The sequence below is a fragment of the Pecten maximus genome, chromosome 3, assembly GCF_902652985.1.
Source record: "Pecten maximus chromosome 3, xPecMax1.1, whole genome shotgun sequence".
Taxonomy (NCBI): Eukaryota; Metazoa; Mollusca; class Bivalvia; order Pectinida; family Pectinidae; genus Pecten; species Pecten maximus.
The window spans coordinates 16,907,748-16,968,695 of record NC_047017.1 but is presented as its reverse complement, the minus strand read 5'-3'; the positions used below and the strand labels follow the sequence as shown (position 1 = coordinate 16,968,695).

Genomic DNA, 60,948 nt, shown 5'->3' with positions numbered 1-60,948 from the left:
GTTGGTTCCTTCCATTCCCATCTGCAGGTAATATCAACTTGGTTTAATGATAATTGGATGTTATCGCCAGCATCAGCACTGTGTCTGTATATTGTTTTATATTGGCATGTGTCCAGAAGACTCTTATACTTTAACGCAAACCGTTAAAAATGGAAACAGGCGAATTTATAGTGTCACTTTATTTGGCCGCTTGGTCGAGTGTTATTTCCTTCCCGGTAGACAAACACATCTCAACATTGTGTATAGTTTCATCTTATCCCTGTTAAATACCAATACGAGATTAAGTTTATTGAAAATTGTTAAATACCACTAAATATAGACGAAGGCACACGCAGCGAGGCATAACGGCCACGCCTGCGGGGGCCGGGACGGAGAACAGGGGTATCGGGGCCACGCCAGGTCGATTACTACACCGATGTGCATAACACACCAAGGACAACAGCTGTCACGTACACTACACTAGAACTATTTTCTGGCGCAAGTTCATGGAAGTGATTGACCGTGACGTCACAAAGTTGCCTGGTTACTGAGTTTTTTCCCTTCCAGCGCAAGATTATGTATACAGTACGAGAAAGGAATTTTATAGTTCCGTTACAGTCCAAATGGCGCATGTCTGGCGATATCACACAAAGGTCCCAAATGAGATTTACTTATTATGTCAACTAATTGCTAATTTCAGGATTTTTATGCAAAATGTGACTATTGTTGATGGTGATACGGCCTTATATAGACATTGAAGTGAATTTTGCTGATTCAAATAAAATCATTATGAATACCGGATGTAGGTAGAAATTATTGATTTTTGTAGTAAGATCTCATTGATTTGCAGGAAAAAATCAATAAAAATAAAATTTGATTATTTTTAGTTTCTCTTTACTACCTTGTAATTAACCACTTTTATTATTATCAATGGTCAGTGGGCTATGAGCGGTGAGCTTTGACACCCCATATGCCTATCATCTATCAAATCCATCATCGAAGTGTTTTAGAGTGAAAACCAAAAGCCGCCGAAGGACGTGTGACGTCACGTGTGAAAAGAGGAGGAAGACAGATATAAGCCCGAGAAATGGCGACTCCATGATCCTGTCGTCTAGGGGTGACTACGCTGGACACTACAACGTTGTCGTGGAGTTCGGATTTTTCCGGATATTGGCACATAACTTCGAAAGTTTACTCTTGAAGTGGTTGTGTCCCCTAAAGCGGCAATGGCTGCAAATATGTATCGAGTTGGAGGTACGTACACAAAATTTTGAGTGCAGAGAGCATGGACGGACCCACTCGGCTAATCGCGTCGTGATACATTTTAAAAATACTTTTGTTTTAATCAGATTACAAGAGCTACATATTTCGTACTAAGTAAATGTTTTTGTATTGTTAAGATGAGTTTCTGTAGGAAATTTAGGTATACATATAATAATAATTGTTATATTTTGGACACAAAGTTATTTACGAAGGTGAGGGCCTCAAGGGGAGGTTGTGATGCGGTCTTAATGATCAAAGTAAATTTTCTACTTCGAATTTCAGAAAAGTTTCTTGTACAATGTATTGAAATTTTATGGCAGTCTTTTTTATGAGACCACTGGCCATCATTCTCCACAAAATTCGTTTGTCTAAATCTTACTTAAATAGGTGAAATACGGTTGTGTGGACTATTTTTTGTTTGCGGACTATTATATCGGCCGGTGTTCACACAAAGACCTTTTTTGTTCTGTCTGCAGATTATGTCTTTTTCGAAACATCTTCAACAACGCCGTATCAAATCAGACGGATTGAAGAACTTAATAAGGTAAGTGATATATACTATATTGCAACTTTTGTTAAATAATTGGAATTTCTCGAAATTCACAATGGGGCCCACATAAAGGGGTTAAGTGTGAGGTACGGAAGGGTTTCGATTCCGTGAAGTATGTTACTGATTACACATGTCGTCATGATGGCTCGATTACATTCAGACACGATTTATATTTCAGACCCCAAATGGCAATGTGGAAGCAAAAGTTATGTGTTTTTACCGGAGGAGAGACATCTCAAGCTCCCTCACGTTACTTGCGGACAAACATCAAAGTAAGTGGTTGATTGTGTATTTCCCTGTCGGAGACTGATGGCACGCGTGTGTCGGGGACAGTGGCGATGGGTGGTGGGGGTCGGCATTGGAAGGCATCGGTTATGCCACTCCGACTGGACAGAAATCACACAGAAATGCATTCAAAACATTGAAATTGTACAAGCATGTAGTAAACACAACACAAACACGTGGATTTTACTACTAGAGTGGAAATAGTCCGGCTCTGCTTGCATTTGATTGGTGGAAGACAGTTCATTCATACAGTTAGGGTGTTGCTCTCTACAAAATGTAAACAACATTTTACAAAAGGGATTTTCAGTCTATTTTCACAATAAATGTATTTGACAGTCATTTGTTTAACCTTCTACGGTAATATACTTAATAAATTTACAATTTTTTGACAAATGAATAGGATATTTATGCTTAGTATTTGAGTTAGAAAGGCACCTGTGGAGAAGAATTTCATTATGAATATTCATCTTGTCATTTGCTATATTTTGATATTTCTGCATAGAAGATGAAAAGTAACAAACCCAAAATACCAAAACAGATAGGATAATTTACTGATTGCTTTATTTTCTCACTTGTGGTATTTTTTCTGTTATAATTCAAATATATTGTCGTAAATAGCTAATATACTATGGCATGTTAAATTGGCGCCTTTCAGATGTTTCTTCACAGTTTGAATGTCATTTAAATTTCCCAAAAATTATCAAAGATGAAAAGCTAAAAAAAAATATATCAGAGAATATTAATCTTTATGATTAAATGTGAAATTATATGAATTTATATTGTATTATTGACCACACAAAAAGTCGCTGTTTCACAATGATTGAAATTAACAGTTGTGTGTTCTGAAATATTATTATAACACAAATGTGTTTGCTAGTAAGAATTTATTTTTTTATTGATAGTTCTGTTTTCTTGTATTGTATTTTATTTCTCAATTTTTTTTTAAGATACTTAACAGTAAAAATGATTATGTATGCTGTGTATTGGTAGAATGAGTTACTCTATAACTTTTGATTATATAACTTTAAATAAGTTACTTATTTTTTAGATTTTCTGGTTTGAATAATACATTCTGGTGGACTAATATGTCTGATTGTATTGTACTGAAATGTTTTATTTTAGTCGGATTTATTTTTAATACTTTATAAAAAAAAAAAGCAATTTCCGAGAGTCTTTTGTGTTGGGTGGCTTTGCATTTTCTATTTTACTTTTCAAATGATTTATGTTTTATTAGGAATTATAAGTTTTGAAAATATATAGAAATATGAAAACATCAGGGACCAATATGTCGCTTCACAACACTTTTCAACAGAAATGGGTCCCCAAGAATCATGACCAATGGCTACATTTACGTTTTAATATATTTAATAAGAAGTACGAAATAAGTTGCATCAACTTGTAATCACTGTTGTTGGCCAATATGGAAGCATGCAGATTTATTTATGGGAAGAAATTCAATATTACTTGGAAGAAAACTCTTCTGTTTGGAGGGATGATCCCAATATCTAGATGTAGTTAGTTAGTAGAACCCTGGGCGCCTTGGCAAAATAACATTTTATATCTTTTTGAGAAATATGATAATGACTGATGAAATAGGCATAGTAAAAATATTTTCCAAATCCTAACTGGAGTGTTAATAATATAAAATGTTTCATTTTAGGTAAATTTTTGTCAGTAATTTGCTTCAACCAATGTTGCAAAAATATTTAAAATGACAAGAATTTCGATAAGAAATCCATGCCAACTTGGAGATCTTGAACTTCTGAACTTCTCGTATTGGTGATGGGTTCGATTTGCAGATATACTCATCAATATTCTGAATTTGATTGATAAATATTTGAAAATTTTTGTTCAACTCAGGTTCTGGAGAGGGTAAATTGAGACCGTCTGACACTCTGAGTAAGTCGAAATAATTTAGCTACCTTCTATGCATGTAAACAAAACTAGCTATGATGAATCCTTTTCCCTTGCACTAATTTTTATAGTAAACTATTTTGGTGTTGTTATAACAGATGTTGTCTTAATATATGCTTCCCTTATTTTATGTTTTTTAACAGAAACTTTGTGAAGCAACAATTGACACAACGACACTTGTGTATGTCGTTGAAAATTGTTTGAAACAAAATACGAAAGAAAATCTTCTAGTAAAAAGAGAACCTGCGGAAAAAGTCTCATAAAAATAGAGAACTTTTGTGGTTGGTGAACAAAAAGATGAATTCTTATAATACTTTACTTATTTTGAGTTCAGTACTAAAGTACTATTTAAGATAGACGTTGGTGATGGCCAAGCGATGTAATTTTCCTCAGTCCCTTGGAGTTCCGAATAACTTATTTCTATAGTGAAGTATTTATTCTAAAATCAACTCGTTCAAAAGATATACAGTATATAATTAATAACAGCTTTTGAAAAAAAAATTGAAAAAAATTGATTTAATTGATAGATATTACCAGTTTACAAGCAACCTGTAGATAATATTGATAACATTAAACAATAGAGATAAAACTGGTCAGTAATCCAATGTAATAACTTGATTATGAGAAGTAAGACAGATAGGGCAATATTTCATTAGAATCCTGTTACAGATACTGATAGGATGTATAATAAAACTTAAAGGGTGTATAATTTACACTGTCAGACTGGATCGATTTCAGCATATTTTTCATCCAACTTATACCTTCATTCTTCAACGTTATGTGGTTACAATTTCAAATTAAGTGCAAAGTACCTTAAGTAAATTTGATCAGAACATTGTATTTTGACTGTCATATATCATATGTTATATGTGCCCCGCCATGAAATGGAGAGGGGAGGGGGGGGGGGGGGAGGGCATATAGTTATAGTGTTACTCGTGTTCCATTCTTTCCCGATAAGATGCAATGTAACTAGCTAATCTCTGGAACTGCTGATGCAGCGATCCTCACCAAACTACGGATGTCAAGTGACAGTTTGAGCATTCATGTCTTACAGTCATTTTCCAGTTTATTTCTTATGTCGAAGTGTTCTTCCAGAGCATGGTTTTAGTCTTGCTATTTTTACCTACAGCCATCATACCTGCTATACCTTGTTAGCCTCGAGAAGGTGAAATGATAAAGAACAGGGTCTGGTACAGGTGCCTAGCTGTCAACAAAGCTTGGCCCTTTTATATGAAAGATGTCAACCACATAACTCCCTTACTCTACCACCTAAAATTATCTAACTTGTTATAATGGTGAATTACCCAATTTACTCAGTATAGTAAAGCAAAGTGTCCTGAATCATTTGTTAATTTTCCTGTGCCGAAGTTTGTCAGCAGAAAAACTTTTTGCAACAGGTATTCTGTCTCTGTTTGCTAATCTTACCTGAGAATTTGGAAAGGCAGAGTATCACGTAACGAAATTCAGTTTTATGTCCTTCTATATAGAGCTTTGATCCTTTGTCCAAAATTATTTGGATGATTACAATGCAGATATAGTTAACAGATTGGTAAAAATCAATCTATACATCCATCTGTCCGAAACATATATGGAAAAGCTAAAATATCACAAGCAGATGCATTTGGCCATAGTATTTAGACCTTGGGGTTTTCTAGATGGAAATATCTTTTTGTTTAATTTACCCTGAATGAGAATATGAGCAAAGGGAGACAATCAGCTCGCAAAATCAGCTAGAAAACATGAACTTCTGGACAATATAGAATATGGAAAAGAAATATGGTGAATTTTGGAGTAAATCATCTAAAAAAAAGAGAGTGTCATTGGGACAAATATCATGTAATAGGTCATATTTTGCTTACTGGACTAGTTAAGTGCCATATATACTACATGATGTCCACTATACATATTTTAAACTTAACTGTACATCCACATATATATTGTTGGCAATTTTATAGGTTTATAAGAACTTTCATAATTGTTGCTATATTTGTCATATAAAAAGAAATTTAATTGTAACACATAACCAAGCTAAATATTGCATCCAACAAATGCCTTTATTAGTGTAGATGCCAGTTCCATAGCTTGTGACCGTTTCTGGTAGTTAGGAGCTACTGCATATGAACATTGATGTCCAGTCATAGAATAATCGTATTAATGACATTTAGGTGTTTATTGACTTTTGTTGAGTCGATTTTTATGGATTAGGACTATCTAACCAATGAGGAACACTAACATTATGGCATTGAAGTTGATATATAGTCTGAAAGTGGATATTGCTTCTTGAAATGTACATTCCATCACTTTCAATACAAAATGTGTAGTCAAAGTTAATTTATGACAGGCATGATGATGAAAGAAAAGGAGCTTACAAATACATTTTGAAATCAGAATATTGGTACCAGTGGATCCATTTTCAGGAAAAATATTTTTGATTCACTGTTTAAAGAAGAGGTCATTTGTATTGTCTTGACTCCTGTGTTTAGCTTAACATTTTACGCTTGTGAATTACATTTCCTGGTAGAATCTTGCCATGATAACATTTGTTATACACAAAATTCAGGAGGAACAAGCAAGTTCAAATTTTGTGGCCATTTACCCTTTTAGTTACATGTGTGCATGTCTAATTTTTTTATCTGAGTACTACTTGTACCAATTGATGGCTTGTAATTAATCTGAACTTTTTAAAAATACGTTTGGAAATGCTTTACATCAAGGCTTTTTCTCACTGGTTTGGGATAGGGCCTTTTTGTCTCAATTTGGGAAAAAAATTGGTGAATGGGAAAGACTTTTCAGGAGTAAACTCCCAAGTTTTGGGAATTTGGCTTCAATATGAAATATTATCAATTACAAATGGGGTTCATTAATGGCCCCCAAAAGCCCACAGAAAAAGCCTGTACATTAATGGTAAAATATTAGTGGTAAAAAGATCATAGAACCAAGGAGAATGTTGTTGCAGTTTCCATCAGCTTCAAACAAGTCCTGAGTTCGACTGGTGATTTTATATTGATTTGCATGTATTTTGGGCCAATAAATTATCAGGTTTATAATTTCATAAATGTTGTACAATTGTGTATTTGTTGTACAGATATTATATATATACTATGTGGGTGAAAGATATTTAATGTCACCCTGAGGGGTTGAAATGTTAATTTGATTAATTAGTTGTTTTTAAAATCACAGTGAAACTATCACTTCTATGTTGTTTTAAGGTGGTATATTTAAATGTGTAATGTTATTGAAGTCTGCAAGTTGTGGATCTTGTTTAACAAAGGACCATTTCACCCAGTTGGTTTCTAATGAACTTCAATGAGAAAATGATGCTGGTTAAAATCATGTGAATTCACTTGTCCTGGTATGACAAAAAATGTTTCAAAATGCATGAACCATTCCAATTATACTTTATTGAGTTGCAATGTGTTTGTAAATTGATTTTAAGAAACGAAGGAATAACTCATTGATGCAGCATACTACCATATTTATTGGTTGTAGCCACCCACAAATAAGCCCCCTTTATGTTTGTTGAATCATCAATTAGCCCTCCTCAAACTTTAATACTAAAGTTTTGCGCTATACAGTAGGCGTGGAGGCAAATTTGAGGATAAATACAGTAATTAACTTTTGCATTAGGAAAGGGGGCATATTTGAGGATGATTATGGTACTGAACTTTTTCATAAGGGGAGGAGGCTTATTTGAGGGTAATAAACATTTGCACAAGGAGAAAGGGCTTATTTGAGGATAAATACAATATTATAACACTAGGAGAGGGGGTTTATTTGAGGATAAATATGGTACTTGAGGATTGAACTAGGGGAGGGTGGTTATTTGAAGATAAACACAGTACAGTATTTGATTTTTACAGTAGGGGAGAAGGCTAGGCTTATTTGAGGATAAACAGGGTACTTAACTTTTACACTAATGGATTGGGCTTATTTGAGGATGAATACAATACTAAACTTTTACACTAGGAGAGGAAGCTTATTTGAGAATAAATATGTTAAGTACATTAATACATATAGAGACATATGAAAATCAAACTTATCTTGTTCTTTTGTTCCGTAGGGTTATATTACCATATGAATTTTTATCTTACAGGTAATGATAATGAAAACTTCATGCCTATGTTTACAGCCACCCTTGATGACACCGAACTCGAGGCTCGGGTCGATGACATAACAGACAAACAGAAACACCAACTAAAGCATCGAGAGCTGTTCCTGTCACGTCAGGTGGAGACTCTACCAGCCACACATATACGTGGCAAGTGTGTGGTGACACTACTGAACGAGACAGAGTCCCTTCTCTCCTACCTAAACAAAGAGGTCAGCCTATATTATATCACAGTTATTCATCGAAAGTAGAATTTATGTTGAAATTGTCTCTATATACCTTTATGAAGCATAGAAAGGGGACCCTACCTATAAGTTCCCTACCGGTGAACCAAGAAGGGGGGGGGGGGGGGGGCTATGTTTTCTCCCCGTCTGCCTGTCCACTTCAGCAATACCCAGCATGCTTGTTTTCATTCAAAGTGTATGGAGGGACTACATTTGATCTGAAAAGAACATGAATGAGATACCGAGTGCAAACAATGATAAAGTAAAAAATGTACATTTGTTGATAAAGCAAATAAATATTTTCATTTTGTTTTTCATTGTGTTGGAGAAGTATTGTTAAAAATAAATTTCTAAAAATTGTAGATTTCTGCCTAGATTTGAGTGTTGTTGTTGCTTGTTAGACTATAAATACCATGACTTGACATTACAGGACACATTCTTCTACTCGCTGGTATATGATCCATCACAAAGGACATTATTGGCAGATAAAGGTGAAATCAGGGTTGGAGGACGGTACCAGGCTGACATAACAGAACTGCTCAAGAATGGTATGTGTCAACTTCTCAAAGTCATAAAATGGTAGAATGCTGCAGGTTCGAACTTCACATTACCGAAGTCCCAAACCATGTCTCTGCACAATTTAGTTTACCTGTTGCTATGGAATCGCATTCCTGAACATATACATTACAATCAAATTTCGTATCCGAGTGATTTATTGTAATATATGTAGTTACCGTTTAACATGCCTATAAAATAGTTATTTATTTTCAAAAAAATTTTTGCTTGTTTTGGAAATTGCAATATTGTGTAATGATAATTTTGATTTTCTCTTTCAACAGCAATGGAAGAAGATGACCGTAAAATGGAGGATTTAGAGGAACTTATATGGGATCCAAACAATGTTTTAAATGACCGACAAATTGATCAATTTCTAATAGTATCAAGGTGAGAATTGGAAGATATTTATATTTCTTTTATCTCCAGCTACTTTTGTACTGTATTTCATAAATGGTGTAAGCGTGCTGTTTTTAGGAAAGTTTTAACACTAGTTTTGATTTAAACATATTTTATTTGTCAAAACACAAATGAGATTAGACACAAGTATAAAACTTAAAATCCGTCTTTTTGCTGTGTTTTCTGTGTTGTGTTATTATAGTTGTGTATACACACTTATTGTAGCTTGAACTTTGTGTTGACAGATCTGTAGGTACATTTGCGCGTGCTTTGGACTGTACAAGTACTGTGAGACAACCTAGTCTGCATATGAGTGCCGCAGCAGCCTCAAGGGACATCACTCTGGTAAGTCAGATGCTTGTATTGTGAATTTACAGAAAATCAGTTTGAATGTTTTATATTCTTACATTTGTATTAGTAATAACTTTGTGGAAGTTTAATTTTGATGATTTTAGCCATTTCAATTAGATTCTAACGAAATTGCATAATACAGCATCCAATTCAGTTGAACTTGGTTAAGGAGAGAATTTATATGAAAACATTCCTCGAAAGATATGTCTGACTTGTCTTGACACAGCACAAATTTGCTTCAAACACAAAAACATCATCACCACTTCTTGTGTGTATTAAGAAATAATAATTATAATAAAAAAAAATCATGTGTGTTTGTGAATGTTTACAATTTCACCAATTTCCATTCATGATTCTTGTGCAGTTCCATGCTATGGACACACTACACAAAGCCCGCTATGAGATTGCCAAAGCTGTGACGAGCATGGTTCCATCTGGTGGCCCTGTGCTGTGTCGTGATGAAATGGAAGAATGGTCTGCATCAGAGGCCAATCTGTTTGAGGAAGCGTTGGACAAATATGGAAAAGATTTCAATGATATTAGGCAAGACTTTGTAAGTTCAGATTTGTATATCTCATTCAGTTCAAAGTAAAACAAGAGTTACTTCTTGTTGTTGGTGATAACATTTGATAGTAATTTTAAGATTGGAAACTCCTTTATTCCTTATTATGCTTTCTTTTTTTCATCAATCAATTAAAAATTTTGCGGTCTTGTATTTAAGATAACGAAATAAGGAAACACAGAAGCTCTAAAATCGGAATGAAGCACTTAAAAAGTTGGTGATGGTTCATGCTTATCCATCTCTCCCTTGATGAGCTCAGCTGCATTATGTGCATTAGTTTATTCGATTGATTCCTGCACAACATTTTACTTTGTTGTATATTTTATTCAGGCAGCTATTTCATGAAACACGACTGTTTTGTTTCAGTTGCCATGGAAATCTTTGAAAAGTATTGTAGAGTATTACTACATGTGGAAAACGACAGACAGATATGTACAACAGGTAAGTGATCGCTATAGGTGATTCAGAAAATCGCATGAAAAAATCTACACAATGTAAAATCAGATGAGAATACCTACACATTGTAAAATCAGATGAGAATACCTACACATTGTAAAATCAGATGAGAATACCTACACATTGTAAAATCAGATGAGAATACCTACACATTGTAAAATCAGATGAGAATACCTACACATTTTAAGACTAAAACAGAAATGTTGTCTTTCCACTGCTCGACTCAGTGAGGATCGGTAGTTAGTGTTATACTCGCACATAATTGAAGGTTTCTCCTCTAATCTGCTAAAATTTGAGTGTGTCAAAATCAGTATATTTATAGTTGTACTGATAGCTGATAGCCTTTTATTCGTCTTTATTGCAGTTTGATGTCTAGATAATGTTTTTAAGTCTAATTCAAGCAATTGTTCTACAGAATTGGGTTTAATATAATTTCATTGTTTTATGGTTTTGTCTTTCTTTAGAAAAGAATAAAAGCAGCCGAGGCAGAGAGCAAGTTAAAACAGGTGTACATTCCTAATTAGTAAGTATTATATACCTTCCTTTAAATTAGTATTAAAGGTAGACTTCACTTTATTAAATTGTAGATTTATTTAGTAAGAGGAAATTTAATCTGTCAGAAGTGTAAGACTTTTGATATTCATAGCATTGAAAAAAATAGCCTATTTAAAAAGAAAGTAGTTGTAATAATAATTGTCATACAGAGGAACATTGCGAGCAATATAATGAGTAATTTCATGAAAGTGATGGATGACTATTAATGATTGTTTTGAACATTTGCAGCAATAAGCCAAACCCAGCAGCAATCAGTGGGAAGATGAATGGTGAAGATGGTCAAGTATCTGGGCGAGCTTGTGAGAGCTGTTATGGTGGGTATTTCTACTGCTATTAGTGCTTTGTTTTGCTGTGAATCATCTTAAATCTGTCTTCTGTCCGTATTCTGCCTTTGAAACACTGAATAAATGTTTCTAGTTGTAATTGAAAAAAGTTCCTAAAACTATGATATATGACTATGGTTATGAAGTTTATCGAACTTGTAATGTTTGTCTTTATAAGCTTGTGCCTTTTTGCATAGAAAATTAAGAGTTCTTTTAGATCAACATTTCGTTAAATTGCAAATTTTGATGAAAAAGTACAACAAAGATGAACTGTATTCAATATTTGCATAATATTCAATACATTATGAATATGTAATTTGTTGCAGCTGGCCACTCCAGTCAGTGGTACTCATGGGGCCCAGCACATATGCAGTGTAGACTTTGTTCCTCATGTTGGATATACTGGAAAAAATATGGAGGACTTAAAATGCCCACGCGCTTAGGTAAGCTCTTCCAGTCTAAGGGAGATAATCCTTTCCATTTGCTTAGTGCAATTCATTAGTTCTTTTAAAACCTTACTGAAAATAGAGACTGGTTACTTTTGTGAAGTGTTGTTTAATCACTTTAATTTATATTTACTGTCACATAGGATGCCATGCTATTTTTATCTAAGCCTGCCTTATCTCACTATTTGATGGGCCAAGCAAATGAAGTTTAGAATTAGTAACAGTCTGACAGTATGTCACATCAGTTCATCACTGTTTAATGGGTATTTATATCAATATTACTTCAGTCAAAAAACCCACAATAATGGATCAAGTTGTGAGATTTCTTAAATTTGGATTCCTGTGTTGATATTTAATATTAAAGGTTTTATTTATTTGTGTATCTATTATTTACAGATGGTGAACGACCAGCCCCTACTCAGAGGCAAGGTAAGATACCTTCTATAGATGATCATTATCACTCGTATGTTGAATCTTCAAAATTAAAGTGAAAGTAAAAGTTTATTTGACACTGGCCACTTGTGAAAGTTGTTAAAATAATTATGTTTAATCTATTACAGAGCGTATTGCACAATTCAACATGATACGGATGCACCGATGTACAATAGCTGGATGTGGTAAGGTAGGTATCTAGTTTATATAGCCCTGTTACTGACGTGTGTTAGATACAGCCACTAGAAATACAAGTATTGGATACAGTATGTAGGGATAACAATGTTACATATAAATTTTATAGAGATGATAAATCAACTTTGAGAAATCCATGTGGGGGATGGGGGTATAGACCTTATTTGCTTGGGATTGGGAATAAAGCACTTTGGAAATAAAGTGTTCTTCGTGGAACCCCCAAAATATTATATAAAAGCAGAGTTGACTGTAACTTACTTGCACAAAAAGACATCATTAAATCATAAACCACTAAGAAGTGAACTACAGAAGTAATTTTCATCAATTAACATCGATTTGGATAAATGCAAAAAACTGCAAAAAAACTTACTTTCTTTTCGTTCGCATTTTCATTTGATGAAATCACATTCCTTTCAACTTCAATTATGATTTTATGTGCAGGAGTTCCGCTTGAAGGCTCACTTGGCGCGACATTTAGCCACAGCACATGGCCTAGTGGTGAGCGCTGGCAGTCCACGGCCTGTGATGAAGACGAGGGCAGCATTCTGTCTCATCACTACATCACTAACCAGAATATCACGGCGACTTTGTCGGGATATCCTTAGGTCACGTCGAGCGGCCAGGTCACCGTTCACACCAATTAACATAGCAGCTATCAAACAAGAATGTAAGTATCAAAGTTGTTTTACTGTTCAGGTTTGAAGTGCGAGATATTTTGATAATTTTGAATTTTGAGGACAGAATAAAATCTCTTAAAAGAAATGCCTTGTAAATGAAACTGAAAAAACTGGTCAGTTTCATAATGATGCCAAAACAAAATATATCTTTAAATTTTTTAGGAAATTGTGATAATTTGAACTTTTGAAAATGACAACATTTTACAATATTAAGTGGATGTCTCTATTCACATGAAGAACATTTGTACTTCTAATGAAAATATCTGATGAAAATAAAACAGCAATCTGACCTTTTTGATTCCAATGACTACTATCTGCCTAAGAACGATACTGCTAAATCTTAGTCACCAAGTGAAATCAGAAATAGCACCTCTGCTAAAAAAGACTATGCTGACGAGTGGAAACGAAAGACTTATAATTTTGATGAGATCATGGACCAAGTTATAAACAACTATTCCAGTAAATATATATCCAACGGAAGGATTCCAGCTTTAGAAAGAAGCACTACCAAAAAGAAATGATTTAATTCAAACAGTATCACAAGATAAACTACATTTCCTCACACACCATAGAAACAAGTTATTAATTTCTATAGTTGTCCCATAGATTGTGTATCTTGTATAGTATTCAGCAGATTGTGGATACTAAGGCAGGCATGTTTATTTTCCAGGTCAATTACGACTTGCAGAGGTCGGTAATTACGAGCCTAATATTGAACCAAGGAAGCCTGCCACACTAGATCCAGTCGTGGCACGACTGGGTATCAACATCAAGATGGAAAAACCGGCACTACTGAATAAATCGGATTCGGACCACAGCAAACCAACCAAGCTGTACTTTCCAGTGTCGTTATCTCAACCAAGACCTATCGGTGAGTACATACTGGATCGATAGATCCAGATTCATCAGGTGTCGCTGCTATGAACCTTGGGTTAAATTTTCGCACGATAGACAGTCAAATAATATGTAGCCAGCTGATGGGTTATATTGTAAAATTGATCAACTACACGAATGTTTATCTATCTACTTAATTCACAAAACGTTTCATTGCTCCTGAAAATACCTTTCTGAACAGAATCTCGTGGAGAAAGGCGGAAAAAAAAAGAAAATTCAATTTTTTGGGGTTAAAAAAAAATAATGTATAAAATTAAAAGGCATCCATTATTGCTGCAACTGGTTAGAAGAACCAGAGTGAATTTATTAGAGTACAATACTGCAACATAATTGTTAGTCCTTTAACCATTTCTTTAAAACTGTTTCTAAATAACCGACAATCTAATATCACCAAACATGACTGGAAAAGTGGTGAGGATTCAAAATTATTCAAATTTAGGGCCAATTTTGGGGCTCATGACATATGGGCTTAAAAAATTTGTGTAAATAAAATCTAACTACGTGACGGTAATGACATGTTTTATTTACTCCTTGGCAGAGCCTAAGACTGTTGAAGTGGAACCCTCGTCCATGCTGATCAGTGGGTCTCCGTCAATCATGAAGAAGCGGGGCTATGAACAGAGTAATGGTATTGATGGTATGTATCATCTACATGTTTCACCTGTTGTTAACTTGGAGTTCATCACTAATCTTTCACAAGGGATTTTGTTCATCTTAACCCAAATATGTTTGATCACAAATTTACAGACTAGATAAAATTTGAATTCTAGATCCGAGTAAAATTTGAATTCCAGAATCTTGGTCCTTATTTAAACATTGGTTTCTTGGAGCCGGATAGCTTTTATTGCATGTTTTGGGGGGTGGCGAGTGTGTTCAGAGTTCACTAGGAACTATCAAAAAGGAGGTTAATTGAGACACATCTATAGGGAAATCTTACTTTGTGTAAAGTTTGAGAGACCATCTGTCTTATGAGTAAAGTTTGAGAGACCATCTGTCTTAACTGAGTTTACCAATCTTTATCTCAATTAGGAGTAAAATCTTCTGATTGCTTGTTGTATACTTACGAACATGTAGAGTAGGTTCTTATATCAGTTTGTCTGTAATAAGCAATTTTAAAGTTGTGATTTAAAATGTTAATATACCATTGCACATGGAAATTCGCTATAAATATTGTTAGACAGGAATGATGCAGTTTGAACATTTTCATTTGGAATTAACATACCAAGGTGTTCTGATACTCTCATATTAATTAACCTTTGACTGAAGTAACGTGTTGTATATGGAAAATTGGTAGAGATATAAACATCATAATTCAAAAATGTAGTTTTAGGGACAGTATTTGATAGGTAAACCACTGATAATAATTGATTTCAGACTTAAAAAGAGATAAATTCTGGCCTTGTAGATCAAGAGAGATTCGATGAATTGACAAAATGAAATTTTTTCCAGTCGTCTCAAGGTACCTGATCGTTAGAGGAATTGGCCGTCAGTTATTGAGTTTGAGGTGGTGGGTGTTTTGCATGTCTGATTTGTTGTTGTTTCTGTGTTGACTAGGACCACCCTCCAAGCGGCCGTCCATGGGAGTCATCCGTCAGATCGGCTCAGCTATGAGGTCACACAATATGGTAATTGCTATGGCTGGGAGTGCCCAGTACACTATTTAAAACCCTGTTGTAATGTAATCACTTCCAACCCACTAACTATCATGTATTGCCTGGTTCCTATACTTCTCTGTTGTTAACTTTATTTTTGTTATTTTTTGCATGACATATCACAAATTAGGTCACAAGTGGGGTTATTGTTCGTTATCCTGGGGTTATCTTTGGGAAGTTAAATTACAAATTTATTACAAAGTAACCACACAGCGGGCTCTCTAAAGCATTTAAACAGGGTTTTTTTTCTGCTATTGTAATGGAAAGATGGGAAACAAAATAGAATTGGCCAGATTTTGTAAGCAATTAAATTTTCAAATAATTATATATTTTCAGAGGGGTAGTGTACTGAACCACAATATGAATGGGCGTGGCAAGGTACCAGTGTCAAAAGGAATGAAGATGCACATGATAAACTGGATAGATGCTCCCGATGATGTATACTTTGTGGCTACTGACGCCACCAGGTATTACAAATTGGTTTCTTCTCTTTCAACATTTCAATTCATTAATTTTTTAATTCAATCACAGAACTTTGGAAAAAAAAAACTCACTCTTTCCTCTATCTGATAATTACTTCGTGTACTATTTTTTTTTGAAAATAACAATGTTTTCTGTTTGCATAACTGACATTGCATTTGGTTTGACACTAGTAATTCTAGCCATATTGTATTCATAAACAGTACCATCTCGTCTGAGATTGATTTAACAGTTTAAACAGTGACTACTACTAATAGATTTGGGGTTGATATTAACATCACATTTAATACGTTTTGTTTAGTTGTGGTTTTGGGTTGGACTTGTTGTGGTTTTTTGTGTTGTCTCTGTAATTTCAAAATCTGTACACTAAATGGCTGTTTTAATTTTTTTTCTCACAGGAAAATAAGGAAGCAATGGAGCTCACAAGATTTCAAACGAACAGCACGAAATCCCTGGAAAAACATGCTGATCAAGCCAGCAATGGGAGGAGCTGAGTCTGACATCGTAGTCCTCGACTAAACTCTAGTCACCTGTTGTGTCAGTGTGGAAAGCCACTAGCGATGGCAGGGCACCTGTTCTCCACATAGTGCTCAAATGGTAGACTGATTCTCATTTCAATGGACAGTAGCGTTCAGAGATAAAAAAGTACTAACATTTATGTAATAGATATTTTTTCACAAGACTGATATGTGGAAAAGTAGGGTTGTTACGATGATTATTGTACATCGGACATGTCCCAAGGGCGGTCCGTGTCTGAGTAATACTCCTGGCACAACGGTTGTAGGCTAGCAGGGTGTGCGGAATAAGGGAGGATCGAGTGTCACTAAGGTCTTGTTGGCCAGCAACTCTACAGGGGGTGGGAATTTACTGTGGGGGAGGGGGATTAGGGCTGGTGGGGTGACCGTATGCCGGTTTTGGGTTGGGGTACTTCCTGTATATTTTGTTGGGGTTGGTTAGACACAGCTGTCTGTTGAGTGTGCGTGTGTGTGTGTTTGGTTTCAACAGCTGGTGCTGTCAACAATTGTCATAAAAAAATTAAGTTTGATGATTACTACATACTTTTTGTGTTCATCTTTGATAAGATCTCTCTAAAATAAATATGGTTTTCATAAATAGGAAGTGACACTTGAAGGTCACAAGGGCAATTTTCCTAAAACATGCAATGAAATGCCCTTGGGTATATTGGGTTATCTTGAATACCCAGATCACCCCTGTGAAATACTGTTTGATAATATTTGTGTACATGTTTGCATAATTTAATGCAGTGAAGTACGGTTTAAAAATTGTGTTAGATTTTGCTCGAGATTTGAGAGATAGCATTGTTCCTTTGGTCAATACATGCGAGAGTGTTCACCCGATCGTGGCAGCTGAGACAGATCTGTGGTCTGCTGAGTTCACCAGCCATAAATGTTGCCCATTTGTACAGGTTATTGTTGATTATATGAGTGGAGAATGAAAGGCACCATGGTAGTATTTAATTGTAGACCGAGGGATCGCTTATGAAAAATCACCTGTCATTATTTTTGTATGCTACCCAGTACTAAAACTCTAGTACATGTAAATAGATACATCACCAATCCATCCTAGTATTGAACGTCTCACAAATCTATAATGTTACTGAATAACAGCTCTATTCTTACCATGTAGGATACTACTTCATACACCAATCGTGTTTGGCATATATCTGGAAATTATTATTTGCAATGTTTTATGTATATGCGAGATGCAGGAAATCCTTCAAAATAATATATATACTGTAGATGTTAAACTGTTTGCTGCTAAAGTACTGTCAACAAACCAGTTACTTCTTTCTTTAGAGCGTTCTTTTTAGTTTAATGCTAAGATATTCTGATAAAAAAGGGTCCAATTTAAAGATAATTATTTGAAACTGCTGGATTTGTTGTTCCACATTTACAGATAGATATGAAAAGAAAAGATAACTGTCCAGTTTGAAACCTTTTTGTTCTCAGATATGGAGTTATGTGCCCCTGGCAATGCCGTGTCAGAAATCTAGGTCTAGTGGAATACATTCACATCTGTTCATCTCGTATGTTCTCTCTCATGGATTCATCAAGTCATATTTTCATTTTTTGGTCAAAAGCAGTTCAGCTAATTGGTGCATTTGTATGTAAGATTTCCACTTTTGAATTTGAACTGGAAATACAAACAGCGTTAGTTTGTCTTGGATTTCTCTTCAAAATTTCATGTCATTGAGTGAAGTTGAAAATCATATTTTTTTTTTTTTTTTTTTTTTTACTTTAGTTTGTTATCCATATTAAAACCAAAACAGGTCTGTCATTGTTCGTTTTCTTTTGTGTACAATCTTAGCCATGTGTTTAACAAGTAAAATCAAATTGTATATAGACAAGATTTAAATTTGTTTCAGCAAAGTATTATTAATAAGATTTTTATACGTTTCTGGTAACAAATGGAATATTAGATATTTTGTCCACAGGTCATCATATCTTGAATTTGTACAAGACTTAATTTATTCAATTGTATTCATACCATCTTCTGTTTTTGACTTACAAAACCATCGAATCATAATTAAAATATTGTACATAAATTACAAATTTAGTCCTTTGTTTTTTACTTAAAAAAAACTTGTGTACCCTCCATCGTATAGGTACATGTACTGTGTAAGGTTGATCTTTTCTTGACTCTGCTCTTCTTTCCTCTTTATTAGCTGTTGTAGTGACTATGTTTTTTTGTTTGTTTTTTTTTTGTTGCAAAATGGAATATGTAAAACTTGATATGGACAAAGAGGAAAGAGTGGAATTTGAGAAATAACAAATTTAGCAAATCAAAGATGGCCAATGGTTGATCTTCTCAAAGTTGAACATGCAAAACAATAAACCATAGATCAGCAGCCTACTTCAGATACTAGGATCAGATCCTTTCAGTGCGTCTTGGAAACAGCGGCAAGAATGAGTTGAACAGCCCACCATCTGATGAGGATGGGCTAAAAAAAACAACAGATTAACGTGACTATTAAACCAACTAAAAACTATAAAGTCATTTAATATAATTGGCCTATATAATGTTCAGCCTAATTAGGTAATATACAAGCATGTAAAAAAATGTTTTGGCATGTGAAAGTCCGGGCTTTTTCTGTGGGCTTTAGGGGGCCGTTAATGGGCCCCATTCCCAATTATTTCATATTTAAGCCAAATTCCCAAAATTTGCAGTTTACCCCTTTCCCAAACCAGTGAGAAAAAGCCCTGAAAGTTCACTAGTTATCCACCACGATAGGTTACGTTTAGAAGATATCCAACAGTAAGGTCAACTCAGTCCATCCGTCTGTAGACAAACTTTGTTCAGCTATGCATTCGCTCAGTTTTCAATAGATCTTTTCAAAACTTAATGGAAATGACCAGACCTACAATGTGGAGATGTGCCCCTTGAAAAGATTTTGTATTTTTACTTCTTTTTCAAAGTTATGCCTCTTTTATATAGAAATTGAACACTGTCCGTAAATGAACATTGTTCAGCTACGAGTTCACTCAGTTTTAAACAGATCTTTTCAAAATTTTGTTGGAATGACCAGTACAATGCGGAGTTGTTTCCCTTGAAATGATTTTGCATTTTATTTGAAACTTAAACACAGCTGTTCCTGTTGAACTGTCATTGTAAACTGACTCATGGGGAACAGCTCTAGTTTCTTCTTTGTTGTATCATATTAAATAACATGTGCTATAATTTTATGGTTGAATATAATGGATATTACAGGAGAATGGTTTGCTGGTGATGTCTTTTTCACACATTCTTCTCCCAAAGAATAATGTGACAGATTTTTTTTTTATTTAACCAGGAAAAAATATGAGATGAGGGGCTTTTATGAACTTCACAACAGATTAGGGAGGGCCTGGGAACAATTTTTTTACATTTTTTTACTTAAATAAAATTTTGCTGCAAGTTTCCATTGCCTAAGAGCTAGAACCCAACTTGTGAATTATACATTGCATATGGATTATCCTTGCCTTGCTAAAGGGGTTGGGCCAAAACTGTCAAACTAGCTGAAAATATTTCCTAATACTCTTCCTGGGGGATAACATAACCGGAATATCGTTATTATGTTCCATGGAGCTGTTAACAATAACAATGTCACGTTTTATGAAGTGTTAGCACTTAATTATCAAAATATCAGTCTCGAGCAAATAGTAATGAGATTCTGCCCGAAATAGCACAATCAGCAATTAGATTGCGTATAGTGCAATCCACAAACACAAAGTAATGTAATATTTTATGTAACAAATGTTCTTTATTTCTCATGGATAATTGAAAAACATTTTCGAATTGATCAAATCAATATCCATGATCGCTGTCTTTTGTAAAGGGTGCCAAGTTAAGTCCAGATTTCAGCAACTGCTCGATCTTACTACCAGGTGATGGGTGCCAACTAGATTCGAAATCAAATCCTTTTATAGCAAAATGAACATTAATGTGTAAATCATTTATAACTTAAAAAGATTTAATACAGTAAACACCTTACCACAAGTTTTATAAACATCTGATGCAGCCTTCCCTAGGAATCTGATAATTAGTTACAATAGTCATAGTAGACATGAAGTTTGAAGCTCTCTCATTCATAATTTTACAACATGATTCAGTTTTGTTGTTTTTATGGCTTGGTGCCTTCTGTTGATCATGTTTTCAACAAGATCTTATCCGTTCTGTACTAAATCTCTTCAAGTAGAAAGCACTTTTCTCTAACATTTTCAACATGAACACATCTGGATTCATCATAAGTCAAAGTTAACTCGTCAGATCATGAGTGACCTGGCATCTGTCCGAATGATGTCCTTACAGATGAAGACTTGGGTTTCTTCAGCATAGCATCGTCGTATGACTTGACCGTGATGCAGACCTTCGGACCCGTACACCAGAGTCCTCCATCTTGGTCTTCCACAGCCGCCTCTATAGACACAGAATGTACCCCACTAATAGGAAACGCCAACAGGAAGCTCACACTGAAGTAGTCATTGTGTGGCGACACGCTCTGGCTCAACGTGTTAGTCGTCAGGGCGTCGTTACTCTGCAGGGTCAAATGTCACAATATTTACCATTCAAAGTAAGTATGATACAAAAACAGTATGTAAAAATGTAATTGTTAGAATCAGAAGTGGATCAACATGGTTAGTTATGAAATCATTGCTATTCTTATTTATTTTAAGTAATGTGTACATGCTATCAGGAAAAGCGAAAATTCTTGTAATTTGAATACCACTTTAGACTTACCAGTACATCAAAAATATGCAAAAGAGGCTTTATCTTATACGAGATCATAGTTTCTGTTGTTACTAATTTTATATTGACTATCTTAATTCAGTTCCCATTTATGACCATCCACAATCACTGTATAGATACCGTCCTTGTACAATTTAGTTAACCTTTTGCTATAGAATCGCATCTCCGAACATAAACATTTAATAATACAATCAAATTTTGTATCGGAGTGATTCAGATAATATGTCTCATTGTAATACTGATACATATTTTAGCAGTAATCTTGTTTTAGCACTTTTTCAGCTGAAAGTTGACTGCTAAATTATGATAGTGCTAATTAAAATGTTTGTATTATTTTCTACAACATGCTCTGTAAATGCACTAATTCATCATTACCGTAATATGCTTAGATTCAGTTGTTTGTTTGGGTTTTACGGCCCATTGACAGCTATAGGGTCATTTAGGGCCAAACAATATACTATTATTATATTTTAGAAGATTTAGTTTTGCACTACGATTTGAGAGTGCTAAAATAAATAAGCTTACAGTAACCTTATAAGAACACTACCAAACCTACTGGATGTCTAATAGCACTACATACAATCATTATATATACCTTGGTGTCTGTGACGATCTGATTTCTGTTGACAAGTGTCGTGGTTACGGTCAGTCGAACCTGACCCACACTGCGGTATAACTCACGTCGTTTGCCATGCTGGACGATACCTTCCACCTTGAGTGTGAGGAATGTGTCATGGTGGACGAGGATAGGTTCCATCTGGGCGTTCTGTTGTGGAGACACTGCCAGCTACAAATCAAAGTAGTGAAAGTACTGATGTATTGCCACATACTATATAATTTTGGTGGGTGAGAGGTGGCTGTAGATACATGTATGTATAAGAAATATGAAGAAATCATTAAATCATTGCCACACTGATCCTGAAGCCTCATCATTTTGGCCACGTTTGTAACACCTGCTCAATAAATAAATTGAAATAAAAAATTACGGACAATCAAATTTCTCTGTGCACAAAAGAGTTTAAGTTGAGTTTGGAATACTTTCACATCATAATATAACGACAAAATCAAATTCCTCTGTACAAAAAAGGTGATTACCTTGAGGTTGTTGCAATGTGACGTCATAATATAACTACAAAATCAAATTCCTCTGTACAAGAAAGGTGATTGATTACCTTGAGGTTGATACAACAGACATCATAATACATGTATAACGATGAATCAAATTCCTCTGTACAAGAAAGATTATTACCTTGAGGTTGGTACACTGGAGACGTTGGAAGAAGAACCTTGGATACCTAAAGGTAGCCTGTATAAACCCTCGCACAGATTGTAGTAAGAGGTCGATGTGCTGGAATGGGAATCATGACTTTAACATACAGTATAAATATGTAGTAATATATGCACATTAAAAAATATTATTAATTTTACCAACCATGAATTAAAATTTATAATTACTTAAAGAGTCAATCATTTCAATGGTGTAGAATCTAGAACCCAAGCTTTGCCAAAGTGTAGAATAGCCTTAATCTACATAACTATGCAATGAGTGATGCTGTTTATCCCACGTCTTGCCTAAGTTTTGTGTGACACATTATAATACTGACAAGTGACAATACAAGGGCAACACTTTTTATGAGGAAACTTTCTGGAAGAGTGACCGATTAACACCATACCTCTACTTCATTAGGCCAGTAAGAATGTCATTTTTATGTAATGAGGTGAGGTCAGTTAATGATGCTTATCAAGGTTCTGATGGGCCTTTTACTGCCATGTTATGAAAGAATATGGCCATATATGGAGAGGTGGGGAACTATGTAGAATGTACATTGTGTGTGAGAGCCTGGAAGATACGTTATGTGTGAGAGCCTGGATCATACGTTATGTGTGAGAGCCTGGATCATACGTTATGTGTGAGTCTGGATCATACATTATGTGTGAGAACCTGGATCATATGTTCTGTGTGAGATCCTGGAACATACGTTATGTGTGAGAGCCTGGATCATATGTTATGTGCGAGAGCCTGAAACATGCCTTATGTGTGAGAGCCTGGATCATACGTTATGTGTGAGAGCTTGGATCATACCTTATGTGTGAGAGCCTGTAACATACCTTATGTGTGAGAGCCTGTAACATACCTTATGTGTGAGAGCCTGGATCATACCTTATGTGTGAGAGCCTGTAACATACCTTATGTGTGATAACCTGGATCAGACGTTATGTGTGAGAGCTTGGATCATACCTTATGTGTGAGAGCCTGTAACATACCTTATGTGTGAGAGCCTGGCCATGGTCTGCCTGTAGGGAACTGTCTATGTCCATCTGTACCTGTTGCACTGCCTTACTGAGCGGATCCTTGTGGCATGAAGTTGTCGGCATCCAAATCTGCTGCTGGCACCTGTGGTTAGAACATCTGTCAGCGAATGCCATTCATGGCCGACTATCCTAATGCACTTCAAACATTTTAAAATCACATGCAAATGCAAACTCCTCATCAATTTGTAGAATCTTTGATGTGGAAATAGAATTATCTCCCTTTGTTTTATCATTCTGTTGGTGTTCACATGTTTAATATCCCTAACAAAATCTAACATGGTATCTATCCTAGAATAAGCCCTCTCCCCTACTGTAAAAGTTAAGTACCATACTTATCCACAAATAAGCCCTCTCAACTACAGTAAAAGTTAAGTACCATACTTATCCACAAATAAGCCCTCTCAACTACAGTAAAAGTTAAGTACCATACTTATCCACAAATAAGCCCTCTCAACTACAGTAAAAGTTAAGTACCATACTGATCCACAAATAAGCCCTCTCAACTACAGTAAAAGTTAAGTACCATACTTATCCACAAATAAGCCCTCTCAACTACAGTAAAAGTTAAGTACCATACTGATCCACAAATAAGCCCTCTCAACTACAGTAAAAGTTAAGTACCATACTTATCCACAAATAAGCCCTCTCAACTACAGTAAAAGTTAAGTACCAAACGCATCCACAAATAAGCCCTCTCAACTACAGTAAAAGTTAAGTACCATACTGATCCACAAATAAGCCCTCTCAACTACAGTAAAAGTTAAGTACCATACTTATCCACAAATAAGCCCTCTCCACTACAGTAAAAGTTAAGTACCATACTGATCCACAAATAAGCCCTCTCAACTACAGTAAAAGTTAAGTACCATACTTATCCACAAATAAGCCCTCTCAACTACAGTAAAAGTTAAGTACCAAACGCATCCACAAATAAGCCCTCTCAACTACAGTAAAAGTTAAGTACCATACTGATCCACAAATAAGCCCTCTCAACTACAGTAAAAGTTAAGTACCATACTTATCCACAAATAAGCCCTCTCAACTACAGTAAAAGTTAAGTACCATACTGATCCACAAATAAGCCCTCTCAACTACAGTAAAAGTTAAGTACCATACTTATCAACAAATAAGCCCTCTCAACTACAGTAAAAGTTAAGTACCAAACGCATCCTCAAATAAGCTTTCTCCTCGTCTGTAAAATGAGGCCTAGTGTAAAAGTTCAGCACCATATTATCCTCAAATAAGCTCCCTACAGTAAAAGTTTAGCATTAAAGTTTGAATAGGGCTTATATATGAATCCCTTTAAGCTTATGGATATAATTGCAAAATTGAAGAAGAGGGCTTATATATTGGCAGGGGCTAATTAGTTTTTGATAAATATGGTAAGCTTTTAATTACAATGTTAAAGAGATTTTAAAGATATATTTTCATTTTCAGATCGACATGGAAATAACAAATAGAGTCTAAAGAAATGAATTTGGTGAAACAAAACCCCAAATTTATGGAACCATACCCTGGAGAATCCGGTTTGACAACAGACAATATGGCCGATTTCATCACCTCGCAACACTGCTGAAGTCTGAACAATGTCAAGGTCATATATATATATATCATGTGTGGTTATGTCATGGTTATCTTCATTATGACAAGGTCAACTGTTAGATTTATGAGGCATTAGTTGTTGCAATTCATTAAAACTGGTAATTATATTAACATATTAGTTTAACAGTCCTACTGTGGTCGAAAACCAACGAAAAACCCATGTGGTCAGGCAGGTGACCCATATACATTTTTACATCGAGGTTGCCAAGGTAAAAGGAAAGTGTGTTACAAGTGTGCTGTCCACCACCTAATGATGTACATAAGGGATGTAAGGTGATTCCATCGACTTTTAAGGATACAAAATTATGTTCCTCAGAGTATTTGGGTCAGCATCGAACGAGGACTGGTACAGGGCAGAAAACTTGGTGCTCAGGCTCTCATAGTCGTTCATACTCTTGTTGAGCTGCAGAGAAATGAAGGAATATTTATCAAATTCTTTTATATAAATCAGCTGTAATCTTAAGACTGTATCTGTATTCTTAAAACCAAGTCATGCCCAAACTCAAGTTCTGTGTTCAAATATCCTTGCAACTCAAAAAATTCTGGTAATGGGTGGAAGATACATGTAACATAGAATGCACCATGCAACACATTTAGATTAACAGTAACACTGTAATATACATACAAAATGGATGATTTTGAAATGTATTATATTGATGTAACTTCTTTTAGAAACACACTTTCACATTTTATTATAATATTTAACATTTAATGGAGACACATAAAACTGAAGTGATCAGTTGGACTTTTATATTCTGGAAATATTGTTATTTTAAATAAGTTATAATTTTTGGTCCATTTCTTGATTTCTCTGCAAAATGCATAATCTGAACCATAATAATTTTTTTTTACTTCAATGCCAAAGACGTTTGTGTCATGTCAGAAATTTCTTTTGTCATGTTTCAACAAATACTTATCAATACCTTATTAAAAGCCATGCTGTAGAACTAACTCTACACTGACCTGAGACAGGATCTGGCCACAGCGAGAGATTTCACGGCCACGCGACATGGCGAGTGCAGTGGAAATCGCCGGAGGAGGACAGGTACGAAATGTGTTACAGTTTCGCACAAGCTGGCAGTGGACCTGGAGAAGTTCTGTCCTCAGGCGTACATACCAGCACTGGAACTGGAGCGGGGAGTTGGGAGTCGCTGCGGCCTACAACACATTGCTTTATATCTTAATCCAAGAGAAATCACCCTCACTGTATACCAAAACTTATGTTAGAATCACTCATCCAGGTTGGCATATTGATTTTACAACCAAATTATTAGATTTTTGAAGTTAAAAAATCAATTAATCAGAAATTTTTGTAAGATTTTTCAGGTGAGTCGATCCACACCATTTAATTTTTTTTTTTGATAAATCCCAGTACTAAGCAATATTGTTCGTACTCAGAATTTGAGCAAGTCTTGGAAGAAAAGCATTAGTCCAAGACTCATATATCCGAGTCCCAAACCAATAATTAATTTACTTTGAGAGCAGCTAATCCCTTCTGGTAATGCATCATGGTATCGTCTATCCTCATGACATCACTTCCTGTGCCAACATCGTAGAGGTGAGCTTCAGCATTACAGATCTCATGTAATCCCAGCATCCAAAAGTGAAAATGCTCTGATGCTACCCTCTGGGACAACATGCTGAACAGGTCTGTAGCCACATGGTACTGGCCATACCTCATGGCCTGGCGACCAAGTTTGTAAGCAAACCATGGACTGGTGGAGGATTCCATACAGCCAATCACAAGCTCTCTTACATTTGTTGGGATTGGCTTGCCGTCTGCAGCTTGGAACAGCAATGTGCCAATATAAGTCTGAAAATATAGAAGTATTTAATGCATGAATTCATACACAAATCAGTTTAAAATATAATATACCTGTGTATGTAGGAATGTACATCAAACCATTTCTTACATTTGTCATGTGATCGAGCTGATATTTCTGCAATATTACTGACTGTGACATAGAGAATGCCATGGTATCATGACAGTAAATAGGTGTTTTTCTCATTGTTTTTTGCATTTTAATAAACACTCACAAATCAAGAGGCACAGAGAGGGCCTGTATCAATCACCTGGTTATTGCAGTGGAGAAACATCTTAAGATGGATGTTAAAGAATTTGCTATATTTCTCCTATTGGGCCCTACCCCACAGTCCCCTGGGGGTTAGGGAGACCCATCGTTAAAACAAAATTGGTTCCCGTTCACCCAAGGATGCTCTAACCAGTTTGTGGTTGAGACATAAAAAAAACATTTGGAAATTCAATATCCAGTGATTTGAATGGAAGAAGTGATGACATTGCTGTTACATTAATGTATATGTATAAAAAAAATTGTATTTATTAAGTCTCTCTACATACTTTGAGTTGACCCGACACTTTTGGTTGTTGGCCGAGATTCTGGAAAATGGACAAAAGTTGTGGTACGATGTCCATAATAACTTCACTGTTCTGTTCTCCAATGGCCGCCAGACATTCACAAAGCATCAGGCAGTTCTTATCTACGGACACAAGAGACAGGAAAAGTTGCCAAACTATGGAACTATTCAATCACACAAATGGATATAGGTGGCTGAGCCATCGGTATTTGAGAACATTACTTTTCATCCAATTACACTAAAATAGACACTCTAAAAAAAGCAACATGTTGATGATGTTATCAAATGGTTACCAAACTCAAAATATTGTTTAATTAAAATCAAACAGTAATATCTCAGTTCCCTTTCATCTTATGGCTTAAAGCTTTAAATTTTACTTCCCCAAATTATATACAACACATATGATTCTACTGTTAATAAGACAAATACCATTGGCCATTTCGAGGAGCTGCACTATTTCTGCTGCGAAGAACGAGCCAGTCTCAGGGTACACCTCTGACAGCCGGACGGCACAGTGGAGACAAACCTACAACAAGGGAGACAACTGTAGTACAAATCATGTACCACCTGTATCGGTCCAAACAAGGGAGACAACTATAGTACAAATCATGTACCACCTGTATCGGTCCAAACAAACCCTACATACTGTAGTACAAACCATGTACCACCTTGATCGATCTAAACAAACCCTACATACTGCAGTACAAACCATGTACCACCTTGATTGGTCCAAACAAGGGAGACAACTATAGTACAAACCATGTACCACCTTGATCGGTCTAAACAAACCCTACATACTGTAGTACAAATCATGTACCACCTTGATCGGTCCAAACAAGGGAGACAACTGTAGTACAAACCATGTACCACCTTGATCAGTCCAAACAAACCCTACATACTGTAGTGCAAATCATGTACCACCTTGATCGGTCCAAACAAGGGAGACAACTGTAGTACAAACCATGTACCACCTGGATCAGTCCAAACAAACCCTACATACTGTAGTACAATCCATGTACCACCTTGATCAGTCCAAACAAACCCCCTTACGATATATATATATCATATGTAATTAGCTTCCCTGCTTCGAGGAGCTCTCCTCCCACTTTTTTTTTTTTAAAACTTATAAGATTTTACCGAGGCTATCCCACACTCATTTCCAGACCAGCTCAAGATACTTTATAATAACTATCAAGACAAATCATACCTTTTACACAATTATATTTCCACAACAGACTTTAGTTGCCTGATCATTATCAAGTCTCTCATTCTGTCCTATTTCAAAGTCCCTTGGACAATAATACACAATGAATTTGGTTAATCTTGTAAACATACACATATTTACTTTAGAGTTTGAATCAGATCAAATGATCACCTGACTTCACAAAACACAAACATATCTGTATGATCATACATGCATTTACCTTGAGAGAGCAAGTTTTTGTGTTTACCTTGAGAGAGCAGATTTTTGTGTTTACCTGAAGAGAACAATTTTTTTGTTTTTACCTAGAGAGAACAGGTTTTTGTTTTTACCTTGAGAGAGCAGGTTTTTATGTTTACTTTGAGAGAGCAGATTTTTGGTTTTACTTTGAGAGAACAGATTTTTGTATTTACTTTGAGAGAGCAGGTTTTTGTTTTTACTTTGAGAGAACAGATTTTTGTATTTACTTTGAGAGAGCAGGTTTTTGTTTTTACTTTGAGAGAACAGATTTTTGTATTTACTTTGAGAGAGCAGGTTTTTGTTTTTACTTTGAGAGAACAGATTTTTGTATTTACCTTGAGAGAGAGAGAGAGCAGGTTTTTTTGTGTTTACCTGGAGAAAGCAAGTTTCTGTGTTTACCTTGAGAGAACAGGTAATTTTACTTACCTTGAGAGAACAGGTAATTTTACTAACCTTGAGAGATCAGGTAATTTTACATACCTTAAGAGCAGCTTGGTCTTGTGAATCAGCACTCCAGGCTGACAGACAGATCTGAGTAGTGAGAGAGAGGCGTGCACCAGCCACAATGTCCTGTTCAGGATTCCATACAGGACAGTCTGAAAGAAAAATAGTTGTGCATTACATGAAAAACCCTCAGTTGATATGAAATTTAACTACGAAATGCCCAATACACATCTGGGTTTACAAAGTCTACATAGCTATGCACCAGTATATCATAGTCTGTAAAACTCACAGAAATGGCTGAACTTGAAATGGTCTTCCTTTCTAACAATTATCATAAAAATCAATAAAAAATGTGAAGTTGCATTCACAAATAATCATGGACGACATGATGCTACCTTAACCATTATTTATTTAAAAACTTAATGTTTAAGGCAATCTTGTACTTACTACTTTTTTTGTGACAGATGGCGACGTTTGTGAAGAAATGTGTGGCGGTCGCGGAGAGACTGGCATTGTCACAGAGGTAACACAGATTACAGACTTCTAGTATGGTCGTCATTTGTTTCTCTGACACTGCAACACAAAAAATACTGTTTTAACATCAATTATCTATCTAGTTAAACCTGCTTTAACAACCACCTGTCTATAGCAATCCCCTGTCTATAACAACCCTCTGTCTATAACAACCCTCTGTCTATAACGACCCCCTGTCTATAACAACCACCTGTCTATAGCAATCCCCTGTCTATAACAACCCCCTGTCTATAACAACCCTCTGTCTATAACAACCCTCTGTCTATAACGACCCCCTGTCTATTACAACCCACTGTCTATAACGACCCCCTGACTATTACAACCCACTGTCTTTAATGACCATTTTGTAACAGTCCCAAGCAATAACAACCACCTGTAATCGATAACAACCGGACTCCGAGATCGACCGTTGGAGTTCCTTCCCTTTCACCATGATTACTATGGGTTGAGCTTCATTTGGTGTTGTCATTTTTTCAATGGTACTTTACATACCCATACAGTTGGCAATGTAATTTAGCTAGGGTATTGTGCATCTTTTTTTATGTTGAGTAAATTAAAGATTTTTTTCCCGGACAACTTTATTCAAGGTGCCTCAATCAAGTATCCATTTACCATAAACCTAGATATCGTGACACTAAAACGCAATTACACAGCAGCTGTATTGGGGAACCATGAATCTGAGGCTATGTGTCAGCCCCTTAAGTTTATTTCAGGGATAAATAAAGAAACTAAGATTACAAATATTTTCGTACCATCCTTCTGCATGTAGAGTTGGAAAGCCACAGAACCTGATAATGTGGACAGGACGTCCAGGCCTGCGGTCTTCAGGGCCAGGGATTCTGCAGTCAGCACAAACTCACACAAGGCCTGTGGACAGGGGATGTTATACCATTATGATAGGCAGTTATCTTTAGGTCAAGAATGGTTTAAAGATTCAATAGTGTCATACAAGTAATATCAGAAGATATTGGTCAAATTCCAGCGTGATCAATTTTACTGAAACAGTTCATTTTCTCAGACTGTAGTAAAAAGCCAATAATGGTTCGAACAGTCCTACACCTAGTCATTAAAAAAATCAGCTAATTAACTTAATAAGCACAAAGTTTGATCAATATACATTGACCCATACTTTTCAAAATGTCCAGAAGGTTGTGAAACTTTTTTTATTTTATGAGTAGTAAAAGGGCATATCTGTAGTGGAACTGAACTGTCCGACTGAATACCAGTGGCCAGGAAGCTCAAATGGTAAGAGCGCCCATCTAGAGTTCAGAGGTCTCGGGTTCAAGTGCAGTGTTATTTTATTTAGACAATGCTTAGTAAATACTAATGCTCATCTTGGGTAGTACAGCGCAAGGGAGTCAAATGTTATTGACCAATTTTATGCAAAAAAATAATAATAATTGAATTGCCAACAGAAAAAACAATCCAGTTTCACTTTTACTGGAAATGAAAATAGCCCAAGCCAGTTTCTGTCCCTACCTCAACTGATGTATTTGTCCACAAATGGGGCGTCTTTCTTGCCAGACTATTCATGTCTCTCAGGATCACAAACTTCACCACAGTCCTTGGATCTTTTCTGAGGCATGACATCAGCAACTGTACATGTGACTGGATATCCACCAATGACTGAGCAGCTAGCTGTGTCATTGTGTGCAAGGTCAAGGTCATAAAGTTCTGAGCAGGAAAACTGGAGAGTAGATCCTGGCACACTCCCCTGGCCTGTAAGAAAAGAAGACTACTTTTATCAAATATCAGGCCTGAAGGCAAATGAGACTACATGTCTCAAGTCAATTCTAACAGGCGTTAGCTGTAATCTTATTCTAGCATTTTTCATGCCGAAGCATTCCACCTAATTATGATTGCAATAATTGTAATTTATCTATTCTGGTTTCTATGGCAATCTTTGCTGGTGCACTAAATCATCATTCCGCTAATCTGTTTTAATTTGGTTTTGCACTAAAATTTAGTTGTGTCAAATTAAGTACACTTTATACAGTATACCCCTAACCTGTAAATATTTGTTTTCTGCATTTATCGCCCTGTTAAAAGTCAGGCAAATTTTGAGGAAAGGTTGCATTGTAGCAGCTGGTGACTTCCTCACTGAACAACATAATTATATGAGGTCTGTCACATGTTATCCAGATTTTGTTGATTTATTGCCTCGTGAACAGCCAAGGTCATTTTGAGGCAGGGTTTCCTTGTAGTAGCTGGTGGCTACTTCACTGAACAACATACAGGAGGCCTGTCACATTCCATCTAGAGAAATTAGGGTAAAGTGTCAAGAACACAACCACAACATCACAGACCAGTCCGTTTCTCAGCTTCATGAGAAACACAAACCACCACAGGTAGAGAGTATCGAACCATACACCTTTGGCCAGTACCCGCGGTTATGTGGCCGGCACTCTGACCAAATATATCTAAAGTAAATGTCTGCCCATGGACACAACAGCACAGGGTGGTCTGTGATTTCACCTTCCTATGAAACAAAATCAGACCACACACTTCAGATCTTCATCTAAAGTAACGTAAGTCCAATGTTTTAGTGAGCTGAACAATGGGGCTACATGTTTCAAGTAAATCCAGACCTGCTTCTCTTGTCTGCAGGTAAACCCCATGTACCTTTATCAAATTAATGTAAGTATGCGTTACCTTTGCTGCAGTGTCCACGTCATGGTGCATGTGCTGAAGAATAGGGATCAGTCGAAGTTTCAGGTCCACTGGGGTGGCTATTTTTTCTATCATGGTGGCTATCTTACTGCAAATGTTGGCTGCAAATGTGCTGAAGATAAAAACAAGACAAAGATGACAGCATGAAAGGGTTTATCAGTTTATAGAGCACCCCATATCATATATATATCCTACCTGCCAAATTAATCTGAAGGTTTCTGATGTTTATTGGCCTTTTAAAAATCTGATAATGGCCCATATCAGGTTTTTAAGAGGCAAATAAAAACATCAGAAACCTTTTGGTTGCTGCCAACTCTGGAGCCTCAAGATCATTTCAGTAATTTACACAATCTCACAAAATTTATTTAAGTCTAAAACAGGAGATTTTTGGAAAATGAAATATAATTTTTTTCACAGATTTAATGTATCGCATCTTATCCTTCAAATTAATTCACAGGTTTTCAGTTTAAACATAGTCTATTGTCATATAAAGAGACAATGGGATTCGGCACAAGTTATTACAACTCATAACATGCCCACTCTCAAAGGTCTGAGCAACAAAACAAAAATAAATTAAGAAACATAACACAAAACTCTAAAAATGAATCTTTCCAAACTGAAGATCTCCAGTTTTCCACTTCGGACCCCTTACAGGACTGAAATTTACATTTTATTCCTATTTGTGAAAATGAAAGTACAAACAAACTTCTTTGGGGAGGACTAACATCAGAATTTATCATACAAAGACAAGAATGTACAAATATCAGATAGGTGCTCAATGGTAACACCCGTTACATATCTTACATACTCACCGTGACTGGGCCGCAAATCGCTTCGCTGCAAATACAGCAGCATCAACCTCAAGGCGATCATTGGAGTCGAGGCCAGTGACGATGGTGTGGTGAACGGTCTTACGCTCCGGTATCACACTTGCCATGCTTCCCAAAGTTCTACTCAACAGAAACACATTCCAGTAATTCAAAATCTGACAATTTATAATGATATGTTAATACAAATGTTTGGAATGCCCGTACCAAACATGGGCATCCTCGTTAATGTACCAAATATCGGCATCCTAGTTAATGTACCAAATATCGGTATCCTAGTTTATGTACCAAATATCGGCATCCTAGTTAATACAAATGTTTGGAATGTCTATATCAAATATTGGCATCCTAGCACAGATACTAAAGATTTATATTGGAGAAAGTCAACATTTAAAGACTTATTATTATTATTCATATAACAATTTCCCTATACAAATACTAGATTGGAATGCTACAACTTACTGACTGACACTTTCAGTTGATGAAGCTTTCAATCACCAGGCTCACAAATATCAATTCCTGATTTAATTTTCAATTTCAAACAATCAAAATATCTAGTCATTAACTAGGACAAATGTGACCAAGCCCTAGACACTACTTTTTCCTAGTATCATTCCTTCAATTTGACCGTATTCAAAATTTAGCAATTACATTCTTGGTAAGAAAACAGTCCCAGCCCGGAATTCTGAAGAAGTAATCTGACTGACAAGGGCAATATACTTCTAACTGTATATAACAATAAAATGTTTGTTATGTATAAAATTTTGTTGTTTCCATGGTTACTATAGAACCACAAATATAAATACAATGAATATTGTTTTGTGTATTATTGTTAAATTACTATGTATTTTATGGGCTAACCACTAAAGCTTATATCCACAAAATAATTTGAAAGCTCCAAACCATGTAAGAAAGTACACCTGAACATTTTATGTTACAGTTTACAATCATCTCTATGTAACATGCATCCTCAAAACTCCAGGGGCTGCGTTCATGTACAATCTCTGGTTGTGGTTTTTGAAGATGTATCATGAGCTAGACATCATAGTTATGTTGTTACTATGTATACAAACCTGAGGGTGAGGGCCCTGGCCACTGGATCATTACTGTGTATACAAACCTGAGGGTGAGGGCCCTGGCCACTGGATCATTACTGTGTATAACAGAAAATATCCTCCGCACAAACTCGTCAACATTGAGGATTTTGTCGAGATGCTTTTCACTCTGTAGTGTTACTCTTAGAATACACCATCGCAGGAAGTTATTTCTGTAATAAGAAATCAGTAAAAAAGATGGTCACGTTGCCAAATAATTGAATAAAGTTCCTGTTAACAAAAAAAAAAAAAAAAAAGAAAAAAAAAAGAAGAAAATTCTGGAGGTTAAAATTTGTTATCAAAAATGAACAGATTTACTCTTCTGAAATTGGATTTTTGGTATATTCATAAAATATACGGTAAGTTAAATGTCTCAGGTCAGGCAGGTATATATACTAATAAGTCATATGACCCTTAATCTTATATTGCAAATTTAAAAAGCATTCACCAGTTTTAACCCTTGCAGTGCTGAATTGTTTCATTCTGGCTACGCCTGACTGTTGAATTGTTTTGGGAAAAAAATAAAGAATTCAAGAAAATTGAAAATACTTAAAAATGTTTTAAAACCAGTTTTACAATATAATTATGATCGTTAACTACGGTTATATGTCATGTTTTTCTGCATAAGGAGGGTTAATAATCACCAGGAACAATTTCATTTGTGTACATATACTTGTCAGTGAAAAGGACTGGTGTACATTAAGTTTTTGTTGTTTTTACCAGTTCTATTTCTCAGAAAATCTCTTCTTTTTCAATCATAACATACAAATATATATGTGTGTGTGTTGTAAATGTTACATTTCCATTTAATATTTTATATTTGTTCATCATTTATGAATGACAATCCTATAATTAGCTGACTACTCTTTGATTCCCAACACTAACTGTATCAATGACAAAAATAAAACAGCCCAAAAAACAATTATTAAAAAGGTCATCAGCAGTTAGTTGACATGGTCAACCTTTTACTTACCCAGCTCTGAAAACATCAGATAGTCTGAGAAAGGCTGTGTTGATAAGGATTGGGAATGGGTATTTCTCAAATAGTCTAGGGAAACGGATCACTGATTCACACTGGACTCCAGGCTTGGCAGAATGAAGACCTATATAAGCAAAAATTATCATGAAATGCACATGGGAAACTTGGAACATCCAGGGTCATATGTGAATGGGTGTCCAGGTGAATACTAAAGGAAAACAAGAGCAGAAATATACAGGTGCAGAGAGAACTTCTCTTCAGCTCGATCCACTGAGCATATAACTAGAAATCCAGAGGGTTCAATCCCTAGCAGATGCAATGAGACAAATAAAATTTATAAAGCTCTGTTACATTGACGTCCATGTAAGGACTCGGGGAATTACACTTAGCATTACTTGTGAAAGCTTGCTATAAGTTAACCCCATGAAACTGGAGGACAAGTTCTCCTGGTAGGAGAGTATGTAACCCAGGTAAATACTAGCTGCAATATATTGCTCGTCTGTTTTGTTCTATCGGTTCAAAGTAAGACTATGGCCGTTTTCGTTTTTGCGGTCCAAACGGTTAGACCACTTGGACCGGTGTTGTTCGTTTATGAAATAAAGACAGACCTTGTGATTTTATATTATTTTTCAGACGAGCTTTGACAAAGACTACCAAGTCCTGTAATAACATTTGCAGGTCCGTCAAGATATATGTCTGAAATATTACATTAAAAAACTGACGAACCGGTTTGTCCGCATAAACGAACAGGCCCTAGTAATCCAGTGGTCGTGGGTTCGATTCCTAGCAAAGGCATTGAAATCAATCATGCTTTCTGATAGACCCACAATACAAAACAGTTTAGCAGATGATTTAGACACTGTCATGCCATAACAGATGTTTGATAACCCTCCCATATATGTATCTAAACAGCTGTATCAGATTTAACCTCAATTGTGAAAAAATGACAGTTCTGCAACTTCTGGACCTGGTTTTTTTAAGACAACTTGACAAAATCTCTGGATATGTAGATTAAACCAAGACATTCTATTGAAGTATGTACCCCTATCAAGATCAGTTAATGCCAAATTTGCGTCTTGTTCTTGCTCGACTGAGGCATTTTCTTGCATGATGCCGGTAGCCGCCGGGAACGTCACGGAGGCTGCCATTTTGACAGAACGCAGTAAATAAAATTTAAGCCAATCAGAATTCAAGGATACGCCAAGCAGATCACATGAGAGCAAAATGGCGGAAGAGACGAAAAACACTATTGCTTTGCTCAATGGCTTAGCTAGAAGAACATATTACAAAGAGGATGAAATTACGGACGAATTTTTGAAGAGCCAGATTTATCCTGAAATGAGCGATGAAGATTTCAACAGACTTGTATCCAGATTTTCTGGACTAATGAAGGTAACTATCATGTTAGACCCGCATTGGTGATCTCATATTGTAAATAAACACGCCCATCCGTTATCCTAAATGTCATAGGCATTGCTTGTACAGTTACATATGAGCGATCTGATTCCGACAAAGACTGCGATTTTGGGAAAAACATTAATGGCACAATGGCATTATTTCAGCAACATAACATCACTCATTGTTTGGGCACCATATGTGGTATCATATGGCATCAGAAAGGCATCACGAGCGTGTCATATTGATTGTGATGTAAATAGAGTGGCATAACTGAAGTGACATAAAGTGACGTCATTAAATTAGCATAATGGCAGTGGCATAATTAGAGTCATGCCATTTATATTGCATCATTGAAGTTGCATCTCAAAATTTATATGATTAGGATGGCATCATGGAAATAGCATCATTAGATCTAGAGTGATTTCATTGGTTGGTACAATTAAACATCACTTTAGTGGCATCATTTAGCTTAAAGTGACATCGTTAAAGCGATACAATTATAATGACATCATGATGATGGTATAACGAGAGTGACCTCAATAAGGTGGCATCATGGAAGTGACATACTTATAGTGATTGGATTATTGGAGTGGCACCATTAGAGTTAAGTCATTAGTGTGGCATCATGGAATTAGCACCATCAGAGTGATGTCATAATGGTAACTGTTACTAACATGACATGATGGCAGTGGCACCATTATATTGAAGTCATCAGTGTGGCATCATGGAATTGGCATCATCAGAGTGATGTCATAATGGTAACTGTTACTAACATGACATGATGGCAGTGGCACCATTATATTGAAGTCATCAGTGTGGCATCATGGAATTGGCATCATCAGAGTGATGTCATAATGGTAACTGTTACTAACATGACATGATGTCAGTGGCACCATTATATTGAAGTCACTGGTGTGGCATCATGGAATTGGCATCATCAGAGTGATGTCATAATGGTAACTGTTCTAACATGACATGATGTCAGTGGCACCATTAGAGTCAAGTCATTAGTGTGGCATCATGGATTGGCATCATCAGAGTGATGTCATAATGTTAACTGTTACTAACATGACATGATGGCAGTGGCACCATTATATTGAAGTCATCAGTGTGGCATCATGGATTGGCATCATTAGAGTGATGTCATTTGGTGGCATCAAAAGGCTTAGAGTAACATCATCACTGATATTGTTTTAGCAACATCAGAATAGGAACATTATAAACAATTGCATGGCAGCCAATATGATGTAAATTGTATAACTGCCTGTGTCAAATTTTGAAATTCATTTAATTTTATTTCATGGGTAGGGTTTATTTTATTCCCTTTTGCACTCAAAAGCATATAGAAAGAAAGAGAAAAAAAATCAACCCATGAGAGAAATGTAAGTGATATTTATCAAGAATATTATTTCGATTATTTTCTGTGATAGAAATTGAAATGAGCTTCCATATACAGGTATTTTTTGTCTGATGCAAAACGTTGAGATATGTGGGATAAAGTAGACATCACATTTGACAATGTCCATCTTTATCTATGATTCAATTTCTCTCCTAGAAATATCAAATTTAGTATCCCCAGCGATTTTATATTATCAAATTATTCACATTATATGTAACATCTGTGCAACAGACTAAATGAGCCAATAGAAAGTCTTCATTAAACATACATTGTATATGTCAGCAGGCTGTACTTCACAAGTCGTTTATCATAATTTCTCACGATAAACTCCTCTAGATGCATTTGAACTTTTTGAAACTTGATTTCAGAATATGGTATCCGCTGATATGGATTTCAACCAATTAGAAGCTTTTGTTGTGTCGCAAACAAAACGACGTGAAGGAGCTCTCACCGAAGATCAAGCGAATGCATTGCGAAGGTTCTGGAGATCACATAAAAACAAAATACATGATAGTTTAGTGGTTAACACAAACTGGAACAATAGTTTAAAACAAGTGTCATGGAGAATAGATGTAAAATCACAGTCCAAAAATGTGGATCAAATAAATGAACCAACCGCCATCATGGAACTGCAGTTACAAGGGGGAGGCAACACAAAGGTATTCAGATATTGATTATATTACTGTATTTGTCCTCAAATAAGCCCCTCGAGCTCCCCAAGTGTAAAAGTTTGTTACTGTATTTATCCTCAAATAAGCCCCTCCCCCAGTGTAAAAGTGTATTTATCCTTAAATAAGCCCCTCCCCCAGTGTAAAAGTTTATTACTGTATTTATCCTCAAATAAGCCTCTCCCCAAATGTAAAAGTAGATTACTGTATTTATCCTCAAATAAGCCAATCCTGCAGTGTGAAAGTTTAGTACCATATTTATCTTAAAAGTAAGCCCCCTGTGCAAAGTTTAGTATTGATATTTGGGAAGGAGCCTTATTTGTGAAAGTATTTCAAAATTTAGAATCTGTCAAAATGGAGAAGGGGATTTGTTTGAAGGCAGGGGCTTATTTGCAGATACATGTACTTATATGGTAACATTTATGATATACAATTGTGTCGCATGATCTTACATTAGTGTTATTGATTATTTTAAAGTTTTTTTTATTTGTTTCAACAGTTAACATCTTTGCAGTTTTATTTGTTTCAGCAGTTAACATTTTTGCAGTTTTACAAAAAAAATTCTGTAGTAATTTGTATGAAGGAATCAGTAGGGTGTAGCTATATAGGTTGTAGAGATGAATCAGTAGGGTGTAAGCTGTATGAAGGAATCATTAGGCTGTAGGTTGTATGAAGGAATCAGTAGGCTGTAGGTTGTATGAAGGAATCATTAGGCTGTAGGTTGTATGAAGGAATCAGTAGGCTGTTGTATGAAGGAATCAGTAGGTTGTAGGTTGTATGAAGGAATCAGTAGGGTGTAAGCTGTATGAAGGAATCATTAGGCTGTAGGTTGTATGAAGGAATCAGTAGACTGTTGTGTGAAGGAATCAGTAGACTGTAGGTTGGATATATGAATCAGGCTGTATGTTGTATGAAGGAATCTTAATGTTGTATGAAGGAATCAGTAGGCTGTATGAAGGAATCAGTAGGCTGTAGATTGTATGAATGAATCAGTAGGCTGTAGGTTGTATGAAGGAATCAGTAGGCTGTAGGTTGTATGAAGGAATCTGTAGGCTGTATGAAGGAATCAGTAGGCTGTAGGTTGTATGAAGGAATCAGTAGGCTGTAGGTTGTATGAAGGAATCAGTAGGCTGTAGGTTGTATTAAGGAATCAGTAGGCTGTAGGTTGTATGAAGGAATCTGTAGGCTGTAGGTTGTATGAAGGAATCAGTAGGCTGTATGAAGGAATCAGTAGGCTGTAGGTTGTATGAAGGAATCAGTAGGCTGTAGATTGTATGAAGGAATCAGTAGGTTGTAGGTTGTATGAAGGAATCGGTAGGCTGTAGGCTGTTTGAAGGAATCAGTAGGCTGTAGATTGTATGAAGGAATCGGTAGGCTGTAGGCTGTTTGAAGGAATCAGTAGATTGTATGAAGGAATCAGTAGGTTGTATGTAGGAATCAGTAGGCTGTAGGTTGTATGAAGGAATCAGTAGGCTGTAGGTTGTATGAAGGACTCAGTAGGCTGTAGGTTGTATGTAGGAATCAGTAGGCTGTAGGATGTATAAAGGAATCGGTAGGCTGTAGGTTGTATGAAGGAATCGGTAGGCTGTAGATTGTATGAAGGAATCAGTAGGATGTATGAAGGAATCAGTAGGCTGTATGAAGGAATCAGTAGGTTGTATGAAGGAATCAGTAGGCTGTATGAAGGAATCAGTAGGCTGTAGGTTGTATGAAGGAATCAGTAGGCTGTAGGTTGTATGAAGGAATCAGTAGGCTGTAGATTGTATGAAGGAATCAGTAAGCTGTAGGTTGTATGAAGGAACCGGTAGGCTGTAGATTGTATGAAGGAATCAGTAGGCTGTATGAAGGAATCAGTAGGCTGTATGAAGGAATCAGTAGGTTGTATGAAGGAATCAGTAGGCTGTATGAAGGAATCAGTAGGCTGTAGGTTGTATGAAGGAATCAGTAGGCTGTAGGTTGTATGAAGGAATCAGTAGGTTGTAGGTTGTATGAAGGAATCAGTAGGCTGTAGGTTGTATGAAGGAATCAGTAGGTTGTAGGTTGTATGAAGGAATCAGTTGGCTGTAGGTTGTATGAAGATATCAGTAGGCTGTAGACTGTATGAAGGAGGATTAATTAGTTATATTCACTAAGGATCGGAATCGATTTATTTACATCTTTTTCTCTTTTCAGAATACTGAGGTTGTTCAGTTTGAAATGGATGAAAATAAATTGATGACAGTTTTACAAAGTATGAAGGACATTGAGAGTGAAATCGGCAAATACAGTCAACAGTGAATTATATTTAGATTTAATATGTTGTAATATTTTATTTAATAAATCATTTAATGAAAAGCCATTAAGTGAAGTGATGTTCTTTTCGTATAAACCAGTTCCTGCATTTATTTGGAATGTTAAGTTTCTGCCTGAAGGAGGATGGAAGTGATGTGTACTAATTTGTCATTTTGTGTCTTGAGAATTCACCTGAAATATCTGTCGTATTACTTTTAGCCCCAAGTCCATTTGCCAGTATGCTGTCTGTCCTCGTTTGCTGGCTAAACATGTATCGATTTGCGTTTCTCAGGAAGCTGAGAAACAGGCCAGTGTGTGCTGTTGTGGTGGTTGTGTCCTTGGGCAAGACCTTTTACCCTAATTGTCCTGGATGGCATGCCACCTGCCTCCCACATTTTAATTGAGGTAGTCACCAACTACTACATGTACAAAGAAACCCTGCCTCAAAATGACCCTTGTTCACAGGGTGATAAATCCAGCAAACCAGCAACCACATAAAACAGACAGACAGCTTAAAATGTTGATTGGATACTCTCATTGAATTTGCAATCAAGGTCAACAAACTCTCCTGCATCAGCAGCTCACCTCAATATTTATCTACAACATAACTGTGGCAGCTAACCACTTTTGAAACCGTATGACAGGTGTGATTATTTTCACATTTTCCTACAGATTTAGACTTTTAGGTCGTCTGACCCGAAAGGTCAGCATGACCTATTGCCATTGTGCTTCGTCTGTCGTCCGTAAACTTTTCACATTTCAAACTTCTTCTCAAGTTCCACAAGCCAGAAATGATCCTGAGATGGTCCTGACCAAGTGTTGTTATTTATTGGGTTGGTCAGAAATCCAAGATGGCCATCATGGCCCACAGTGCCACTATACCTGCTACAGAGAATACATACTACAATAGTATAAGGGTCTTTAATTTAGATTCAGATGACCGTAAAGGCCCTTGGGCCTCTTGTTCCATTTCTCAATAGTGATATCCCTGCTTCTGCAACCTACAATGTTTAATTGTTATTGTTTGGGAGAGAAATAAATATAAGTTGATCCCAATAAAAAAAATGTAGCTACTCAATCTAAGGACTTGTTTCCAGAGTCAAAAAGTGTATTTAGTTAAAATGAAACCACATTCGCTAATGAACATATTAAAAACATGACTTTCACAAAGAAGTAAAATAATCCTAGTGAGATGATGCTCATGGCATATATATAAAACTTTAATCTTTATCACACGTTTTAACGAAAACATTCATATTCGAAGAAAGTCTGGGGATGCTGAATCAACTGCGACGTGCCCTACTCTAGGCGGGAAGCTGGAATACCCTTATCAAGAAAGGGAAAATTCATGATGGGAGAATTGGATTTGTGTTTATACAGTGTACTAGAATGTCCTCACAGTTGTGATTAAATATTGAGGCAAGCTGCTGGTGTAGAAAAGAAGATAATCTCCTTGAATTCAAGTTCAGGATATTGGCGATGAACATGGTAACCGCATTTCAGAATGGTCGTCTATACTGTCCAACCTTTAATCGATCATTTTCACTCGCCGTGTATCTTAACACAAAGTATGTTGCAGAACACAAGACGACTATCAGAGGTATGAAATCATTAATGTTTTAAAATGGCCTAATGTTAAAAGGAGATAGCGTATAACAACTGTCCTTCATGTTATATATTATAGGTGTAATCCTAATCCGAAGGTTTCCAATGTTTTATCAGCCTTTTCTGATGTGAACAGTTGGCCTATGTAGGATTTTAAAAGGCTGTTACATTATCAGAAACCTGTTAGCCTAATCCTAACCTTAATGAAACAAGAAATTACAGTTGTAAACAATTTAATTAAAAATGCCCTTGTGTACTCTTGCTTACTGCTTCTCATTTTGGAGAAGTAAAAACCATCTTCTTTCGAAACACATGATGTTATGTCTCGGAGTACTTTCAATTTTGTGTAATTTAAGTAATGGTTGGGGTTAAAAATGACTAGCGGTCGTTAATCAGAATCATGCAGACCCTAAATGTTATGCTGGCGTCTGTTGCTAGGTTACCATCGGGGGTGGGGTGGGGTGGGGTGGGGTGGATAATGCATCATGACCTAGATTAAACATAAACAAAATATTATTCTGCAGTACAACAAATGGCCTTGTAGTTTATGATGTATTTTGACTAAAATGCTAAACCTTAACCCCGACTTTTGCTTCATAACATAACATTATATCATATTGCGTATTCGCGCAACAAGATTTGACCTTTGTCTGCAAAGCTCTGGTATTTACATCGACCATACCCTATCAAGTCAGTTGAATACTTTAAGAATGTGTAATGAAAAAAACGTATGAAATTCTCTTTTACCTTGAATACCACGAAAGAAACGCGATATATATTTTTTCACAGAAATATCGTAGATCATGTGACTTAAAACAAGAAGTGAAAAGATTGCAATATGTCTGTTTGAGTTGGCGTGGGCGCTTACTTCCAGTTAATCAAAAAGACTGCATGAAATAAAAGAAGGTTTAAGAACATAAACTACATAAGAGGATGGACTAAATGTTTCTCAAAAAATAGGAAAGGTTTAGAATTCGACTTTGCATTATTTACAAACAAAATTATCAAACAAACTACCTGAGATGTCTGATATATTCTGAAAATGAAAACTGGTTCTAGTCTCATAAAACACAAAGGCGTTTGTTCGTACAACGAAGGGCCGTACTGTGGCGGAGTGGTTATAAAGGTTTCCTGACACTTGATCACCAGCCCTCCACCTCTGGGTCGTGAGTTCGAAACCCACGTGAGGCAGTTGCCTGGTTTTCTCCGGGTACTCCGGCTTTCCTCCGCCTCCAAATCCAGGCACGTCCTTAAATGACTCTGGCTGTTAATAGGACGATAGACAAAACCAAACATACAATGATGGACACAATACCAAACCTTGCCAATTTTCCTTGATTTTTTTTATTTGTTGTTCAAAAGCGTATAAAATGTTTTCCTTACCTCTGAAAACTGAAATCTTTCCTTTTTTCAAGCTGGATGGATAGAAGTCTAGTACAAAACCCACAGAAGATATAAACACCTTTCAAAGCAAATAGAGAAGTACTTTTGTAGATGGTGTAGAGCTGAAATGAATAAAACTTCATCATACAGTTGGTCCTTCTAGGTCTCGTCAATACTGCCAAGGGCCTAATGTGTTAATCAGTCCAGGCGACCAAAAAGCTAAAATAGGTCGAGATAAATGTGAAAATCTGGTTAGGGAGGTGTAAAAAGACCATTTATTCAATGAATTTCAAAATTTTCAATATTGCATTTCAAAAGAACGCTGAGAACGTATGTATATTAACCGTGTCAAGAATAAACCTCGGGGACTGAAAAGTTCCCATCACTGTCGACTTCCTGTAATCACAAAGAATTGTACAAAAGACATACACTATTTAGTATCCGAAATTTACTTAATAGATTAAATCATGAGGTTGAGTGCACCTCGGCCTGTTTCGTACTTCTAGGACATGAAGTGAAAGTGAGACGGTACTATTGCGATGATATAGGATTCCGAAGGTTCGTACCGTGATTTTTAACTTAAATTATCGGAGATTTACCTCTTTTTTTATTTGTCGAGCCTCGAACATACTTCGAGGTTCGTTCGGCAAATAACAAAAATTGTAAACATCCGATAAGAAACGTTAGAAATCCCGACACGAACATTCAGAGTGCTATATTATAGGGCCCAGACGGTACCGGTATAACTTTGATTTAAACATACATAGAGTATTCGTACAATACCATTAAAAACGTAAAATGAGCAAAAAAAAAATCAAAAAAATCTTGCATATAAAGATACCTAACCATGGCAGGGGGTGGGGGTTGCTGTTTATAGCCATTTTAAGATTGAATAGTAGCAATTGAAATTCCATGTAAGTAATTATTAACTTACACATTATGAATCAAAGTTTGGTATTACAAAGACAGCAAATTTGAAACTGTTAATGAATTTAATTACCGAGGTGTCTCCTAAATTAAAATGGCAAATTCAGGATCACACAGCAGGAAACATCAGAACAAGATAGAAAAGCATTATTTCTGCATTATATTTATGCCAAAACAATTATTTCAATTTTGAAACACACTTGTCTCAAGTTGTCTGTATTTGATACATATGTCAATAGCATTTACAGTTATGGTTGTGAGATGTACAGAGAGTGCATATTAATTTTTGTAAAAGATTGCTTGGTGTACCTAGAAGTACAAGTACTGACATGGTTTATCTTGAATAGGCAGGTTTCCATTAATAATACTACGAAACAAGAAATATCTTTAAAAAAGATAAACGGCATAGTTTAAATGCTGGTGTTTATAATATAAAACTGCTGGTGAAATAAATGAACGAACTAATGTGTTTCAGCACAGATAACAAAATGATATCAGTTTGAATCATTTTGGTGATTGTAGAGAAATGCAATGAGGGGTGAATGAGTACCGTATTATGATATCCAGTTAAGTGTTTGGACAATTTAAGTCCGTCATTTAACGATGTCCGAATGGTTATGTTGTCCTGTTTTCTTGAAACGACGAGCCTTGTACAGCATTTAGGATGATAATTTGTGTTGACTTTACTTTATTATGCACGCTTGGAACACGTTTATATAATGTCCGTATATGGGCATTGGGCAAAGCACATTTCCTGTGGGAAGGGCTGTAAAAGAAAGAAATCAAGACCAAAAACCCGAGATCAACCTTGTATTTAAGTCGCGTTACCGTAACACGACGTTTTGGGATGATCATTGCGACAATGGGCGATGTTTTCATGACGGTATGTATAGGTAAAATATAGTTGTAGTTATAAAAGTTCCAGTAAAGTCGAATTGAATTGAATTTAAATGAATCTTTCAACTGTACCGGTGGTCATAACATAGCACGACATGTGTTCTAGAGTTAAGTTAAAAGTTGGAATATAACGATTATCATTATACTCAGATAAGGGTTGAGCCTAGCCTAGCCGAGCCTAGGACACTCTCTCAGATAGGGTTCAGAGTTCAGAAGCTTAACTACCAGGGAACTGTGTTCATGTGACAACCCAGGCAAACCAGGAAAACCACACTTGGTCTCGTTTGGAGACGTTAATCCCACTTTTTAGCAGCCTTCATATATAAGACAAAACATTCGTGACAGCGTTGGTGTGCAAACCTAATGATTTAAAAATACATTAATTTACTAATTTCATTGAAGATCAGACAAAGGGTACATATATAATATCAAAATCTGTACATTTGAAAATAAGATTTCTGTGTCTATCTGCGTTCAGAAGGCTGTGTTTCATTATATTCGATGACATTCCTAAGCATGCGTATAGTTAACGTTCACCTTACGTTTGAAAGCAAACGATTTCCTTAAAAATATTGATTCATTTCTGCATCTTACCAAATGTCATGTAGTGAGGAAAATTCCAATAGTGAATTTTGTACTCTATGCGCATATATAACTCCGGACCTGTTCTTTTGGTTAATGTTTTATAATTCATTTTAAGATTAACAGTAACAAATATGTAAATCAGACTTCACCCTGGTTTCCGGTTGTAAGTAGTCCTTTATAGGAATGGCACCAAAGGGAGGATGGTGGGCTAGATCAGACCCCAGAACAAATTTAAATGTTACTATGCCCGAATTTTAAATCATATTCAAATGAGCAATTTAAATATGTAAATGAGATATTATCTCAAGTTTTCACTATTCGCTCATTCACTACATGTATGTTTAACAATAGATGATATAGGCGCTTATTTTACTTTTCTTAATTGAGAAAGTATCAGATTATTTTTTCAACAAGTTTCATGCAATTTGTGCCGAAATACACACACACATATTTGAAAATTGTTTTTTCTCGTTTTGTATAATTGTTATAATGGAATGAGTTAAATTATAATTCTATGTTGTATTGTGTTTCGGCATATTATCGTGATAACATATCTTATATGTAATACATTTTAAGGGATATGAGATCTAACTACAGTGGTGTAGGAAGTCGTCAAAAAGTGTTGGGGGGGGGGGCAGTATTTTTTTAACCTTAAATTTTACGCACTAAACAAATTGTATGCCATCTCCGCAAAATTAGCCAATAATTATCATTTCAACATCCCCATGATAATTTATGAAGTATGAAATAAGTTATTTACCCATACGCAAATCAGGATATATTACATACATGTATAGTAAAACATGAATCACCAGGCCCGGTTCAAAAAGATATGTTTGCAACCCCCCTGCCCCCCCCCCCCCCCCCCCCCCCCCTCCACTGTAACAATGCTATATAGTTTACATTCAGCACGTATCTGAATATAGTTGTTAGATTGTCCGACATGTGTAAAAGAGCTTTCAGATACCCCTTTTCCTCGTGGAATCAATTCAAATCTACTGAAATGGTTTTACATGTACGTCTAACTGCAAAAAAGGAAATACGTGTACTTGAGACATATTTAAAAATATAATCTGTTTAGTATAAAAAAGATATTCTGAATTGTATGAAATAAATATGTATTGTAAAAGGGAATGGTAGGAGAGATAAACAGAAGAAAATTAGGAGAATTTAGAAAATAATTTGCTCTATTTTGAAGGTACAATACCAAATAGACTGATTGATCAAGACAAGAGAGGTGGAGGACGCCAAGCCGGAATCAAGTTAATAATCTTTTAGTAGAGTAAAGTTACAAAAAATATTATTGAATTATTCTATTTTTTTCTTTTAATTGAAGTTTCCTATGTTTAGGACTTAACGTTTTTGTATCAAAGCTCATTTTAAACTTATCGAAACACTTTTAAGTCTATATTAAGTTTTTAAGTCTATATTAGTATATATATATCTGGCATCTTTTTTATTTGACAACTAATTTTGAAATTATTTGGATTTATTTTCATTTTCCCATATTTTGCGTAAACCGTTGGATATCAAAACTAAGTTTTGTGTGCTATTTAGAATTTGCTTCAACCTCTCATATATACATGTACATAAAAAAATATATATCTAGCAAATTTTGTATATAAAATGCATAAAGGCTTTGATCTTTTATGTCCTGAATGCTCTAAAATGTTAGCGTAAGCATTTTGCAATTCTAACAACCACCAGGGAGATTTGTTACATCAGGTGTACCATTTTGACTTGTTTCTGATGCTGATGGTTCCTGCGGGGCGAGCTGAAATTTCTTCCAAAAAAACAGGTCTTCGGATTTTTCTTTGTCCCACTTTTAACCGACCGATTGATTGCGTTCCCTACCAATGACTAGTTATATCAATTAGTGGGTTTGACTAGAACCATCACCTAGGGACAGCATTCATAGTTTGTGTATAGATAAGCTCATATAAATAACAGAGTTTTTTCTTTTTTTTTGTTTTGTTTTGTTTTGTTGGTCTTTTGTTGAAAACTGATGTGTACGCAACTGCGTATTTGCGTATAGGCAGCTACGCGCCGCCTGAATACGACTGCATTTCAATCAGGAATATAATTTTATTAATGTGTCATTTGAAAAGATGCATCCACTTATTCAGCTTGCATTTAATCTCAACTTTGTTCCGTTTTTAACTGCATATCTGCTTTTTGCATTTACCGCTACAGTGACCAATCATATACTTCATCTTGACCAGTAACGCCACCTGTCGCGTCATTTCCGGGGACAAAATAATATTATACGGCTATGCCGAAAAATTATTGCAACGTTGGAACACAACTCTATTTGATACATATATCAATAGCATTTTAAGTACATATTATTTTTTGTAATAAATTGCTTGGTGTACGTAAAAGTACAAGTAATGATGTGGTTTATCTTGAAGTAGGTAGGTATCCATTAAGAGTGCTACGAAAAATTAGAATTATGAAATATTGGATTAAACTGAGAAACTCCCGAAATTATATTTCACAGTCTTGCTATGACGACATGTTAGAAAATAATGATAAATGGATGTTGAATATCAAGGAAGAATTATATAGAATAGGTTTCGGATGTAAATGGGAATCACAAAAGGTTGACATTAATGATCTTCAGATGACAAAGGAAAGAAGTTTTGATTTATATGAAAGAGTGTGTAGAAAAAAAATTGTCCTCTAAAGGAATTTGATATCAACATGTTTACAACAGTTATAGTTTACAGAATTATCTGGAAAAGTCCATATCAGTTGATACTTGAGAGAAATAACTTAAATTCGACTATCGTCACACACTATAAATATTGAAAAGGGTAGATATCATAACATTGAGAGACACCGAAGAGTTTGTCATTTATGTGACATGAATGGTATTGAAGACGAGTTCCTTTTTGTATTAGTGTGGCCTTGTTTGGCAAATTTAAGAAATACATTCTCCAAAAGTTATTTTGTAACAAATCCAAGTGTACAAATGAGAGGAATTGCTTTTAATACGAATGCGGTTCAATGTACATGTATATATGGAATTCACAGTTTCAAGGCAATTTGAATCCTAAATGGGTAAAAGTTAAAGTAAAGCAAACGGAGGTTGGAGATGTCGTTCATTTTCCGCACCAGGATCTTGCTGGACCAGTGGATATCCAGTATTTTTTTTATAGATAATCCTTCCGTTATTTGTAGGTATGATTATGCCTTGTTTAATATGGTGATACTTATGTCATACTGTTTCTGTATATTATGGCTATATTGTCTGAAATATCAAATTATTTAGAAAGTTTTGGCGTCAATTATATTATAATTGGGGCTTAGGGGACCTTTGATTACACAGCGGTACATATTCGCACCTGTGCTTGAAAATAAAAGTGCAGTTGTTCTTGCAAAAACCTACACATTTATACCAAAGGAAATCGATTTTCCTATATGTACATATATTTTCGATATATTTTTATATCGCTGCAGCCGTTTCATGTTTAACAAATTTAGTTAAATATGTTTCAGAGTATTCTAAACATTCACATATTAATTTTGTTTCAAGAAATAAAAGTGAAGTACTGGGATGAATTGAATTTTACTTCATTCCCTGACAAAAATGTAGGAGGTAACTCTTGTTTTGTCCCCTCAGGTAGACTAAGTACAGTTCACCCCTCCCCAGTACTAATCCCTACACAAGTCAGTACCTCTATATACTAATCCCGACAATTATCTCCGCCGGACACTCCAACCGCCCCGGTAAACGGTGACGAACTACAGTCAGCACTCAATGTATGTAGTATTGATTATTTCTATTCTTTTTACATTTTATTTGAATTTTCACGATAACTGCAACTAGTCAAAAAAGAAAAGCAGGGCATCATCTTAAAATAACCGAAACCATATTCAAAACAATACCTTGATGTACATCGTACAAACCCTTCACCGACACAATATCTCATCTTTTGCAGAAATATTTCGTTGGCATTTCCCATTTATATAGATATCAGTCAGGTTTCCAATCAGGGAATATTACTGTTAATCTGTAACAGAATGTGGGAAACCGCTACTGTCTAGTTTTCTGTGACATTTACAAGACATTTAACAGTGTCAACTGTGGCATGGGGGATTGGAAGTGAAAATGTCTCCAAATCTTTGTATCCCATTGTTTTTGCTACCTCCCGTAACTACGACTTGTTCAGATCAAGTAAATTGATTCTCACTAGTATAAAGTCTCTTACAATTTTCTCTGTGTATGTCCCTGATAAGATATAGTTACATCATTTTCTCTATCTATGTCCCCGTTATAAGATAGTTACATCATTTTCTCTGTGTATGTCCCTGATAAGATATAGTTACATCATTTTATCTATGTATGTCCCCGTTATAAGATAGTTACATCATTTTCTCTGTGTATGTCCCCGTTATAAGATAGTTACATCATTTTCTCTATGTATGTCCCCGTTATAAGATAGTTACATCATTTTCCCCGTCTATGTCCCTTATAAGATAGTTACATCATTTTCTCCGTGTATGTCCCTTATATTTCCCTGAATTACAGCCATGATCGAGGACCATATATATCAGTTGCCTAAACAATCGGTTTGACTAAATTTGCTATGCCTAGATAGAATATTATAATATATCGCATACATCTGTGATAAGTTGGGAAAGTTTGTGTTCATTTCTTATGGCGCTAGAAGGATGTCATAATTAAATATTTTTGCCTAGGCAGAAATAAAATATTGCATAGGCAAAATTATTTCTTGCGAATTCGAATTATTTCGAATATTGCTTTGGCAAAAATATTTCAGTCTAGGCAATATTCGATTTCTGTCTAGGCAAAAATATTTAATTATGACATCCTTCCCGCGCCATAATTTCTCTTGTGAATATTTATTTGCAATCTTTTACCACAGGTCGGGATCTGAGAAGTTGCTACAGAGTCCGGTGATTATTGAAGAAGGAAAGGGGTGGGGCGAATTTTAATAAAATGGAGAGAACATAGACAGGATCAGATCAGACATTGGACTTAATTTCCCCGTGTTAGGAACTTAATATGGCCATATACGTGTCTCTGGGACCGATGCAGAAGTAGTGAAACGTGCAGCAGATGGATTGACGCTTGAAATTAAAAAAAAATAGAGAGGATATTGAAGTATTTGATCAAAAATTAAATTCATAATAAACTCCAATACTGACACTTTATATGGGATGCATGTCATGATTTTTATCTCGCCTGCTACAAATAGACTACTCCTATACGTATATGAGGTCTTATTCCACCTTATTACATTCGTTACATGACAGCCTGTCCAAAGTTTCCTGTCGTGTAAACCTCTAATATTATTGTATTAGTACAAATAGACCAATGTCAAAAGCTTTTGCATATAGGCACTTGTATCTGGTAATTATCACCCAGAATTATGATACAATATACACACACATAAAAAATTATTTGAATTTTTTTTCATCTTGACCAGTAACGCCACCTGTCGCGTCATTTCCTTGGACAAAAGAATATTATACGGCTATGCCGAAAAATAGAATTAGGAAATATTGGATAAAATTGAGAAATTCCCCAGAAGTTGAATTTAACAGTCTTGCTACGACGACTTGATAGAAAATATTGATAGATGGATGTTAAGAAAGAATTATGTAGAATAGGTTTAGGATACCAGGGAATCATAAAAAGTTGACATTAATAATTATCAAATAATAAAGCAAAATATTTTTTTACATATATTTATATACAGTTGTATATATATATGTGTGTATATGCAAGAATGTGCAGAGAAGAATCGATTTTCTTCTAAAGGAATTTTATATCAACTTCTGTATAACTGTTATAGTTTCAGAATAATCTGAAAAAGCCGGTATCAGTTGAATATTTAAAAGAAATTGTAAAATTCGACTATCTTCTCACACTCTTAAATTGAAAAAAAGGTAGATATCATAACATTGAGCGACACCGAAGAGTTCCATTTTGTATAAGGGTGTCATTGTTTTGCAAATTTAAGAAATACATTTTTAAAAAGGTATTACATACCCAAGTTTGTACAAATAAGTGGAATTATTTTCCACAAAAAGCCCCAAAGAATTGACAAGTTTGGGTAAATATATAAAGTTTGCAAATAAGAAAGGTTAGAATTATTACCTCGATGAAATATTTCGTGTGTACGCATACTTTTTAATATGTAATTATTCATTAATTTGTGAAATCTACTCTTTTTCTGTATATGTCTACCATAAACTGACCAACTAATTAGTTCAGAGTAATAAAGAACTTGAACTTGGTGGCGTCCGAAAAGTTGTCATATTTCGATCAGCAAACGGTGGATGGGCCGCGGTGGCCGAGTGGTTTAGGTGTCCCGACACTTTATCACTAGCCCTCCGCCTCTGGGTTGCGAGTTCGAAACCTACGTGGGGCTGTTGCCATGTACTCTGACCATAGGCCGGTAGTTTTTCTCCGGGTACTCCGGCTTTCTTCCACCTCTAAAACCTGGCACGTCCTTAAATGACCCTGGCTGTTAATAGGACGTTAAACAAAACAAACCAAACCAAACGGTGCCATTTAGTCATTTTTCTTTATTTGGACTAACCAATCACCTGCATGTCGGCTTCAAAATGCAGTTTTAAGGTAATAGTTAGTCAAAAGAATGTCTTACTTTGAGCATGCACAGTCTCCTCCGCGGAGAATCCAAGACGTTAAGGTGCCATACTGCCAGTGACGTCATTATCTGTTTACGTCAGTTTGTCAGAGTGAAATAGAAATCTTGAAATCTTTATATTGTATACCAGTTTTTTTTATATTGTTCAACTTTTAAGACTAGAAAAAAAAAAAAAAAAAAAAACTATTCAATATATTTTTTGCTGTTGATTTAACATAACTTTCGAATAGATTAGTTTATGTTTTTGTCAAGAGTTTAATTAACTTATTGATTGATTGATTGATTGATTTATTTATCAATATGATTTCTTTAATGGATTAGGAATGTAGAAGATGATATATATCTGGTTTGTAACTAATGAAATACGTCTGTGAAATTTCAACGGAACAGAGTTTAAAGCTTGTATCTATTAAAACGACACTGACGATCATTTGTTTTCTTGAATAATTCATCTCTTTATTATCACGAATTTAACTTTCTGTATTTGTTTCCGTAACTAATACATTAGCGTCTGTGAAAATTCTCTTCATCAAGAACACTGCTTTTTAGCGAAGTAAAGTACATGTAACACTCATTTTTCCAAAACAATTAATATTTTTCTTTTTCTTTCTTTTTTTTTTTACTTCCATAATTCATCACATTTGCATCAGATCTAGATCAGGATGAAGCATCATCATCTCTGGTTGTAATTCTTTATTAACGACCCTTTTTTCAGATACTTTATACATTGACTCCGAGAATATTGTAAATTGTAACTGTAGTTAAAAATTAAAAAATTCACATATTTTTCCTTTCACATATAACGCAGTAAGCAGCCAACTTTGTAACACGATACATACCTATTATCGAATGGAAATGATATATAAGATGCAAAATCCCGTTATCCAAAGAAAGTCGGCAATTATTCTAAATACTCGCGAAACAAAAAGAAGGGATCTCGTGTATTAGACGATGTAATCATATGAGTGATGTGTGCAAATGACAGGTTACGGAACCTTTACCGGGAAACTAAAAATGCGGTGAGGAGATTTTCTCGGTCACTGGATATTCTCTGATTAGATGATACCCGAGACACAGCATAATGATAAGACATGAGACTAGAGACTTGACATCAGATGTTTAATTCCCGATCTGCGTGGTCCTGGGCAGGAACTACCGTTGAAAATATGATCACGTGACCAGGCCGAGCTCAGGTAATCATCTGTTACGGCGAGTACGGGTTACTGAAGACACATGTTGCTGATGTAAGTCGTGCTTACTGTTACCATATTTGGTTATTTGAATTAATATCTGTGCAGAGCAAGCCGACACCCATGGTAAAAAAGGACTGAATGCATGACTAATGTTTTTTCGGCATAGCCGTCTAATTTTCTTTTGGCGCCGGATATGACGCGAAAGGTGGCGTTACTGGTCAAGATGAAGAATGTGATTGGTCAATGTAGCGGTCAATGCAAAATGCAGATATGCAGTTAAAGACGAAACAAAATTAAGATTGCATGCAAGCTGAATAAGTGGATGTATCTATTCAAATGACACATTATTAAAAAATTACAGTCCTGATTCAAATGCAGTCTTATTATCACCAAAAATGATTCAAACTGATATAATGTTGTTATCCGTGCTGAAACGCATTTATTAATTAGTTCGTTAATTTATTTCATCAGCAGTTTTACATTATAACCACCAGCATTAAAACTATGCCGTTTATCTTTTTTAAAGATATTTCTTGTTTATTTTTATTTTTTACTTTCTTTTTAACATTTTGAGGTATCATGGGTACAGCGAACACGTGTACTTGTTGTTCTTGTTCTTGTTGTTCTTTTATCCTGTCAGTGGATGCCTCATTGTAGTAGCTGGTGTCTACTTCAGTGAACAACAAAGCCGTCGCATTCCATTTAGAGGAACAGAGATAAAATGTCTAGCTCAAGGACACACCTAACGAAACCACATGGCGATACGTGATTTCAGCATCATAAGAAACACAAACCTTCCTGAGTAGTCCTGATCGAACCACGCACCTCGGATCTTCATTTGATGTCACGGAGTCGCCACCCTCCCCTTTTCCCTTTTCCGATGGTCCAGGCGTCAAATATATGTTGTCATATTCTGGTTGGAAGTCATGATGAACATCCATCAGCTTGTACCAAACGACCACAGATCTTGTTGATTTTTAATTGTGCTAAAAGCTCGCTTTTAATTTTGACAGGTAGGAAATAAAGCAAAAATCCATTATGTAAATGCAAAATAGTAAAACGTCAATCATTTGTGATATCAATAATTGATCACACACATTGGCAAAAGGTACGCTCTTGTCAAGTTTTACATTTTCATATTAAAACATCGAATAATAAATTATATCTGTGAACTCCATGTCTGTGAACTTACTGCTACTGTTAAGTGTTTCGTAATTTAAATATCAATGGCGAAATTTTGTAACATCATTGTGATAATGATCCTCATCGCTGAACTATTTACAATCTTATTCCGATCTGCGCTTATCGCGACGACAGTGATGCGTGAAAATGACGTCACGCTATCAGATTCATCATCAACGTGTCAGATCCTATCGTACGGAAACCAATCTTATCTAGTCGCAGATTTGAACATCTTTAATGAAAAATTAAAACACACATATTACGTATAATTAGCGTTATCAGTGCAGGCTACATTCACGATAAAAATACGGATAAGTCTCACCTGTCCAACTGAAAATGACTCGCGGGGTGGGAAAGTACGGGGAAGGGGTGTCACGTGGTCTTCTGATGGGGGACCTGAATCGCTGATGTGAAAGTTCGCATAGCCAATAGCAGCTCCATAAAATTCGGCGGTATTAAAGGCCGATAAAAATAATAAAGCTTGATTGTGAATTGTATATTTCATAAAAGATCTGCTTCAAGATTGTAATACTTACACCAGTAGGATTAGTCTCCCTTAGAACATCGCAAATTAACATTGCACACTGCATGGTGACTTCAGATTTGAATAGTACATATTTGTGTGAATCTAATATTGTAAATTATGAAATTTATTGAATTATGGGTCTATTTCTCTTCTCCATTCAGATTTTGACATTTCGTTCGACATATTTTAAATTTTGTTCGTTACCTCCTTGGCACTAGCTAGCGACAATTCAAGCCCTAAACATCAATGGCGATGCATGATACAATTGTATATTTATTTACTCTACTCTATCTCGCTCTCAATTGCATTGCTAGGTGATAATGTCTTGTGTGTCGTTTGTTCAATCTTTGAACAAAACATTCCATTCTTCTCATTATTGGACGGTCTGTTTGACACATAAATGAAAATTGAAGATAGTAAAAGAAAGATAAATAGATAATAACAAATACATGTGTGATATGTAAATGTTTTTATATTTGTTTTGATTAGGAAGTGAAGCGAACCAAGGGAACTACTTATACTTACTTATACCGGAAGTAGTTTTATGTCTATGACATGCGGATGAGTGTGCACACCGGAAGTGGGACTTAAATGAGAGACGGATGTAACACGATTTTTTAAAAGGAAGAAATGCAGTGAAGGGGGATTTTTCATGCGATGACAAAGCTCAAAGCGTGTATCTGTAAGTGTGACTAATAGGAGGGTCAAAATTGAGAATAAGTCCTTAATTTTTCCAGTGGTTGGGGAATTGCTAGTTTTGCTTACCATGCGAAGTTTACCGATTTCATGAATTATTGTATGAATTTTATTTCTATCCGATTTTTTTGTACCCCGGAGTTCGAATGAATGACTATTTTTTAAAACATATTTACATACAATTTCCTTACCTAGGTAGTCCACGGCAATAACTATAACATTTATATGAATAAGTACCCCAATGGCCTTCTGATCAGCAGCTTCCTACTGGCTTAGCTAAGGAGACTATTCAGTAAAACGCCAGACGGGTAAACCAGCGGCCTTGGGTTCGATGATAAAAAAGCACATAGCGACCATTGTTACATTGATGAGGCCCACGTAGTCAACGTGGATTGCCGAAATGCTCTTCGCTCTCGAAAGAATTATTGTAACCCGTGGAACGGCTATATTTTTTCTTGTACGAACTAAAGGGTTCCTGTAAAAATGACACGAAAGTATTACCCGTATAAATATGTATAGATTATATGAAAGTACTGTGCGTGTTAAAATGCATGTAAGATACATTAAAGTAATACTTGTGAAAATACATGAAAAACTACCTGTAAAATACATGAAAGTGCTCTCTGATAAATAACTGTGAAAATACACAAAAGTGCTACCTGTGAAAATACACAAAAGTGCTACCTGTGAAAATACACGAAATTGCTACCTGTGAAAATACATGAAAGTGCTATATGTTAAAAAAAACCCACGAAATTGCTACCTGTGAAAATACACGAAATTGCTACCTGCAAAAATACATGAAAAAAGTGCTATCTGTAAAAAACACGAAGTGCTACCTGCAAAAAAAACACGAAATTTCTACTTGTAAAAGTTATGAAAGTGCTACAGAACTATTTGTATCAATGTCGTAAACGTTTCCCCGACAACTTTATAAAGGAAACACGTTGTATTTACAAATTACATTAACCTGCTACTATTACTTATGTACGATTTTTGAAAGCTATTCCTGGCGAAGTACACAGACAAATAAACATATTCCTGAACGCTTCGTTTACTTAGTAGTGCATACATGTACTGTGTGAAATTATGAAAACATACAAAGAGAAGGTCACATGTATGTACTGTGTTAAATTATAAAACAGACAAAGACAAGGTCACATGTATGTACTGTGTTAAATTATAAAAAACAATCAAAGACAAGGTCACATGTATGTACTGTGTTAAATTATAAAACATACAAAGACAAGGTCACATGTATGTACTGTGTTAAATTATAAAACATACAAAGACAAGGTCACATGTATGTACTGTGTTAAATTATAAAACATACAAAGACAAGGTCACATGTATGTACTGTGTTAAATTATAAAACATACAAAGACAAGGTCACATGTATGTACTGTGTTAAATTATGAAAACATACAAAGAGAAGGTCACATGTATGTACTGTGTTAAATTATAAAACATACAAAGACAAGGTCACATGTATGTACTGTGTTAAATTATAAAACATACAAAGACAAGGTCACATGTATGTACTGTGTTAAATTATAAAACATACAAAGACAAGGTCACATGTATGTACTGTGTTAAATTATAAAACATACAAAGACAAGGTCACATGTATGTACTGAGTTAAATTATAAAACATACAAAGACAAGGTCACATGTATGTACTGTGTTAAATTATGAAAACAGACAAAGACAAGGTCACATGTATGTACTGTGTTAAATTATAAAAACATACAAAGAGAAGGTGACATGTATGTACTGTGTTAAATTATAAAACATACAAAGACAAGGTCACATGTATGTACTGTGTTAAATTATAAAACATACAAAGAGGAGGTCACATGTATGTACTGTGTTAAATTATAAAACATACAAAGACAAGGTCACATGTATGTACTGTGTTAAATTATGAAAACATACAAAGAGAAGGTCACATGTATGTACTTCTAACCGAGACGAAGTTTTCAGGATTATATTAAACACTTACTTGTAGAATTACCGTCAACATTAGATAGAAGTGATTATCTGTCTAAAATAACTCAAATTACATGTTTGATTTATTTTGGAAATTGACAACAAGTTTGATAAATGGATGTGTTTTTCTTGGAAGATTTCCTTTCGGAACAATTTTGAATTTATACAACAAATTTGGTATTGTGGCTTGTATATATTTCTAGTAAACATTGTCCACAGGCTTCCAGGAGCTAAATGATATCACCCCCTAAATGTATTCTTTGATCGATATCAATTTGATTCTAGTATTGATGTATCGCATTTGATGACTTAAAGATCTGTTACGAATCATGAATGGATGCCGTTTAACTAAGTCATATCTGAAAGTAAAGGACCTAAAAGGCGAACAACTCTTCTTTGTTAATTTATCATTAAACGAAAAGAATATCCTTTCTCGATTGTCATACTCTTGGTCCCTTAGCATCCCAGAAGATTCTTTGAAGGCAACTGCTGTATAATGCAGTTTATACTCACAAATCGGCCTATCACTAAATTTTCTATTCAAAGACAGTTATTGTTCTGTGAAACAACATACATGTATCATTCGCCTATGTAGGTAGATGGAAAGTATGTGAAGTAAATTGACTTATTTGTTTATATAAGAGTGATGAGAAAACTGTAAACATTGTGTTCAGACAGATATCTATTTTCAGTAATCTTACCGACCTCTTGCTTCGACTGGGTGATTTATTGTAAGATAAACAATATTTTATCTAACTTGTAATATATATACATATCTTTTATGTGTTGTTTTAATATTTGTGCCATGAACGAAAAAATAGATAAACACATTTTGCATTTTTACTCTTCAATTTGATTAAACTTATATAAAATAACATTCCCTTGAATAACCATCAATCAATTCCTCTTTAAAATGAAGGACTTTGACAAAGAGAAAAATGGAACATTCCTTTCAATATCTCTCATTATAACTGTCAAGTGACGCGATCAATATTTTACATGGACAAATCCGAAACGTAGGAGGAAGATTTATGTGATAAGATAACTGTCATTTTGAATATCCAAGTAAATATCTCACCAGTTGTAAGGGCATTAAGTTACACTTGGACAGTGTTATGGTAATTACAGAAATGTTCATGAAAATTGATTCATATATCATTTTTGTGTTGACGTGTACAATGGAATAGAAATGCGATCCCCATGTGTATTTCAGTCCCATGCTGACTATGTCGGTAGCAAACCCGGGGTATGTCTCTTGTATAAACAATATCATATTTCATATTCAACAAAATTATATCGATAAAAAGAATTAAAAAAGTTGACAAATCGACTTTTCATTATTTATGCCTACTTATGTTACTTTGTGTTGTCGTTTGAACTTGAAAGAATTTGTCAGAAAAAAAAGTATTTAAATTTGCCGAGAGTATATTTTACGGTTAAAGAACAAATACCATATTTATAACTTACTGACGCCGTTATCTTGAATCTACTTTGATTTCTGACCAGGAGTGTGTAATTGAAAAACAATCCTTTTAAGAAACAATTCTACGTCATGAATTTGATAAAACGCCTTTGTTAGCACCTTCACTAGTGAAGATGCGTTGTTATCGGTAAAACAATATAAAAACATAAATTCTGTTATAATATTTCATTCAATTCAATTTTCATTCTTCAGAGAAATGTGTATTGAAAGGCTTAAGGGTAACCTCTGTTTTGGGATTTTGATTTAGAAAACCATATAGAGAAATGCTGACATAT

General features: G+C 35.4%; 3 protein-coding genes across 6 annotated transcripts; 2 read left to right on the top strand and 1 right to left on the bottom strand.

The window, feature by feature from the left end:
* Window positions 1-782: 782 nt before the first annotated feature.
* Window positions 783-18,869, top strand: LOC117323382 (metastasis-associated protein MTA3-like). Of its 4 annotated transcripts, none has more exons than XM_033878560.1 (21): window positions 802-1,233; window positions 1,719-1,786; window positions 1,971-2,064; window positions 3,938-3,976; window positions 8,085-8,311; window positions 8,754-8,871; window positions 9,163-9,268; window positions 9,523-9,622; window positions 9,993-10,181; window positions 10,557-10,631; window positions 11,111-11,169; window positions 11,430-11,515; window positions 11,851-11,967; window positions 12,367-12,399; window positions 12,531-12,592; window positions 13,039-13,264; window positions 13,945-14,145; window positions 14,707-14,805; window positions 15,723-15,793; window positions 16,157-16,287; window positions 16,699-18,869. In XM_033878560.1, the coding sequence occupies exons 1-21, from the start codon at window positions 1,206-1,208 to the stop codon at window positions 16,817-16,819; spliced, it is 2,250 nt and encodes a 749-aa protein (XP_033734451.1). In that variant the 5' UTR covers window positions 802-1,205; the 3' UTR covers window positions 16,820-18,869. The 4 variants fall into 4 exon arrangements, with proteins under 4 accessions (XP_033734453.1, XP_033734455.1, XP_033734451.1 ...); XM_033878561.1 differs by having other exon boundaries at window positions 835-1,233; window positions 8,121-8,311; XM_033878562.1 differs by lacking the exon at window positions 3,938-3,976 and having other exon boundaries at window positions 783-1,233; window positions 8,121-8,311; window positions 16,699-16,819.
* Window positions 18,870-20,398: 1,529 nt separating this feature from the next.
* On the bottom strand, window positions 20,399-36,973 carry LOC117323381 (integrator complex subunit 7-like). The gene is made up of 19 exons (XM_033878559.1): window positions 36,870-36,973; window positions 35,822-35,951; window positions 34,875-35,021; window positions 33,740-33,877; window positions 32,910-33,039; window positions 31,737-31,976; window positions 31,010-31,124; window positions 30,171-30,296; window positions 29,760-29,875; window positions 28,268-28,364; window positions 27,822-27,961; window positions 26,937-27,275; window positions 26,426-26,620; window positions 25,762-25,865; window positions 25,374-25,439; window positions 23,813-23,942; window positions 22,797-22,895; window positions 22,143-22,334; window positions 20,399-21,335 (listed from the first exon to the last, which is right to left on the bottom strand). The coding sequence occupies exons 1-19, from the start codon at window positions 36,934-36,936 to the stop codon at window positions 21,069-21,071; spliced, it is 2,838 nt and encodes a 945-aa protein (XP_033734450.1). The 5' UTR covers window positions 36,937-36,973; the 3' UTR covers window positions 20,399-21,068.
* Window positions 36,974-37,035: 62 nt separating this feature from the next.
* On the top strand, window positions 37,036-41,639 carry LOC117323379 (COMM domain-containing protein 1-like). The gene is made up of 3 exons (XM_033878558.1): window positions 37,036-37,219; window positions 38,993-39,283; window positions 41,465-41,639. Exons 1-3 carry the CDS (start codon window positions 37,052-37,054, stop codon window positions 41,567-41,569), a joined length of 564 nt encoding a protein of 187 aa, XP_033734449.1. The 5' UTR covers window positions 37,036-37,051; the 3' UTR covers window positions 41,570-41,639.
* Window positions 41,640-60,948: the final 19,309 nt, after the last annotated feature.

Coding starts and splice junctions, on each gene's coding strand:
- LOC117323382 (XM_033878560.1), top strand. CDS start 1,206: ATGGCTGCAAATATGTATCGAGTTGGAG. Junction 8,312..8,753: donor TCTCCTACCTAAACAAAGAG/GTCAGCCTATAT, acceptor TTGACATTACAG/GACACATTCTTCTACTCGCT. Junction 16,288..16,698: donor GTGGCTACTGACGCCACCAG/GTATTACAAATT, acceptor TTTTTCTCACAG/GAAAATAAGGAAGCAATGGA.
- LOC117323381 (XM_033878559.1), bottom strand. CDS start 36,936: ATGCAAGAAAATGCCTCAGTCGAGCAAGAACAAGACGCAAATTTGGCA. Junction 31,125..31,736: donor GGACAAATACATCAGTTGAG/GTAGGGACAGAA, acceptor CCCTGTCCACAG/GCCTTGTGTGAGTTTGTGCT. Junction 30,297..31,009: donor ACTCTACATGCAGAAGGATG/GTACGAAAATAT, acceptor TTTGTGTTGCAG/TGTCAGAGAAACAAATGACG.
- LOC117323379 (XM_033878558.1), top strand. CDS start 37,052: ATGGCGGAAGAGACGAAAAACACTATTGCTTTGCTCAATGGCTTAGCT. Junction 37,220..38,992: donor GATTTTCTGGACTAATGAAG/GTAACTATCATG, acceptor ACTTGATTTCAG/AATATGGTATCCGCTGATAT. Junction 39,284..41,464: donor AAGGGGGAGGCAACACAAAG/GTATTCAGATAT, acceptor TTCTCTTTTCAG/AATACTGAGGTTGTTCAGTT.